Source organism: Bubalus kerabau, chromosome 13 (genome assembly GCF_029407905.1).
Source record: "Bubalus kerabau isolate K-KA32 ecotype Philippines breed swamp buffalo chromosome 13, PCC_UOA_SB_1v2, whole genome shotgun sequence".
Lineage (NCBI taxonomy): Eukaryota > Metazoa > Chordata > Mammalia > Artiodactyla > Bovidae > Bubalus > Bubalus kerabau.
Window position 1 is genome coordinate 42,079,063 of NC_073636.1, and position 72,089 is coordinate 42,151,151.

General features: G+C 48.2%; 2 protein-coding genes across 2 annotated transcripts in view; both read right to left on the reverse strand.

Annotated features, from left to right (window-relative positions):
- Positions 1-44,977: 44,977 nt before the first annotated feature.
- THBD (thrombomodulin) lies at positions 44,978-49,926 on the reverse strand. Its single transcript, XM_055544110.1, has one exon. It carries the CDS (start codon positions 49,644-49,646, stop codon positions 47,910-47,912), a length of 1,737 nt encoding a protein of 578 aa, XP_055400085.1. The 5' UTR covers positions 49,647-49,926; the 3' UTR covers positions 44,978-47,909.
- A 21,434-nt stretch (positions 49,927-71,360) lies between these two features.
- CD93 (CD93 molecule) overlaps positions 71,361-72,089 on the reverse strand; it is a 6,201-nt gene continuing 5,472 nt past the window's right edge. The window contains exon 2 of the mRNA XM_055544111.1: positions 71,361-72,089. This exon is cut by the window's right edge and continues 2,793 nt beyond it. The gene's annotated coding sequence lies outside the window, so the exon portion shown is untranslated.

Here is a 72,089-nt window from a genome sequence, read left to right on the forward strand (position 1 = left end):
GTGATCAAAGTCAAGTTTTCATGTTAAACTTAATAAAAATGTCACGTCACAAGAGTAGGAAGGTTTTAGCTCTGAACTGGGATGATCTGAGAAATTATTTCAGTAGTTCCACTTCACGTTTGGATTCCCCCAGCTGACCAGTAAAACCCAAACCCTCTCACAACTTTCGTTTCCACTCACCTGCATTTACAACCTTCATTTTCTGGCCATTGATGGAGTATGTGTAGCCAAACAAGTGCCATGCCCAGCTTAGACACAATCACCACATTCCTGGTATGTGTGTCCTTTGACAAAAGACAGCAAGTGTCTTTAGCTAACGGTTGCCATGACAATACCAAAACTGAAAGAATAGTGTTTCTTGCACACCAAGGATGCTTACAATGTAGGCTTCACATGAGTCATCATCTCTAAAACTTCTGTTAAGATTTAGAGTTGACTATCAGCCAATTGCCCCTTGACATCCATCCATTTTCCCAGTTTTATTTGGCTTGCTGTCCCCTATTCTATCCAGAAGAACCAAGCTCCAGTTTTCTGAAAAGCCTTGAACATTTGGCTGCTGTATACCAGACTCAGAGGTCACTCCAGGTGGACCCTTCCCAGTTGGTAACAGAAACAAAACCTGTCACACCCCCAGGAGGCTGTCACTTCCCTTCCCGGATCGTTTATAGTTTCACTGCCTTTGGCCAAGCTTCTGTTTGCATTTCTGTAATTATTCAGCGCTTGAAATTTCAAAATCCTTGGACATTTGCCTCTCTGTCTGGTCACATACCACTGACAAGAGAAGTGAAAAAACATAGGTGAACCTGTTAAAGATCAGTAAGTCAATATACACACATACAACCATACATACATGTAATAAGTTTTGTGGTCTGAGAATGGTGCATTGCAGGCACTCAATAAATGCTTATTAAATTAATGATTACAAGCACAGAATTAAAATAGACTTGAGCACCTGTACAACTCATCAGCCCATTTTGACTTGGCTGCCTTTAGCATGAATTCTTTGTAGATCCTGGATATGTGTTTGGAGGGGGTTAACTGGATAGACAATGAGAGAAATAAGAGAATTCAGAACCAGATCCACCTGATTTATGATGAAAGGATGCCCAAAAGGCAGCGATCTTTTCAACAAAGTGCTGTGTCCACTGGTCCTCCAGGTGGAAACATTGAACTTTGACCCCTACTTCATTCACACCATTACTAGAAACCAGTACCAGATAGATCATAGACTGAAATGTGAAAGGCAAAATGATAAACTTTTAGAGGAAAACAGGACAACATTTTTATGACCTTCAGTGAAAGTCCACTCCTATGTGTTCCTTTGACATTTGGTGAAATTGGGAGGATTTCAAATGGCTTAACCACAAATCACTTCCCCACTCAGCTCCCACGAATAAGTTCCCTAACAGAATACCCCTCCTCATCGAGGGAACCAGTGCAGCTCCTGCTTCTTCCTGAGTACTGGGTTTCAGATCCCTGCAACACAGAACCATTTAAATAAAACAGTCGCCTCCTGTTGGAACCAAAGAACTCCTCCCCACCCTCTTGATGCTGACCACACGGCCGGCTTCCCACAGGCTCTGCAGGTTCACTCTGATCCCAAGTGCAACCCCTGTGTGGCCCTGCATGGAATGTGAGGTCTTCCCCAGGTTGTGAGTATGTGATTAACAAACTGATGGCAATCTCATTTTCATTATTGGGCACCCTTTGTTTCGCCTTCCCCATAACCCTAGGGTGGGGATTCCTTTCTCATCAGCAGAGCAAACAGTAGGCCATTAAAACATCTGACCATCCATCCACCCATCCATCCAACTATCCATCCTCTGTCCAGTTCAGTTCAGTTCAGTTCAGTCGCTCAGTCGTGTCCAACTCTTTGCGACCCCATGGAATGCAGCATGCCAGGCCTCCTTGTTCTTCACCAACTCCTGGAGTTTACTCAAACTCGTCCATTGAGACTGTGATGCCATCCAACCATCTCATCCTCTGTAGTCCCCTTCTTCTCCTGCCTTCAATCTTTCCAATCATCAGGGTCTTTTCAAATGAGTCAGCTCTTCGCATCAGGTGGCCAAAGTATTGGAGTTTCAGCTTCAGCATCAGTTTTTCCAATGAATATTCAGGACTGATTTCCTTTAGGATGGACTGATTGGATCTTTTTGCAGTCCAAGGGACTCTCAAGAATCTTCTCCAACACCACAGTTCAAAAGCATCAATTCTTCAGCCCTCAGCTTTCTTTATGGTCCAAGTCTCACATCCACACATGACTACTGGAAAAACCATAGCTTTGACTAGATGGACCTTTGGTGGCAAAGTAATGTCTCTGCTTTTTAATATGTTATCTGGGTTGGTCACAGCTTTTCTTCCAAGGAGCAAGTGTCTTTTAATTTCATGGCTACAGTCACCATCTGCAGTTATTTGGAGCCCCCAAAATAAAGTCTCTTACTGTTCCCACTGTTTCCCCATCTATTTCCCATGAAATGATGGGACTGGATGCCATGATCTTACTTTTCTGAATGCTGAGTTTTAAGCCAACTTTTTCACTTTCCTCTTTCATTTTCATCAAGAGGCTTTGTAGTTCTTCTTCGCTTTTTGCCTTAAGGGTGGTGTCATCTGCATATCTGAGGTTATTGATATTTCTCCAGGCAATCTTGATTCCAACTTGTGCTTCATCCAGCCCAGTGTTTCTCATGATGTACTCTGCATATAAGTTAAATAAGCAGGGTGACAATATACAGCCTTGACGTACTCCTTTCCCAATTTGGAACCAGGCTGTTGTTCCATGTCCAGTTCTAACTGTTGCTTCCTGACCTGCATACAGATTTCTCAAGAGGCAGGTCAGGTCCACCTACATATTTTACAATACCTGTAGTTTTGCTTGTATTTTGAAATGATGTTTTTATAGATGCACTAAGAAAATATCACCCCTACACATGTCCAAGTGTTCCAGTAAGAATGCCTTCAGTGTTCTTGTAAGCTTAATTTCCAGAAACGTAAGGTTGCTGACACACCCAATGATACAAAGGTGACATGACTGTAGAGCAAAGGTACACCTAACATTCCAGCAAATAAACAATGAAGACTTGAGAAAGATCAGCCGGATTCCTACCATCAACAAGAAGATGTTTCTAAAGTGCTAAGTGTCCTGAAGAAAGGACATCACAGAGCACCCACACACAAGGAGCTGTGAATGATGCTCAGGTTGAAGAAATGCTCTCATCCAGTCTCTCAGCATGTTCCACACTGAGGTCCCAAGACAAGGGAGCTCTAAATCTGGGATACCCATGGAGGCTTTGAGATTCAGAAACACACCTGGTGCAGCTGAGTCAATGGGTGAGAAGGCTGACCTGAGGGACGAGCAATCAGCCTTGGGCTGCTGCTCTAGCCGGACCTTCCTCCTCTATTACCGGGTGCTGGAAAGGTACAGTCTCTGGGCTCCTCAGCTGCCTACGTCTCCAATTTGGGACCTGGAGAAATCTGTGCTCCAGCCTGTTATTCCCTTCAGCCCAAATTTCATCTTCTCTACTCCAAACTGTGGAGAGTTTAGAGGGTAAACTCTCAAGAGAAAATACTGCACACACTCAAAACAGTAAACATGAAAACTCTGGTGAAAGAGACAAACTTTCAAATTGTTCAAGTTGTCTGGTTCTATGGTAAACTCTGACAGTTGTCATTTGGTCCCAGGATTTCGGAGGTGGGAAGAGTTTCAATGCTCACGCAGTCCTGGCTTGTCAGCCCTGAGTGGACATCAGAGGAAAATGCCTGGAACCAGGCATCCTGGTGTTTTTGATGGCCTCAGGTGATTCTAGCGTTGAGGCAGGATTGAGAACACAGAGGTACGTGCTCCAAATTTCCTTGACTACAGGTGAAGCCAGGAGACTCAGAGACCCCAACAAAGCAGGACTACATGGCCCGCCGTCATCAGGAAGACACTGCTGTTGTATTACCCAGGTAAGCATCTTTTCCACTCCCCAGAATTTCATGTCTCTGCTATAGGGGAATATAAAGAGACCCAGTGGAATCCATCATCTTGCTTTCCATTTTCTTAGGAGACTGGCGGACTATCACATGACCAGAAAGGTCATAAATTTCCAGGGTGAATTTATACCAGAAATAAAGTGCTTGACTACAGAATCACAGAAAAAGCATAAGTCATAGGAAAGAAATTTGATTCTACACTGCTTCACGGAGGATGACACAGGGAAAGAAAACATTTATCGGTTTCTTTTTTACTAAATTATTTTTTCCAGTTTTATTGAGAAATAATTGGCATACTTTACTGTATAAATTTTAATCATACAGCATGATGGTTTGATTTACATGTATTGTGAAATATTTAACATAACAGATTCAGCTAATATCCGTCTTCTCAAATAGATGCAATGAAAAGAAAATAAAAAAGGAAAAAATAATTTCTGTGATGAGAACTCTTAGGACTGACTCTCTTAACTTTCCCATATATCATAGAGCAGTGCTAACTATAGTCATCTATCATGCATCACATCTCTGGTATTTACTTGTTCCTCTTATAATACCAAGTTTGTACCTTGTGACTACTTTCATTCAATTTCTCTTCCCCCTACCCTCTGGTCACAAGTCTAATCTCTTTTTCTATGAGTTTGGTTTGTTTATTTTTATATTCCACATATAAATGAGTATTTGTCTCTCCCTGTCTGACTTATTTTACTTAGCATAATGCCTGAGGGTTGATGCATGTTGTCACAAGCGGTAGAACTTCTCCATTTTTACAGGTAAGTACTATTCCATTGTGTGTGTGTGTGGAGTGAGAGAGCACTGGGGGCTTGTGTGATCACACATAGGGAGAGGAAACCTGAAGTCTCCCAGTGATGAACAACCCACAGTAAACAGATATCCCACTGATGACAAGAGAAGAACCTGATGAAGTCACAGAGTGATGCTGGGGACCAGAGGTCCCACCCACAACTCTGGACTGTTCTTGATACAAACTGTCTAGGTACTGAATGACCAGCTCCAAGGTGACATCTGCAGATTGTCCCCATCATCCCAGAAATGAGACAACAGAAAGCAGAGAAAAGCAAAGGTTGATAGTAACTGCCTCCCTCACTCGAGAAAACACAAAGTTTACCATAAATGCCAAAAGGGACCTTACTGAAGTGAAGCCGTGTGTAAGTTTCTGATGGAGCCTGGCTGGGGGAAGGAGGTGGTTTTTGAGGCTGGGTTTGAGGCTGCTTAGGTTTTTGAGGCTGTGACCCCAGGGAGAATGAACCAGAAGACCTTTCCACACCTGGCTGGATGCTTCTTCTCACACACACTTAGCCTCTCTGAACTTTGGCTACACATGTCCCGAGGAGTCATGGTGTCTTCCACTGGAACTTCACAAGGCAGCTGTGAGACTGACTGGGATGCTGCTTGGGATGGACTTGGAAGATTCTGAATAGAAGGTAGGTCTGGAGGAGAGAGCCAGCACCCTCCACTTCCTGGGTCTCTCTTCCATGAAGGCTGCCTGATTTCTCCATGTCTACAGGTAGCTCAACAGTAGAGAATCTGCCTGCAATACAGTAGACCTGGGCTCGATTCTAGGGTCAGGAAGATCCTCTGGAGATGGGAATGGCAACCCATTTCAGTATTCTTGCCTGGAAGATTCCATGGACAGAGGAGCCTGGTGGGTTACAGTTCATGGGGTCATAGAGAGTCGGACAGAACTGAGTGGCTTTCACTTTCACTTATCTCTGGCCAATCATGCTGATGCAGAGTCCTTCCTGGTGGCACACACATTACTCAGCCAAGATGAATGCCAACGAGAAGGATTCTGGAAGGTGAGCAGACACGTGGCGTCTCCTTTTGACCTTTCCCACATTCTTGTGATTGGTAGTGGCTTGTTAGTTTTATGTTCCTTATCGGGACCTCCTGTCACAAAATAACTCACGTGAATGGTTACTATGGTGCCTGGCCCTGGGTGGGCAGTTTCAGCCACTGTGCTTCCCCTACCAGCCCCCCAACATCCAACCTTCCTTCTCTGATCTGTGGAAAATCCACATCCTTCTCAAGACATTCAGGAGTTTCTGTGGATAGGTGTCCTCCCCATCACTTTGACTTTGGTGTGAGTATTTCCCAATCCTTACTCTTCATGTTTGGACCCTATTTCATCGCTGCTCAGAAACAACTCAAACCTGAACTCTAATTTCATCAACACACATGTACATGCACACACACACACACACACACACACTGAAGTCAGGGGGACACTTTAGTCAGTGTTTCAGGGTGAGGGGGTGAAAGGATTTGCATGAAGAAAGGCCAATGATGTAAAATTAATTACACTGTCCCACCTTCCAAGCACTTCACCCCGAGGCACTTGCTGGGCCACTCATGGGCCGCCCCCATCCCACCCTCTCCTTTTACCTCTCAGGGTCTCTGAGACCTTGGCATTTTGAATACAGAGCAGGTAGGGCCCTGGCCAGCCTACCTTCCCCACCCTGCCCCATCCCCACCCCTTCTCCTGCCCTGCAGCCCACCCAGAACTCTCTTCTCACCAAGAGTAATCCCCTTCACCCCACGAGAGGAAGGATAGCTTGAGCCCTGAGCCCCCACTGCACCCACTGCCCCACACCCACCTCTTAATCCTACCCCCACTCCCCAGCCCCAGATGAAGAGGGAGATGAGATGAGGGCAGGGCCAGAACTGAGACTGATCCAGAGGGGCTGCTGTTTCACTCTTCGCTTTCAGATCCTGAGTGTGGTCAGGGAGGGGAACTGGAATGATTTCTTCGCCCTGGAAAGTAAAATGCACTGTTGCTCTGCTCCCTGTGGGGACCACAGGGCTTTCTGCCTAAAATTGGAAACCAAGAAGAGGGCTGCATGAATCCTTTACAAACATGGAATGACTGACTGTATTTGAATGTGTTACATATTTAGCGAATTCTAACGGTCCCTGTCTTGATTTCAATCTCCGACAAAGCAGCCCTTAAGACAAGGATTTAGGATCAAGTAGTTTACACGGAAAGTGATTCCAAGAAAAGCATGCTGAGGGCTTGGGGATGTGAGAGAGGAAGTTGGTAAAAACAGGACCCCAGAGGGTCAGCCTTGGAAGCCCCAGGAGGGTGTAGACAGAGAGTGGCCCACTAGCTCCCATCTTCATGGTCCCCTGGGCATTTCAGATCGCCCCCCGCACCCCCCCCTACTCAAGCAGATCAGAATCGGCAAGTGAGTTCTGCTGGTCACTGAGGGAATATGGGCTGGACTCTGACTCCATGTGCTGCTAAGGACCAAGGTGACTTTTTCCCAGTATAACAAGCATGCATATTATTTGCTTCCTGCCCAGTGAACATTCCTCCTATTTAAGAAATAAGACTGTGGCTCAGGGAAGGTAAGCACCTGGCCCCATGCCTCACAGCCAACCATCACGAGGCCGGGCTGACTCTAACCTCTGATGCTGTAATATAGGTCTTCGGCAGTCTCATCACCCTTTGGCACGAGACATGTCATCTGTGGTCACCCCCAAATCTGGGCTGGCCTGGGACTGCATTGACTCACATGTGAGGCAGGGTAACACCCTGCCAGTCCTGGAACCAGGCTGCATGGGGCTGTAGTTCCCAATTTTCTCTTTGAAGTCAGACCTCAGGGGCCACCCGAGACCATCCAGCTCACTCTAGCCTCCTGGAGAAGCCTTGCGGGCAGCGCTTAGAGCCAGTCACGTGGTGAAGGCTTCCTGGCCACAAGTCCAGCAGCCCAAGGAGCACAGCAAAGTGAGGGACCTCAACCGACACCCAAGACCCAGAGGAAGTGCTCAGCGGAGACCAGTCAGCCAAGAGCTCTGCAAACAGGAACAGACTGTCTTCGGCCACAGACTCTGGCATAGTTTACTGCATGCAACAATCTACTGAAAGGAAACCCAGCCATTTTTTTTTGTTTCAAAGCTACCCTCTACCTGTATATAACTTGGATGAGTAAAATTTGCTTCAGAACTAAAAAAGGTAGTTAAGGAAAGATCGGACAGGGGAATCTTTCATTTCCCTTCAGTTCATTTAAGTTCAGTTGCTCAGTTGTGTCTGACTCTTTGCAACTCCATGGACTGCAGCATGCCAGGCCTCCCTCTCCATCACCAGCTCCCGGAGTTTACTGAAACTCATGTCCTTTGAGTCGGTGATGCCATCCAGCCATCTCATCCTCTGTTGTCCCCTTCTCCTCCCGCTTTCAATCTTTCCCAGCATCAGGGTCTTTTCAAATGAGTCAGCTGTCTTTGAATCAAGTGGCCAAAGTATTGGAGTTTCAACTTCAGCATCAGTCCTTCCAATGAATATTCAGGACTGATTTCCTTTAGGATAGACTGATTGGATTTCCTTGAAGTCCAAGGGACTCTCAGGAGTCTTCTCCAACACCACAGTTCAAAAGCATCAGTTCTTCAGTGTTCAGCTTTCTTTATAGTCCAACTTTCACATCCATAGCCTTGGAAAAACCATAGCCTTGACTAGATGGACCTTTGTTTGCAAAGTAATGTCTCAGCATTTCTCTTAGCCATCATGCAATTGTGAAGCATCCCCAGGCAAGTCTGCTTTAGCCGCAGGCAATGATGCAGCCAGCCAGGACATGACAGAGTCTGCAATCCCCATTTGTCCTTGTTCTGAGCCCGGGCTGCCTTGCCAACATGCATTTGGGTATGGGTTTGTCCATCTCTGTCTCCATTCGGAGATCCTTAACCAGGGCCAGGAATAGAAACTGCAGCTGAGAGGCTGGCTGACATAAGTGGTGGTCCAAGGACAATGGTGTCATGCCCTCAAGACAGATGATTGTGCTCAATGAGCTGTTCAGTCATTGGCTTTCTGGGTCCTCGGGAGAGGACCCAGAAAGGAGACAAGGCCTTGCCCTCAAGCAGTGACCAGTGTAGCTGGGAACATAAAATTCCCATGAGACAAGATTAGGGAGCCCCAGAAGAGGAGAGTTGACTTCAAGACTGACTACAAAGCTACAGCAATCAAGACAGTGCGGTGTTGCTGATGAAACAGATCCATGGATCCATGGAATGTAAGATGGCACAGCTGTGTTGGAAGACAGCTTAACAGTTTCTTACAAAACTGCACATACTCTTACCATTTGATCCAGCAGTCAGGCTCCTTGGTATTTATCCAAAGAAGTTGAAAACTTAGATCCAGATTAAAACCTGCATGTGAATGTTTATAGCAGCTTTATTCATAATTGCCAAAACTTGGAAGCATCCAAAATATATCTTTCATAATTTAGTGGATAAACAAACTATGGTACATTGAAAGAAGGTAATATTATTAGGTGATAAAAATAAATGAGCTGTCAAGCCATGAAAAGAGGTGGAGGAATCTTAAATGGAAAACGGAAAGAAGCCAATCTGAAAAATACTATACACTCTTACAACTCCAACTCTATGACATTCTGGAAAAGGCAAAACTGAGGAGAAAGTAAAAAGATCAGTGGTTGCCAAGGGTTTATGAGGGTAAGGACTGATGGAAAAGAGAGAGAGATGGAAGGGAGAGATGGAAGGAGGGATGAATACATGGAGCACAGGGGATTTTTAGGGCAATGAGCAGATTCTGTGTGATATTGTCATGGTAGATACATGTCATTAGATATTTGTCAAAGCCCACAGCATGTACAACACCAAGAGTGAGCCCCACTGTACACTATGAACTTCGGTTAATAACAATATATAAGCATTGGCTCATCCTTTGAACATATATATCAAATTAATGAAAGATAATATCAAGAGAGGAAACCAGGGAAGGGCAGCAAAGGAGGACTCTCTGTACTTTCTGCTCCTTTTTCTTTTTAAATATTTATTTATTTATTTGGCTGGGCTGAGTCTTAGTTGTGGCATATGGGATCTAGTTTCCTGACCAGGGATGGAACCCAGGCCCCCCACATTCAGAGCATGGAGTCTTAGCCTCAAGACCGCCAGAGAAGTTCCTCATTTTTCTATAAACTTAAAACTACTTCGAAAACGGTGTTATCATTTTAAACAAATAAGTAGATGTAGCTATGTATGCAGAAAAGTGAAGTCACTCAGTCGTGTCCAACTCTTTGCAACCCCATGGACCGTAGCCCTCCAGGCTTCTCCATCCATGGGATTTTCCAAGCAAGGATACTGGAGTGGGTTGCCATTTCCTTCTCTGGGGGATCTTCCTGACCCAGAAATCAAAACCATGTCTCTTGCCCTGCAGGCAGACTCTTTACTGTTGGAGCCACCAGGGAAGGCCATTATGTATGCAGAAGGGAAGGATATACACTAAATTCTCTCTCTGGGAGACTTATGGTGGACTTATGGTGGGACTTATGGTGTCTATTTTTTTTCTTTCCCTGTTTGTATGTTCCATTTTCCTGCAATAAACATACAAAAAAAAAAAATTAGAGAGCAGATGTGAAAGTGTCCTTCCCTGATTTATGGCAAGGGGAGGAGGAGTTGAGGCTGGATGCACTGAGATGGTTTCCATGAAATAACTGGGGATTTGGGTTAGTGAAAGAAAATAAAGTTCATGCCTGGAGAAGAAAAACTGAAGTGACATAAAAAGAGCTAGAATGTAAATTGCTGCAGCCAGTGTGGAGAACAGGACAGAGGTTCCTTAAAAAGCTAAAAGTACAGCTACCATATGATCTAGCATTCCCGCTCCTGGGCACATATCTGGAAAAGATGAAATTCAAAAAATTGTATACACCCCAATATTCATAGCAGCACTAGTTATAGTAGCTAAGAAATGGAAGCAACCTAAAAATCTATCAACAGATGAATGGATAAGGAAGACATGATACACACACACACACACACACACACACACACACACATATATAATGATGTGATATATATATATAAATACAATAGCATTCTACTCAGCCATAAAAAAGGATGAAATACTGCTATTTGCAGCAGCATGAAAGAACCTAGAGGTTATCATACTAAGTGAAGTAAATCAGACAAAGAAAGATACATATCATATGATATCACTCATATGTGGAATCTTAAAAAATAATACAGCTGAACTTACTTATGAAACAGAAATGGACTCAAAGATACAGAAAACAAACATATGGTTACCAAAGGGGAGGAATAAATTAGAAGCTTGGAGTTAACAGATACAAACTATTACATATCTAATAGACAAATAATAAGTTCTTACTGTATAGCACAGGAAATTCTGCTCAACACTCTGTAATGATGTAGATGGGAATAAAATCTAAAAGAGAGTGGATATATGTATATGTATAATTGATTCACTTTGCTGTACATCAGAAATTAATACAGCATTGTAAATCAACTAAAATTTTTTAAAAAGGAGCAAAGGGTATACAAACAAGCCATGCATAACTAGCTTTGAATGTATAGAGGATGGAATACTGGCCACCTTGCCTGTCTTTTGCAAAACCTGTATGCAAGACAAGAAGCAACAGTTAGAACCAGACATGTAGCAAGGCTAGTTCAAAATTGGGAAAGGAGTACATCAAGGCTGTATATTGTCATCCTGATTATTTAACTTATATGCAGAGTACATCATGTGAAATACAGGGTTGGATGAATCACAAGCTGAAATTAAAATTACCAGGAGAAATATCAACAACCTCAGATATGCAGATGATACACTGTAATGGCAGAAAGCAAAGAGGAACTAAAGAGCCTTCTGATGAGGGTAAAAGAGGAGAGTGAAAAAACTGACTTAAAACTCAACATTCAAAAAACTAAGATCATGGCATCTGGTCCCATCACTTCATGGCAACTAGAAGGGGAAAAAGTGGAAATAGTAACAGACTTTATATTCTTAGGCTCCAAAATCACTGCAGATGGTGACTGCCACCATGAAATTAAAAGATGCTTGCTCCTTGGGTAGCATCTTATCTCCAAATTCAATGGACACGAATTTGAGTAAAGTCTGGGAGATAGTGAGGGACAGGGAAGCCTGGCATGCTGCAGTCCATGGGGTTGCAAAGAGTTAGACACAACTTAAAGACGAGACAACAACAACAACAACAAAGTTATTTAAAAATTCAGTCTTTTTTAGTCTTGCACAAACTTCAGTCTATTTGTCTTGCACTTCCAAATTCACTCCATTTCTTCCATGAACCCATTTGGATGTCATAGGGGAAGCACTGTGGGCCCTTTTCTTCCAAAAGCTGAGCTAAAGCTGCACAGCAGGCTGACCCCTTGTCCAGCCTGCTTTGGATCTAACAATACTGCTCTTGAAGCGCAGTAGTGTGTAACTGAGAGACCAGGTCAGATCACAGCACACCAATGGCCCCCATGTAAGACAGCTGTGTGCAAACAAAAATCTGAATTTTACAAAGGTATACAATTTTGTTCAAACTGCAAAATTATTTAATGCAGCAAGACTCATGTGGTCCTCAATGAATATATCAAGGGGAATCAACTTCTTCCTAGAAACAATTTTGGATAAAGAGGGAGAAATTAAGACAAAGCCTGGACCATTGAAGGGCTAGCAGTTGTTGCGTGGCCTGGCACACATCTGACTGTCCCTAGGAGCAGAGCAGTGGACAAGAAGGCAAGGTTTCTGCCATCACACAGCCAAAACAGGCCAGTAAGCACATAATTACATGCTAATTATCCTGCCTCTGGATGAAAATGAAAGAGGAGAGTGGAAAAAGTTGGCTTAAAACTCAGGATTCAGAAAACTAACATCATGGCATCCGGTCCCATCACTTCACGGCAAATAGATGGAGAAACAGTGGAAACAGTGACAGACTTTATTTTGGGGGGCTCCGAAATTACTCCAGATGGTGACTGCAGCCATGAAAATAAAAGACGCTTGCTCCTTGGAAGAAAAGTTACGATCAACCTAGACAGCATATTAAAAAGTAGAGACATTACTTTGCCAACAAAGGTCTGTCTAGTCAAAGCTCTGGTTTTCCCGGTAGTCATGTGTGGATGTGAGACTTGAACCATAAAGAAAGCTGAGCGCCGAAGAATTGGTGCTTTTGAACTGTGGTGTTAGAGAAGAGTCTTGAGAGTCCCTTGGACTGCAAGGAGATCCAATCAGTTAATCCTAAAGGAAATCAGTCCTGAATATTCATTGAAAGGACTGATGCTGAAACTGAAACTCCAATACTTTGGCCACCTGATGTGAAGAACTGACTCATTTGAAGAGATCCTGATGCTGGGAAAGATTGAAGGTGGGAGGAGAAGGGGATGACAGAGGATTAGATGGTTGGATGGCATCACGGTCTCAATGGACATGAGTCTGAGTAAATTCCGGGAGTTGGTGAAGGACAAGGGAGGCCTGGCATGCTGCAGTCCATGGGGTCGTAAAGAGTCAGGCATGACTGAGCAACTGAACTGAACTGAATTATCCTGCACTGACTCATCCTAATAAAATAGGATGAAAGTGAGTCCAGCCTAGCCTGGGAGGTGGGAAAAAGCTTCTCAGACAAAGAAACACACAGATGCTGGTGAAATGAGGCAGGAACTGGCAGGGGAAAGATGGGCATTTGGAGTAACACTCAGATGTGAGGTCAAGGAAGTGTCAGGTGTAAGATGCAGCATGTCCAAAGGCCCTGTGGCAGGAAGGGCTGGCTGGGTCAGAAACAACAGAAGCTTGTTTGTGAGCCTAAGACAGAGCTAGCAAGGGATCAGAGGTGAAAGGTGAGGCCTGCAGATACGTGGGGCCCTGCAGGTCTGGTTAAAGAAACAGGATGACATTCTCAGGCCCATGGGGAGCCCCAGGGTTCTGAGCCCAGGACTGGCATTTTCTGATCTGTTTTAAAAGAGGATGGAGCTAATGTATAAATGTTATCAGCGGATATTTTGTTCTCAGTCTTCAGTTGTAACTGGTCTGAAGTTATAGTAAGAGCTATTTTTAAAACGATACTTACTTTGCATCCCTCATGAACTCATTTCCAGAGCTCTTGCCCAGGCCTGGGGGATGAGAGGGAGAAGGGATGGAGGATGGTCACTCTGCTGGTCCTGCCCCACCAGCCACGTGGGGGCAGCACTTCCCTGTGGCCATCACAGCGGAGTGTCTGAGGCAGCACAGCTGCAGGGCCTGAGGTACTCTGGGAGGCCTTCTGGGCTGCTCTCAAAATACAGATGCGCCCAGGCCATCCTGGGGCACTGCATTACCCAGGCCTCCAGACTAGGCTCCTGTCCCAATTCCTGCATCGAACAGAGTTCATCCCCTCCGCAATATTCCCTTTGGCTCTCTTTCCCCAGAACTCAGGTGTATGGCCATCAAAATGAAACTGCCCACAAGGCCGTCTGCTCCAGGGCCTGGGCTGATCCTGGTCCCCAAGCAAAGAAGATTTTGCAAATAGAGACCTGAAAGTCATGCCCCGCCCCCCACAGTGGTTCCTCTGGGTTCCTGTGTACCCAGGTAAGGCCAGGGGGCTCAGGGCATGACTCCAGGGAAGGCCCAGGTATGTCTCCTGTTTCCAGTTCTGCAGACACAGGGACGTCATGTGCCAGGCTCATATGTGCTAGAGGTGCTCATATTAACTCCTGTATAAGCTCAACTTTTATAAGGTCTACATTATAGAGGAAAACAAAGAACAACTGCAAACAGAGTCACAAAAATACAAAGCATTCACCAGAGTCACAGAGCAACTAGAAGACGCCCTGGGCCCTGCACTGACATCTCCCTCTGAAGTGCGCATTTTCCCTCCGTTGTGCTGTGGATATGCGTGGACTTTTAGCTAAACCACAGACCCCAGCTCCTGGCCACACCAAGACCCACTGTTTATCGAAGCAGCAGCTTGATGTGGTTCAATTGCTAAAAGATGGTTCTTTAAAAAATGACTGAGGAAGAATTCAGTTTCACATTAAAAGACAGTTGCCACAATAAATGTCTGAATAACTTTGATTTTTGTCTGCAAGTGCACACTATTCTGCTATAGTTCAGTTCTGATAAAACTGTAGAGCTCTTTCATTCTATGTCGCTTTAATATCTACCTATTTTTAGGATGCCTGCCATTAAATGATAAGCAGCCTATTTCAGACATTGCATTTTATAGTTCTTCAATATGCAATTTACATAGCTTCCCTCTGTCCACCAAAATTTTCTTTATTATGAGTGTGTTTTCCTTTACTTCATAGAGTATAGTTACAACAGTTACTTTAAAACTTTTATCAGCTGGTTCTAATATCTGGGTCGTCTCCAGATTGGCTTCTGTCATTGTCATTTTCTTAGCTCTTAATGTATTGGGTGATTTGGGATTATATCCTGGTATTGTGGGACTTCCCCAGAAGTCCAGTGGTTGAGACTCCAACTTTCAATGCAGAGAGTGTGGGTTCAATCCCTGGTCAGGGAACTAAGATACCACATGCAGTGTGGTGTGGGTAAAAATGAAAACAAAACAAAACAAAACAAAAGATATATTCTGACATTTTGATCACAGGGCTATAGAGTCAATTGTTTTCTAAGGAGAGTGCTTACAATTGTTTGTCTGCGTGTGTATATATGATTGTTTTAGCAGGAGAATAACTCAGCCAGGCTCTGACTGAAACCCTCTTTCCCCAGCAGGAGAAAATCATGGGGCTTCCCAGGTGGCGCTAGTGGTAAAGAATCTGCCTGCCAACTCAGGAAATGCAGGAAACTGGGGTTCGATCTCTGGGTTGAGAAGATTCCCTGGAGGAGGGGATGGCAACCCGCTCCAGCATCCTCGCCTGGAGAATCCCATGGACAGAGGAGCCTGGCGGGCTACAATCCATGGGGTCACACAGAGTCAGAACGACCGAAGTGACTTAGCCTGCATGCATTTTTGACAGGAGCAAACCATAGCGCAGCACTTTGATCTCTGCAGGCTGCGTGGAGCCTGTGGTTCAGGGCTCAGCAGAGAAGCAGGTAGACTGACACCCCGAATGTGGAACCCCCATCCCCACCCTGGACTCTCACCTTCCAGCAGCTCAGTTACCCTGAACTTTGACCTCCAGCTCTTCAAGCCACTGGAGAAGCAAACCACTCACTAGAGTTTCACCTCCCCAGACGGCACAGACCAGGCGGGCCTGCCCTCAGCTGGAAGCTGGACCTGCAGTGGACCGGGCCGTGCCCTTTTTCCCAGTGCTGACTCCCTTCCAAAACCTTCTGTAGGAGCCTGCTGAGCACATTATTTTTTTTTTTTAATATTTATTTTATTTGGCAGTGTCTGCATGTGGGATCTTTCATTGCAGTGCATGGATGCTCTAGTTGTGGAGAGCAGGCTTAGTTACTCCAAGACCTGTGGGATCTTAGTTCCCTGACCAGGCATCGAACCCACATTCCCTGCACCACAAAGTGGAATCTTAACCACTGGACCACCAGGGAAGTCCCGTTGCTAAGTACTTTAAATCCATCTGTCATTTTAGGCTTGCAGCCACGCCAGGAGGAGGGCGATGGCTTAATCACCACCCGCTTTTACTGAACAGGAAACACGAGCTCAAAGAGGGTAAATCATGGCTTCAAGGTCAGGGTCACACAGTCAGTAAATGCCACCGGCAGGAACCCACCCCAGGTCAGCTGGGCCTGGAGCCCCGGTCCTTCCTCTCTAGGCTGTGTCCACACCTCGGGTCGGCGTGTGGCCTCTCCTCAGCCGTGGTGGCAGCCCTCAGAGGATGGAGAGGATCACAGAGTTAGACAGGTGCTTGGGTGGGGCCTGGGGAGGGGGCTCCAGCAGGTCCCAGCGAAGCAGAGGTCGGGGACCTGGAGCTGTGGTTCCTCCCATTTCGTTCCAGCTGAAAGGAAAGCAGAGTCATTATGGGCTGAAACAAGCTGAGCTGATGCAGAAAGGCAGCCTGTGAGGGCCTCAGGATTGTAGAGAACATTGATTCGAGGACTTGGAGGAAGAAAGTAAAACCTCCTTTGCTGGGGGGCTGTGGATGGACGGATGCTAGTGCCATGAGCTCTGGAGGTCCCAGGCGAAGCCACGCTCTCCCTGCAGCACCCGAGCGGAAATTCAGCTGAGCTGCAAGACCACTTGGAGGTTATCACCGACTAACCAGCCACTTTCCTGTTGCCTAACTTGCCCAAGTTGCTTCATGTTGCATCCTTAAGGTGGCACCCAGGAGGGATGGGACTGTGTGTGAGTGAGGGAGGGGACTCTGTATCTTGCACAGAGCTCGGCATACAACAGATCCCAAAACATGGGTACCCTCCCTCACCCTGAGGCCAGCAGCACTCCTGGGAGACAGGGCCCCAAAGGAATACAGGGCTTGTTCAATCTTCACTTCCACATTCTGCCCTAAATTGCTTATAAATAATTGCCCATTAGGCATGGAAGGGTTGATTTACATCCACAAATACGTGTGCCCATGAGGGGAGACATTACAAAGGTAAATCAGACAGTGATTTGACTTCCCTGGTGGTCCAGTGGTTAAGCCTCCACACTTCCATTTCAGGAGCACACGTTCCATCTCTGGTCGGGGAACAAAGACTGAGAAATGCCACACCCCAGAGTTGCTGAACCTGAAGCCGCAGCTAAGGTTCCGTCATCCAGTGCTTTCCGAGGAGGGTGGCCTCCTCCCTTGCCCCCTGCCCGTGGAAGTACAGTCTCAACTCTGGGGGCAAGGGGAGTGGGGGAGTACTGTGCCTGGAGGATTGTCCCTGCCCCTTGGGGCTGTGGCCTGCGATGCCCTTACACTCCCAGGCCGGTGCATTGGCCTCGTTCTCCTCTCGACTCACCCTCTCTTGCTCTTCTTGGGAAAAATAAAAATCAGAAAAATCTAGGCTTCAGACAAGAAAAGACCCCACAAGTAGGCATCATTCTCTTTGAGGCCAGAAGCCCCACTCCTTTCCTGTTTCTTCTTTCCCCCTCAACAGATACAAACAGGATTTTCAATTGTCGAATAGCTGTATTTTAAAAAGTAAAAAGAAACAGGAGGACTTGATTTGTAAAAATATATTTTACCCAGTATATCCAAAACATCGTTTCCATGTGTCATCAACATGAAAATTATTAATGACACGTGTACATTTTTTTGTACTCAGTCTTTGAAATCCAGGTTGTATTTTAACTAACAGCACATCTCAACTCCGACGGGCTGCGGGTTCGAGGCTCAGGGCCACAGGTGTTACCTCCGTGTTGGATGGCATAGCCCTGGGCATTTATAATTCAAACAGGGCTTCCTTTCTACCCCATCTTGGTTAATTGCATCCCGGTCCAGACAGTCTCCTTACCAGCTGCCCATCCTGTGGCAGGACCAGGAGAAGAAACTGTTCCCTCCCTGTCTGTCTATCCCTCCTCATTGGGCCTTGGTCAGGAAATTATTTGACTTCTGGAAAACTCATGCTATCCTGTGGTTTACTAAGAGTCCCCTAACCAGTCCAATCTGTGCTGTGGTTAGAAGCATGGACCCTGGATGGTCTGAGTTTGGAGCTCACCCCACTGGCTACCAGCCTTGGATGAGTCAATTCTCTTTTGAGCAGCCTCACTTTTCTCATCTGTGAAATGTGGTGGGATCTCACAGAGAGAAGAGGAATTTAATAACATATGTGACGCCCTTAGAATGAAATGTTGCCTGGAATACAGTAGTCCCCAGATATGCCTTAGCTTCTACCCCTGTTACTGTTACTCCTGCTGCTGCTGCTATTATTACAACTACGCTGCTGTTACTACTCCAGCTATTATCGGGGGCGGGGGCTGTGTGTGGTTGTGACAAACATGTCCTCAAGTCACTCAGGGCTACAGTTGTCAGATTTAGCCAATCAAATTACAGGATGCCTGGCTACGGTAAAATTTTAGATAATTTTTTTTTTTAGGGTTTTTCCCACGAAATTCCCTCGAACTGCAGTGTCCGTATTTGTCTGGCAACCTAATTTGGGAGGTGGGTGGTGGCTTGGCCTTGGTGCTCTGGGCTCACGCACACCTGGGAGGGGCACTCACCTGGAAGGGGCAGCGCTGGAGCCAGGTTTCTAGAAGCAGAGCCTGGGACGTGGATTCCTGCCCATTTAGGACTAGAAGGGCAGAGGGGAAGAAAGCTAAACCAGGACATGGGATCAGCAGGAGAGCAGCCGTCTAAGCCCTCAGCAAGTGCAGCACCCAGAGTGCCCCCCTGGAGCTGGAGGAGGCCGGCCTTCTGTACGTTGGCATCAGTCAGTGGTCGTGAGCTATGCAAATGGGTGAACCACCCCTGCTCTGCCGTGTCTTGGCCCCTGAATCACTGCCCCCACCAACCAAGCCATGTCCAGACACAGAACAGCAGTGGGAGCAGCAGGGTCCCAGCCATGAGTGCAGCCCACCATCTCTCGGGGCAGATGCTGAAACAGGCTGCCCCGGGTCTCATCCTGCCCTCAGCCTCTGCTTCTTCACAGGGACAGAACAGCAGCCTGACCAGAGGAAGCGGTCCAGCCAACCCCAGCTGGCCCACTGACCCGGCTGCAAACCTTCCTTCCAAGCAGGGACTCAGTGGACATAATAGACTTGGGGTAAAAGGCTTGGATTTTGTTCAATAGCTCTTTAAAAACCACCTGCATCATTTTTTAATCCAGCAATTCTTCAGCCTGGGTTGTTTATTTCTACAAAATTGTCTGGGTATCTTAGTTGTTGGATTCAAAAGAAAAATCACAAGACGGGAGTTTATTTAAATATTTAAAAGGCCACACTACTCAAGACCTCAGCTCAGCAACAACTGGAGACTTCTCTGTACCAGATGAAAAGGCACATGGTGCTCCACGGTCACCTTGGAAAGGGGAGTATTTCAGCTGAATTTATCTTTCAAAAAAAAATATTGTTATATTTAAAGTCTTAAGTAAGAAAACACTGGGCTTCCCAGGAGGCTCAGTGGCGAAGAATCCGCCTGCCTTTGCAGGAGACACAGGAGACGGGGGGTCAGGATCTTCCCTGGGTCAAGAAGATCTCCTGGAGGAGGAAATGGCAACCCACTCTACTATTCTTGCCTGGAGAAGTCCATGGACAGAGGAGCCTGGTGGGCTACAGTCCACAGGGTCGAAAAGAGTCAGACATGACTTAGCACGTGCGTGTGCACATGCACACACACGCACACACACACACACACACACACACACAAAGAAGGCACTAGACTTTGACACTTCTCTCTATACCCTGCACCCCAGGAATAAGATGATACGGTGCCCAGAGGTTGGCTCCATGGACCAACAATCAGTAAAGAACAGCTCCAATGCTCCGCCATCCTGGGGAAAACAGCCTGCATGTGTCTGGTACCCTGAAGTGGTCCAGAGGAAGCTCCTGGACACTGCTGGGGGCCACTGCTCTGCCCTCATTCACAGCCTGGCAACCACGCAGCCCTCCCCACATATCCTCAGTGCCTCCTCCCCAATTTCAGCATCCTCACATCAGCATCATCACTGCCACCCATGGTAATAGCACCCACTCACGGGGTGCACTTGCTGTGCCCAGGGGCACTTGCTGTCCCGGGCACAACATCGGGACCAGTGTCTGTGCACATGCTCTGATATCCACCTCATCCAGCCTTGATGCTCTCGGATGGTAGTCAAAGGAGCCACAGCCGCTTCTGCTCACTTTACAAAAGAGGAAACTGAGGCAGAGAGGGCGCATGGTCACCTTGCAGAGACTGGGGAGACAGGGGAGGAAGGACCAATGACCAGGCGCTGCTACTCCTCTGCAAGGCCCTGCTGTGATCCCCTACCCGGAACCCACAGTGCAGCAGGCGTGGCTAGATTTTTCCAGTAAACATGAGATTTGCTAAGCCAGATGACTTCCTTCTCAGCCATGGTAACTGGAACTCACCACCTCCCATTCACTCCTCCCCCCATAGCATTGATGACCAGAACAGACCAGGAAGTGCTTGGGATCAGAGGACAATCATTCATTTTCTGCAGAAAGGAGGGAGGGAGGCGGAACCAGCAGGACATGGGTTGGATGGCAGCCAGAATGCCCTGCAGGTTTGGTACCTCATTCTGTATGTACAAGTCGCTGACCCTCCCTGGCCCAGTGTCACCTTCTTAATCTATAAGGTGGTTCTAGCAGCCAAGGGTCTGGGTGATAAGAAGAGAAAATATACACACACACATGTGTACCCACATAAGTAAATGCACAGCTTTGTATTACATACACATGTACACACAGGTGTATTAAGCCTGGCATAGTATTCAGCACACATTCAGGCTAAAAGGAGATCAAACCAGTCAATCCTAAAGGAAATCAACCCAGAATATGCATTGGAAGGACTGATACTGAAGCTCCAATACACTAGCCTCCTGATGCAAAGAGCTGACTCATTAGAAAAGACCCTGATGTTGGGAAACATTGAGGACAGGAGGAGAAGAGGGTGACAGAGGATAAGATGGTCAGATGGCATCACCGACTTGATGGACATGAGTTTCAGAAAACTCTGGGAGATACTGAAGGACAGGGAAGCCTGGCGTGCTGCAGTCCATGGAGTCGAATACACAGATGTGAGAGTTGGGCCATAAAGAAGGCTGAGCACCAAAGAATTGGTGCTTTTCAACTGTGGTGCTGGAGAAGACTCTTGAGAGTCCCTTGGACTGCAAGGAGATCAAAGCAGTCGATCCCAAAGGAAATCAACCCTGAGTATTCATTAGAAGGACTGCTGCTGAAGTTGAAGCTCCAATAATTTGGCCACCTGATGTGAAGAGCCAACTCATTGGAAAAAGACTCTGAACCTGGCAAAGATTGAGAGCAAGAGGAGAAGGAGACAACAGAGGATGAGATGGTGGGATGGCGTCAATCCAATGAACATGAGTTTGAGCAAGTTCCGGGAGACAGTGAAGGACAGGGAGGCCTGATGTGCTGCAGGCCATGGGATCACAAAGACTGAATAGCAACAAGCTGAAATAAGTGTACCACCCTCCTCCTTCCTCCAGCAAAGAACATTCACCACAGGCCACCTTCAAATAACATTCGTCTCCAATCTATGAAAATGAACATCGTTTTCCATGTTTTGGGGGGCAACATTTGCCTTTCCCATGAGCACTCTGCTCTTCAGTCAGCCTTTCTGGGGCCCCAGCCTTCCTGCCTACTCCTGGAGGATGACATCTGCCCGCTCAGATGCACGCAGGCAGCACCCTCTCATGAGCCAAGTTCAAACCCACAGGGATGCTATGACTCAGATGCTCCAGGTGGAACCTGAGGGTCTGTATCTCTGCTAAGCTCCCAGCCAAGGACAGGGCTGCTGCTCAGAGGACCAAGTATCTCTGCTGCAGAAAGCTGTGAGCACATGTCATCCACGAACCCCAGCTCTGCTAAAGAACATGAGCTCCTCACAGTGAGTTAGACACTCAATTATTCCTTTATGCCTTCAGCAGGTGTTTCTTGAATAAGAGTGAAGGGGGTGAAGCTTATCTACAACCATCCCTTTAATGATAAAATGATCTTGTTTTATGATCAACCTAGGTAGGGTGTGTTTTACATCAATCACTATACAAATCCTTCTTTTGAATATGGCCACAGAGGTCTGGAAAGTTACCATAAGTGAGTGTTTCTAAGAAACTGTATTATTTCTAACTGACCAAGTAGCAATAAACCTAAGCCAAAACATAAATAGGTATCCATAAAAGCTGGGAAGGTCTCACTGTTGCCTTTTAAGATGGGCCAGGGCGTTCAAGTTCAAGGCTTTGCTGGAGGGATTTCCTTCCGGCTCACCACCCATTGTCTGGAAGGAAAATCTGAGAACATCCACCACGCCTGGCAGATCTGAAGATCTGATTTCAACCCACAGACTTCAAGCGAATCCAGAAGCTCCTGTATCATACTGTTTACATGTTCAATATCCAAGCTCATTGTAGACAGGAGGCCTGTAATTTGTATGTGTTATCTTAGTAACCGTGTTTGAAGAGGAGGAAGATCTTAAAATAACAGCCATTATCTTGTGTGTTTGGGGTCTGCCAAGTATTGTCTAAATCTTCATGGTAACAATGCGAAAATGATTGGGAAAGATAATGATCTCCATAATACCACTGAGACGCTTAGCAGGGCAGGAAAAAGCGAAAGGATGGTAATCTGGTGCCTCCCCAAAAAGCGGGTGACCTCACCCACAGCCGGACAGAGGCGCATACAGAGCAGAAGAAAGCTCATCCTTTGGGAGTGAAACCCTACAGGAAACAAGCTAATTAGGCATGTGGAGCAGTCACCACCAGCAGACTAGAGAAATTCGGGCTTCCAAGAAAAAGGGAGCAAAAGGCTTTCACCAAGAGTCCCACGATTTAAATTCTCCTCCCCACCCAATTGTGGATATGGTTTGAGTGTCATTGGGTTGGGATTTGTGTGTGTCCCTGGCTCTGAGCCATCTCAGATCCTTTGGAGAAGTAGATATGGATTCCTTTTACCAGCAGAAAGGAAAGAAAACAACTGGAATATGTATGAAAATAAAGAATCATCTTTATCATGTCATTCATTCTTTTCTGATTTTAAGTAGAAAAGTAGAGTTTCATACTACAGAATGTTGGAGGCCGAACAGATTTTAAGAAAGACAAAGAAATATGCCCCCCACCCCATAATCCCATGATGCAAAACTACCATGACAGTCACTTGAATACTCTCTCTAAATCTATATTCACTTTTAAAAAAATTGTTTCTGCAGAAAAGTCGTAAGAAGAGTTCAAAGAACTCCTTCCCATTCTCCTGGAGTTATCGATTGTTTACATTTTGCCCCATTACCCTTCTCTCATCCTCTCTTGCTTCCTTTCTGTCTAAACCATTTGAAAATAAGTCATAGAATTCTGCATATAGGATCCTCCCTACATATGCCTTTGGATTTTCTTGAGGACAACGACATTCTCTTTTGCATCCGCTGTACAATAATCAAACTCAGAAATCTTACCACCAAGCAGTGCTGCTATCAAATCCACAGGCCACACTTAGCTGCTGTCACTTGTCCTTTGATGCGCTGGATGGCTCTGTCCCTCTGCTTCGCATCCAGGACCGTGGGGGCCTCCAGCTCTCAGCTCTCTTGAGCCTTGTGGACACTGAACAATGTATTCTTGACCCTGATGTGTTAGAAAGTTAGGCCAATGTAGGACATCCTTCAGTGCGTTTGGCTGATGTTTCCCACTGAACTGACTCGGTTTGTGTGTTCTAGGCAGCAATGCCATGGACCTGCCTGGTGCCCATGTCAAGACGTTGGGTCGGGTGTTATGAAGATGGTTGGTCCCAAAGTTGCTGGTTTGACCTTTGTTCCCTGGTTTAAGGTGGTGTTCACCAGGTCTCCCCACCATGAAGTTACTGTTTCCCCCCTTAATACATGAGTCTTTAAAAGCACAAATTTTATTTTAGGTAATATCAATCAACAATGTTATTAGGACTTTAGACAGCATCTTTCTTCCATTAAAGACAAGCACTTTGCTTGGATCCCCCCAACTGTGAAAGACAGAGGTCCAGAAAGTGTGGGTGTGGGGTCTGAGATGTTTGCTCTATGTCTCTGCAGTGTGGGGACCAGAAAGGAGGTCTAGGTGTCACATCTTCCACCCCATCAGGCAGCAGAGAGAAAGGGGACACACTTGAGGACAGAGGGAACCCTCACCAGACAGTCAAAAACTGTCCACTAATGTCCAGAAGGCTGGTTCTCAGTTCGGAGACCATCAGCATCCTCTGGAGGGTTCAGGAACACAGACTGCTAAACTCTGGAGTTTAGGATTCAGAGCAGGGTGGGGCCCAGAATTTGTGACTCTAGCAAAGCTCAGGAGATGCTGATGCTGCTGTTCTCTGAATCCCACCTAGTGAACCACTGATCTAGAATTCTCAGCGTCCTTCCCAAGTCGGGCTCTTCTGCTCTAGGAGCTGTCCTGTCCTTGGACTCACCTGAGAGGTCTTTGGTCACTCGCATCACTTTTGGTTGTTATTGGCTAGAAAACTCATCTCATTCAAATAATCAAGCTCAAACTTGAAAAAAAAAAAAAAAGAATTTATGATGTTAAGAAAATTGAAAATCTATTCCAGCTTCTGAGCTCTAAAGTCATCCTTTCCACACTTGTAGGTAAAGTCTACACACTTGATTAAGTGTTTATCAAATGTCTACACATTCAGTAAGGTGTTTATCAAATGTGTAGGCTTTGGGGCTCCAACTCCAGAGACTCTGGCCCATGGAGATGGAGCCCCAAGAATCTACACTGGAATGAGAACATCTTAGAGGAACGTAACTGGCTACCACATGGATTAGCTGCTGCCATTTCTGTTTCCTTTCAGTTCAGTTGCTCAGTCATGTCCGACTCTTTGCGACCCCATGAGTTGCAGCACGCCAGGCCTCCCTGATCATCACCAACTCCCAGAGTTCAATCAGACTCACGTCCATCGAGTCAGTGATGCCATCCAGCCATCTCGTCCTCTGTCATCCCCTTCTCCTCCTGCCCCCAATCCCTCCCAGCAGCAGAGTCTTTTCCAATGAGTCAACTCTTCGCATGAGGTGGCCAAAGTACTGGAATTTCAGCTTTAGCATCATTCCTTCCAAAGAAACCCCAGGGCTGATCTCCCTCAGAATGGACTGGTTGGATCTCCTTGCAGTCCAAGGGACTCTCAAGAGTCTTCTACAACATCACAGTTCAAAAGCATCAATTCTTCGGCACTCAGCTTTCTTCATAGTCCAACTCTCACATCCATACATGACCACAGGAAAAACCATAGCCTTGACTAGACGGACCTTTGTTGGCAAAGTAATGTCTCTGCTTTTGAATATGCTATCTAGGTTGGTCATAACTTTCCTTCCAAGGAGTAAGTATCTTTTAATTTCATGGCTGCAGTCACCATCTGCAGTGATTTTGGAGCCCCCAAAAATAAAGTGACACTGTTTCCACTGTTTCCCCATCTATTTCCCATGAAGTGATGGGACCAGATGTCATGATTGTTTTCTGAATGTTGAGCTTTAAGCCAACTTTTTCACTTTCCTCTTTCACTTTCATCAAGAGGCTTTTTAGTTCCTCTTCACTTTCTTTCATAAGGGTGGTGTCATCTGCATATCTGAGGTTATTGATATTTCTCCTGGCAATCTTGATTCCAGCTTGTGCTTCTTCCAGCCCAGCGTTTCTCATGATGTACTCTGCATATAAGTTAAATAAGCAGGGTGACAGTATACAGCCTTGACGAACTCCTTTTCCTATTTGGAACCAGTCTGTTGTTCCATGTCCAGTTCTAACTGTTTCTTCCTGACCTGCATACAAATTTCTCAAGAGGCAGGTCAGGTGGTCTGGTATTCCCATCTCTTGAAGAATTTTCCAGTTTGTTGTGGTCCACACAGTCAAAGGCTTTGACATAGTCAATAAAGCAGAAGTAGATGTTTTTCTGGAATTCTCTTGCTTTTTCCACGATCCAGCGGATGTTGGCAATTTGATCTCTGGTTCCTCTGCCTTTTCTAAAACCAGCTTGAACATCTGGAAATTCATGGTTCATGTATTGCTGAAGCCTGGCTTGGATAATTTTGAGCATTAACTTTACTAGCGTGTGAGATGAGTGCAATTGTGCGGTAGTTTGAACATTCTTTGGCATTGCCTTTCTTTGGGATTGGAATGAAAACTGACCTTTTCCAGTCCTGTGGCCACTGCTGAGTTTTCCAAATTTGCTGTTTCCTTTACAAGATCCTTTTACCCATTTTCCAGAGTAAGGCTCTCAAATTGTGGTGTTCATTCCAATCATGTGGGAAGTGTGTTAAAAATGCAGATGCCAGAGCACAAAACCCCATCTCTCCCCTGAGTTCTCAAGTCAGCAGTGGGCCACAGGGCTGGCCTTGGACCACACAGCCCAGGCAAATCTGAGAAGCATTTTCTGGCATGCTTGGGGCTCTGCCAGGTGAGGGTCGAGCCATCAGTTCAGTTCAGTTCAGTTGCTCAGTTGGGTCCGACTCTTTGCGACCCCATGGACCACAGCACACCAGCCTCCCAGTCCATCACCAACTCCTGGAGTTTACTCAAACTCATGTCCATTGAGTCAGTGATGCCATCCCACTGTCTCATCCTCTGTTGTCCCCTTCTCATCCTGCTTTCAATCTTTCCCAGCATCAGGGTCTTTTCAAATGAGTCAGTTCTTCAGATCAGGTGGCCAAATTATTGGAGTTTCAGCTTCAGCATCAGTCCTTCCAAAGAACATTCAGGACTGATTTCCTTTAGGATAGATTGGTTGGATCTCCTTGCAGTCAAGCCATCACTAGGCAAATATTGCTCTTCAGCATGAATCGTGTTGGTAAAACACTGGACTTGCTGGTGTGATGTCTCCAGTGTTAAGAAAACATCTCCCAGGGCTGGTCCATATACTGCCTTTGAAGGTAACCCGCCCAGCTTCTAGGGCTGGCAGATAAGCTAAAAGAACACACATGTGAATCTTCAGTATACCTCCTTTCACTCTGGCCCCGTGCATGCTTTTCTAACCACATTAAACTGTACCGATAGTGTCAATATTCAAAGGCCCTCCAGGGCAGGCACCAACCAGTCTAATCCGAGCTCCTCAAGTAATGAGAAAAGTGCTGTCCTAGGCGGTAAGCCCACCAGGGTGCAGTGGGGACCAGAAAAGACCAGTGAGGGGACCTCTGCTCTAGCCTCAAGGTCCTTAGAAAGGGCCCCTCACACCTTCTTCTCTGATGTTGGGGTCAAATTCTCCCCTGTTGTGCAGTCTGTCCAGAATCCCCAAGGAGGCCCCCAAGGAGGCCTCCTCAGTGCCCCCTGAAGCCCACCTCAGCCTCCAGCCAGGCTATCCTGCACTGGAAGCATCTGTTTACCCCGCTGTCTCTCTCCCACAGTGGACAGTATCTCTCAAAATGCTGAGTCCTATGGCTGGAACTTCGCCTCGATGAAGGGACAGACAAACCCCCAAGGACCCAGGCCTGGAAACAACAGCCAGGGCAGGGCCCCAGGCAGCAAAGCAGGAAGGAGAGACGCCAGGGGTGGCGGAGGAGGGAGTGGGGTCCAGGCAGGAGGCCGGAGGTCAGCTCTGTGTGTTGGGAGGAAAGCAGGCTGGATGTTCACTGTCTGACACAGGATGCTTGCAAATAACTAGCCTGGGCAGAGGTGACCTGGTGGGCAGAGGCGAGGGCTCTCCAGTTACTGGCTGCAGGGCAGGAAGCCAGAGGGTCAAAGCATTTCCAGGCGCAGAGGAGGCTAGTCCCACCCCTCACCCCCAAGTGCCCTTTCATACTGGTTTTTGACATTTTTCTAAACCGGAGACTGGTGTTGATCAAGTGTACACACTTGGCCAGACTTTAGTTGGGCTTCTCTGTTTGGATGGCTGTTTCATTTCCTTGAGGGAGAACAGTTACATCGCGGATAAATCCACAGAGAGGCATTCATCACGAGCGCACACGCACAAGCTCTGAGCCTCTTGTCTTCTGAGAGGCTGGTGGTGGCAAGTGGGGAGAGTTCTGTCCTGTCGGTAAAGATGGGAAGTAAGGCCACGGAGGACTAGCCTGCCTGACCCCTCCCTCCATGTTTAGCCTCAAGGTTCAGCTCCCTCTTCGTGGGCCCTGCTGTGCCCAACTCTGCTTTCATGAACTCCACTGTTTTCTCCCTTGCATTTCTTTCCATTGGGCGGCCTTTCCTCTGGCTGCTGGATTGGCTTTGCAATTGCTTTTCTGATGTTCTGAGTAGGATTTCCATAAACAGCACATTTTAATGGTAATACAAATGATTCTGGCACCTTCCAAGAAGCAGCAAGCTGTGAGCAATGAAAGGAGCTGTCAAGCTTCCCTCTGAATCCACTCAGCAGGAAGGCAAGACCCACTTCTCAGGCAGACCATATAGTTAAATAGCTTTATTGTGGGGACTGTTTCCTGCTGTAGTCGAGTCAGATCAGATGACTCTTCAATATGAGTGAATGAAAGCCATCTGAAGGACTGCTGTTGCTAAGGATGGTGACACCAGTTGTGCAATAATATTTCTGAATGAGTCTTCAGGGAAGCTGCTTTCACCCCAAGAGACTCTGCCCCACCACATCCATCCACAGAGGCAGGCGGAGGGTCTGTGTCAGCTGACCCGCCTTGGCCATGGCCAGTACACCCAGAACTGTACCCAAGCTGGACCCATCCGTCACACCTCTCTGGTCCTCTGAATGTGCACCACTAAGAAAGTGATGGGCCACCAAAAGGGAAAGGGGAAGCCTGGAGCCAAAACCAGTAGCAAGCGGCTTGCAGATATAAACAGGGTATTTGTGCAGAGAGCCACATAGCCAGGAGATGGAGGGGTTTTCTCTGCCTTGTGATAAGAGCAGGGGCCTAGGGGACACACCTCAGCCTCTCCTATTTCTGCTCATCCATAAAGCTATGGGTTTTCCAGTAGTCATGTACAGATGTGAGAGCTAGGCAATAAAGAAGGCTGAGCACCAAAGAACTGATGCTTTTGAACTGTGGTGTTTGAGAAGACTCTTGAGAGTCCCTTGGACACCAAGGAGATCCAACCAGTCAATCCTAAAGGAAATCAACCCTGAATATTCATTGGAAGGACTGATGCTGAATTTCAGCTCCAATATTTTGGTGACCTGATGTGAAGAGCCAACTCACTGGAAAAGACCCTGATGCTGGGGAAGATTGAAGGCAAAAGGAGAAGGTGACAGCAGAGGATGAGATGATTGGATGGCATCACCAACTCAATGGACATGAGTTTGAGCAAGCTCCAGGGGATGGTGAAGGACAGGGAAGCCTGGCGTGCTGCAGTCCACGGGGTCGCAAAGAGTCGGAACCACCAAGCGACAGAACTTCAACATCCTGTGAGGCGAGGTGCTGACCACTTTGCTCTGAATAGTCTTTGCAGGGCTGTTTGTTCAGTGATGGCCTTAGAGACAGAAACAACATGCCCTGGGGGCTATGGGGAGATGGATTCCTGATCAGAGGAATAAAGATAACAACTCTCTCTGCAGGAAAGTTGGGCAAGTTTTCTATCGCCCCTTATAAGACAAAGAATGCTTAGATTCAGGGCTCCTTGATTCTGATGTAAACCCCTGGTGTGCACAGGATCCACCTGGGCCCTCCCCCATCACCCTCTGGAACTTGGGGGGCAGGCGGTGGGGAAGGAGATGAGCAAGCAGGGACTGTGCCAACAGAAAGTTCAGCCCCGCTGGACCCTGAGCAATCAAGTCCCTGTGACCCCATGGACTGCAGCATGCCATGCTTCCCTGTCCTTCACCATCCCCTGTCTGGGAGTCCCTGTCCCCTCCCAGCTGCCATGAGACCATGGCGGGCTGGCTGGGGAGCAGGGAGGCAGTGTAAGCCCTCAGACCTTCACAGTTCTTGCCTGAAAGTTAAGCAACAGACCAAGCTGCTCACCGTGCAGGACGTGGGGCAGGCTTGTATGGCATGTATGCTGACAGGGCAAGTCCACTCCTGAGCTCCAGGGAGCGGGGCAAATCCATTCTGGTTTGCGTCCAGAATCAGACTGTGCTCCTTTGGTCTCCAGATGGATCTGCAGGAACTTGCCCAGAGTCTATTTCTAAATGTCTGCATTGTAACCTGACCACTAGGAAGACAGTTTCCTACATACCAAGTGCTACACTGTACAGCTGGAAGAGGGTTTGAATTTCTAAAACTGACATGGGGCAAAAATATCTTTCCAGTGCTCCTGCTACTTTCCCCTCTTGGGGTCTGGAGGGACCACAGGAAGGCTATTTCTTCCTGCTGAAAATAGTGTCTGGGAACAGAATGTTCAGACTAACGGCCTGGTTCCTGTAACAACGACAATTTTAAGGATGAGTGTTGAGAACACACAAGGTTCAGGATCCTATGCTGAGTGTTTCACGTACGTTTTAAACAGAGGCTGCCATGAAACAAGCATGACATGAATGTTTCCTGGTGTTATCATCACAGTAGTTCATTCAATGAGATAAGAACTCCTGTGTTCATGTCTTAGAGATGAGAAAAGCCAGGTTTAGAAAGGCCAGTGACTTGCTCAAGGATAACGGGGTAGAGTGTTTGTGGGTGTAAATACTGAAAACACATCTGAATGCACTAAAACCAAGCAAGTGGACCACCTCACATAAAAAGGAGTTCAGTGGGAGCTGTGTCAGAGTTGGTGGCCTCTTGAACACTCAGGGTTACCAAACCCCCTAGTTCTTTCCTTCTTCCTGTCCTACCATCTTCAACATATCAAATAAGCTTTTGCCTCACAGGCACAAAGTGGCTGCAGCTCCTCCTAACCATATATTCCCACAGGACAACAGCCAAATCTTCCCTAGAATTTGCCCCTATAGGGAACCATCACCTAACCCTGGTGGCCCAATGGTTAGAACTTGGTGCTTTCCCTGCCACGACCCTGGTTTAATCTCTGGTTGGGAACTAAGATCCCACAAGCCTTGTGGTGCAGCCAAAAATAAAAATAAAAACAAAATAAAAAGAAGTCAGCCCTGCAGTTTCAGTGATGCCACCTCATGTCTCATTGGCCAAGCTCAGGGCACATGACCACCTCTAAAGCCAGACCAGATTCTGAGAGGGGAACCAATCTGAAACCTTGAGTACACTAAAAAAGAAGCCCTAAACGAAACCAGAGATCTGGCCACAGGGAAGAGGAGCATGGACTTGGGAGGTGTGCGATAATGGCTGGGATCCTGTCAAAGCCAGACTGGACCCAGGGCATGGACACCATACTCTCAACCTCATACTACACTCTCCACTGCAATGGAACATTCTAGATTTCCACCCTGTGGCATGGTGGCCACAGCCATGTGTGACTTAAGTGCTTGAAATATACGTCATGTGACTGGAGGGCTGAATTTATTATTTAAGTCAAATGGCATTCAAAGAGCCACCAGGTCTGGTGGCCACAGCTTGGATGGTGCAGGGACGGCATGTCCGCGGTGTTGCTGGAGGCACTGAGATGGCCTGTAGGGCTCTGGTGGGCTAGAAATGTAACATGAGGCGCCGCAGAACTCGACCCGCTTCAACAGCCACATAAATAAAGGGAAACAGAAGAACTAAAATTCATTTTCTACTACTCTTATTTTGAAGAATTGAGGCTTTTGAACTGGGGTGTTGGAGAAGACTCTTGAGAGTCACTTGGACAGCAAGGAGATCAAACCAGTCCATCCTAAAGGAAAGCAGTCCTGAATATTCATTGGAAGGACTGATGCTAAAGCTGAAACCCCAATACTTTGGCCACCTGATGCAAAGAACTGATTCATTTGAAAAGACCCCGATGCTGGGAAAGATTGAAGGCAGGAGGAGAAGGGGACGACAGAGGATGAGATGGCTGGATGGCATCACTGACTTGGGCATGAGCTTGAGCAAGCACCGACTGTGGACAGGAGTTGGTGATGGACAGGGAAGCCTGATGTGCTGCTGTCCATGCGGTCACAGAGTTGGACACGACTGAGTGACTGAATTGAACTCTTATTTACACTTTATCTCTTCATCCAAAACATTATCACTCCAACACATAATTGATACAAAAAATGCCACTGATATACTTCACCTCCTTTTGTTCATCTTAAAGCTTTGAAATTAGGGGTGTGTTTGGCACCCACAACTCATCTCTGCATTTCAATTGCTCAGCAGCCCATGTCGTGTGCACTGCTCTAGAGATTTCAGAGCCTCTGCTTCCAATTGTCTTTCCTGACACTGGTTTCCAGCTCTGGAAGGTGGGCCGGATGCCCAAGGTATCCCTGGAGGGCTGGTCCCCACCCTTCCTCTTCTGATTAAGCAAGCCAAGGATGAGAGGCCATACTTGAAGGAGCACTGCTCAGGGCAGCCACCCAAGCCCACTTCCTCTTAAGAAGAGGGTCTAGAATTAAGTCCACATTTTCTGTCCTCTAGCCCACTCTCTTCTACACACAGAGCTGTGAGACCAGGATGCTGAGACAGTCTGAAAACAACCCCCAAAGAGAACACCCCTCAACGTCCTCAATTTGGAGACTGACAGCAGCGTCTGCCACCTGGACACCACAGACTCATCCCCACCCTCGACCTGTGCCTTTCTCACGCTGACCTTTTGTTCTTCTTCTTATGATTGTAGGTTCAGTTTCTTCTGAGGAATTCATTTAACAAATAATAAATTCTTAAAGGGAGCCCTGTATGCAGTGCGATGGCTGGGTCTTTGGGGCAGAGGGGGTTGTCACCACACTGCTGGATGTCACCGGATCTCAGCGGGGCATGTGAAGAAGGGCGAGGATGTAAATCACTCCTGACTGACAGAGCTGGGCACCTGGCCTGGTGAATTATGCCTCTAACACACTCACTGCAGAAGTGGTCAAAGCCACGCTGAGAGCACTTCAGACAATTTTCTAATCAGCAGTTGACAGACGCTCCCAGGACCTTGCCCAGCCAAGCGCCAAGCCTCCCCTCAGGGACTCCTCTGAGCAGAAGCTTCTCCCGAGAACTGCCGGCCAGGGGCCTGAGGAAATAGACGAGATGACTCCGTGTCCAGGAAGGGAGCCGCTCCTGTCCCTTCCGACTCAAGGAGGGACTCTGAGGCCTCAGCTCCACCCTCTTGCCCATCACTCAGTCTGGAACGCCCTCCAGTCCTTGGGCAGCTAGGACCGGCTGGACCCACGGCGGCCCTTCCACGGCCTGAAGGAGAAAGTCCCTTAGACCCACCCTAGGTCCAGCTCTGCACAGCTTATAACCATACGCAGGGGAGCCCTGAGCCTGAGATCAGACATTCAGTCAACAGACCCCAAATCGGCCGCATATTTACTTCCTACACAGAAGAGACCGGTGAGCTGGAAACACAACACAAGTGGCCTCATTCCCGCCCCTTTTACTCTGCGTGATTGTCACACTGGGTTCTCTCCTGCTTGGGAAACGGAGAGTCTGTTCCCCTTCCGATGTTCATTTACGGCCAGGGAGCGCACAGCTCTGAGGCCCAGCCTCTTTCAGCCAGGACGACACCAGGCCAACCCCCTTGAGCAGAAAGGCCTCTGATTGGTTGCTCCCCTGAGCAGAAGGGCCTCTGATTGGTTGCTCCCAGGCTCTCCCTGCAGCCCCTCCTGGGGGCACAGTGATTCCCACCCAGGGTGGCCCCTGGCTGCCTGCCTTTCCATAATTTCATTCAATTAGAAGTTGCCTCAGGGGACTTCCATGGTGGTCCAGAGGCTGGGACTCAGAGCTCCAAACGCAGGGAGCCCAGGTTCTAGCTCTGGTCAAGGAACTAAGACCCACATGCCACAACTAAGACCCAGCACAGCCAAATAAACTGATTAACTTAAATTAAAAAAAAAAAAAAAAGTGTTGCATCAGTGCATTTTAGGATTTTCCAGAAAGCCTCCCAAACATTCAGATGCCTGGGGCACCTCCAGACCAAGTAACTCAAGAGTGTCTGGGACAGGCCTGGGCTCCCTGCTGGTGCCAACATACAGCCAGTGTCAACTACTCACACTGCAGAGAGGACCTGGCTCTCTGGGAAACAGTTCCTGAAAGCCAAGGCTACGTCAGACCCCCACCCTCCATCCCAGGCTCCAGTGGGGATGGGACCGCCTGGTCCACGGTCAGCCTTAGCAGGCTCTGAGCCTAGCCTCTCAGATACTAGCAGCCTCCACGTCCCAGGAGTGACATCTACCCTCCCAGCTCACCCGCACTGATAAGTAGTCAACTGCCTAAGTCAGCACACCTGGGGCGAACACACACGCACCCAGGAACTGTGAGCTACCAAGTTCCCTGTTTTGGGGTGTTAATGATCACATCTAGCTGTTGTAACTGCTTCCCATACATCAGCTTATTTAGCCCACAGGACAGCCCATGTGCCACTTTGTAGAGAGGTTGGGTAACCTGCCCAGAACCACACAGCTAGGGGGCAGTAGAGTGGAGACTCAGACCAAGACCTTATGCTATGCTACCTCCAAAAACGACTCTGTCCCCAGCCCCCACCCGACACTGTCAACTCAACCAAACGCCTGGTAGGTCAGCCAAGTGACGTTTTCTTGACTTTGAGGAAGAACCTCTACGTTGACTCGGGACTTCCCCATCTCTTGCTCTTCACGTCCATGAAGCTTAGTCACATGATAGCACTGGGTCAAGGACAGTGGCACTTGGTATCAACTCAACTTTGTTTTCCTCACTTGAGTCATTTTTTCAAAGCTAAGATATCACTGTATCCCACTCCCAACCTGGGCCTGGGGTTTGAGGCATGATGGGACGTGAGAGCGAGGTAGGAAATGGAACTTGCCCAGAAGACTGTCCATCTCAGGACCAGCCCATTGTGGGGGGCCTGTGTCCCCTCAAGTCCACCGCAGGAGGAAAACCTGTGCCTGTGTGCTCACCCTCTAGAGAAGTCACTGCTGTGGGGTGGCCCCCGTCTCAACTGCTTCTCTGATTCTTCTCTATAAACACAGAATTTGGAGAGACAGTGACACCACTATGAGTCCCCATTCTCCACCTCCTCTGATCCACAGGATTCCGGGTTCATCTGGGAGCCAGTTCATCAGTACTGAGCTGGGGGGTGGGGGGGGGCGGCCAGGAGGCCACTGCTTCCAGAGGCTGGGTTCCCAAGGGTCAGCGCCACCCGCTGCAGAACTTTCCAGGGCACACCCCTAATTCAGAAATTCTTCCGCACTCTGTACACACTAGCAGAGAGGGCTGGAGCTGGGGGCTACTGGACGGGCATCCAGCCCGAGATAGTCCAGCCTCGGGGTGTGAAGTCACAGTCTCTGGAGTTTAGGAGAAGACTACCCGTGCTGGGTGCTCCCCTGAAAACCACCTGCTTCATGCAGTCTGTGTCCAGTTCCAAGAGCATCAGAGCCCCTCCAGCTTCCCCTTTCCCCAGGATTCTGACTCTTAGAAGGAAGTTTGCAAGGGGGCAGGACCCTCTGAGAAGTGGTCTAGGATGTGAATCATTCCTGAAACTCTGGCTGTTTTTCATGGGGAAGGAACAGAGGGTGCTGGTAAGAGTGGCCACACGTATGTGACTTGTTACAGCAACTCTGCCTGAGAGAGAACCATCTGGAGAGTGGAGGCAGCCAGCACCCCTGCTTGGCCCAGACTTTCTGCCTGTGGTGGGGATACAGCATGTTCAGAAAGAGGAGGTGGAAGGGAGATGCCTCCAAACTCTCCCCCTTGGCTGCTGTTCCGAGGCCCTTGCATAGAGAGGTATTGGGGTATGGCAGCCTGGGACCCCAACTTTGTCAAACCCCCCAGGGCCCCAATGCCTGCTTGCAATCACAGGTGTGTCACCCTGGTCATCGTGGGCCAGCAGCCAGCTTCCTGTGAGTAGAAAAGATTTGGAGAGACCTGGCATGGGTTTGTCATGAGGCATGAAACCAGGTCAGTAAAAAGGAAGAAGCCAGGAGCATAAATGCCATCTCGTTCTGACAATCGGGTTTTTTGCACCCATCCACCCACTGGTGTGAGAGCAAGAGACCTCCTCATGGCAGTGATGCACACGGTGATGGCCGTGGGGGGAATCTGGAGAGGCAGATGGAAACCAGCCCGGATTTTGGATGGAGGAGGCAGCTCTATCACCCGCTAATAAAAAAGAGTCGACATTCAGTAAAACATCAGCCAGATGTAGATAATAAACAGATGGAGGCTGAACACAGTAAAAGGCCATAACTTTTTGCCTGATATTAACCCAAGGATAAATTATCTTTCCCCAAAGGACAGAGTCAGCTTAAGAGGAGCTTCAGTCCTGTTTTCTGCCAAAAGTGGAGGCGGGGGCTGCAGAGATGCGTGCGGGGCTCCTGCAGGGGGCTGGACGGCAAACGGGCTCAGCTCAGCTAAGGATACTGGGTCTGGCTGGCCGGTCCTGGCGGCAAGAGGAAGATACTAAGGCTGGAGGGGAGCTGGCCCCTGAGGAGAGGCCCCATCCACTCCCCCGAGTGTCAGCCTCGTGGAGCTCACAGCTTCCTGGCAGGAAAGCTTCAAGAGAAAGCATCCTGGGCCTGCCTTAGCCCAGGACCTGCTGGACTTGGGTCCCCTCAGACACTCTGCAGGCACCAAGGTGGACACAGGGGGTTCTGGAAGGCTAAAGAAAGCCCGAAGGATGGGGCAAGGCCAGAGGGGAACCCTCCACCACCACCCCCTACTTCTCCGGTGGGCAAGGACACCTCCCTCAAAGCCAGGGCAGGAGGGAAAGCAGAACAAGACCCTTCCCTGAAGCTCTCGGGCCAAACCCAGGCTTCACGGATGTGAGCAGGTACCTGGTGTTCTGGAAATGGGAAGGAGAGCTGAATTCTGGTCCTGGATCCAGTGTCCTGTGACCCAGCCAGTGGCTGAACCTAGGCCCTCAAGTTCTGCCTGTAAAATCAAGAGAGCCATTCCCAGCCTAACCTTAGGGACTTTTCCACATGGCTGCAGATGCTGTTTTCTCCTTTACTGGATGAAAAAAAGAAACAGCCTTAAAAGTGACCATTGGACACTTACTCCCTCACGTGCCAGCCAGCCCAGTGACCCGGAAACAGTGGTCAGCGGGGATCAGTGAGTCGCGTGGGCTGGAGTCTAGGTGGACGCACAGATGCTTCAAATCTGCCCCCGGGTGGTCTCCATCTGTCTCAGAGAGAAAACATGTAGCCAAGTCTGCACTATAGACAGGAGACGTGGCTGTGGGGGGGAAGCTCCTAATGAAAGTGTGAACCCCACCCACACACATATACACACACGCACTCACACACACACACATGCATACATGCACGCAGACACACCCAGACCACCCCCGACCTGGCAGTATGCCCTGGAATCACCTTGGACACCAGGAGTCAGTCAGTTGTTGGGGCTGCGTGTAACCGTAACCTCCTGGCAGCCTTTGAAAGTCAACCTTGTCTTTGTTCCCTGGTGCCTGGCGATGCCTGGCAGTGCAGACACTTGGTACAAGTGGTTGAGCTGAGCTGCGTGATCCACACAGGTTGATGTGGTTCCAGCTAGGCGTGTGGTTCCCCGGTGCGGGCAGTGATCTGAATGGGCCTGGGCTCCAGGTCTCTGCCCCAGCCCTGAGTGGGGCTTGGAGGCCTCTCTTCAGCCTCCCGCAGTGACTCTCACGGGGCACACTCTCTGACATGCAACACTGGGCAGTGATCCAGAGCCCTGGCAACACTTATGCTCTGCTGAGTTAATTTTTTTTTTGGCTATGTTGGGTCTCCACTGAGCTCTCTAGTTGTGGTGCTCAGGCTTAAATGCCCTACAGCATCTTAATTCCCATCTAGGATCTTAGTTCCCAGACCAGAGATTAAACCTGCGTCCCCTGCATTGCAAGGAATATTCTTAACTACTGCACCACCAGGGAAGTCCCTCTGCCTGAGTATTTTGTGTTATTAACAGACTGAAGTCTAAATACAACTTTCTTTCATCCTGCAGGAGGGGGAGACCCAGTCCTGTACAAACATCTATTCTGATTCTTTGGACATCCTGAAGTCTATATTTTAATTTCACCTGAATTATGAATAATTCTGACTACTGTAACTTATTATCACAGGGGGGAAAGGGCCTTTCCTCCTGAATAAATGCAACCTTTTCAACTTAGATGGTGATGATAGAAAGCAAGGTGATGGAAAGAAAGATCACTGGGAGGCAGGGGACCTCCTTGCCAGCTGACCCAGTAGATAGCGGTGTAACCTCGCCGAGCCTCAGTTTCCCACCTGAAATGTGCACAAAGCCTCAGGTCCCACCTGAGACTGAGTTTTGAGTTCTTCCCAGCTGTAACACAACTTCATCAAGGAAGCAGGAGTGGGGTGCTGAGGCGGTGGGAGGGGATTACGGCATTCCTCTGTGTGCACCGCTCTCTTCACCGCTTGTTAAAAATGAGCACTGACACCGCCTTTGACCTTGGAGTCATGAATCATGCGGTGGAGAGGGGGTGTCTCGCTGGGCTGTCTTCTTTGTGAGCTGCAGGGCCTTCTCAACTCTTGGGCTTAACAACTCGGCAGCTGCGAGTCATGCCAAGCATTCGTTGGGAATGCACTAGAGCACTAGAGCCAGCTGTAGTAACGAGGGTCTTCACTGCATAAAACCCTCCCTTGAGCTCTGAGGATACCTGCATGTTTTACTGGCCTGGGGCATTGGCTATATAGACACCCTCTGACCTCAGTCCTGCTCCACTTATCAAGACCAGGAGGTCCCAGCTTGTGGCTGCATCAGGAATGAAAACATTTTTATCCCAGGTAGAAACAGCCTTCAGGCACTTTCCACCAGTGAACTAGCTTTACTTTTTAAAACTGCCTTTGCTTTACAATGACCAGCCAGGCGTTTAATTTTTTGCAGACGATCAGGAAGATGGTGTTCACATGTGACAGGTGATCACTCGTCGGAATCTTGCCCAGTTGGTCAGCGCTATGGTTTCAGCAAACATGAATGCAGTTTGCACATTTATCTTTAAATTCTTGCCTTCACTTTCACCATAAAATCGCCCTCCCTAGCACATGGTAGGTGCCAACACTGATATCAAAGGGAAAAACAACCACACGAGGTCTGTGTTGGCTCTGCTACCTCAGAAATCGAGAAATCAGACTTGGCAGCTTGAAGAGTGGCCGGGAAAATTCCTGCAAACCTGCCCATCGAAGCTGTTCTCCGCCAGGCCGTTGAAACTGTGAATCATTCCCACCCCGCCCTCCCTCTCCCTAAGGAGATAACCGAATAACCTCCAACTCCGTCAGCACAAATGTCAGAACCCAGAGACCTGTCCTGTTGCACCTGGTCAGTGGGCACCATGCCCCATGGCTCTGCTCTGGGAAGGCAAGTGCAGAGTTCAGGGAAGGCAGGCTGACCGCACACCGCGTACCAAGTCTATCAGGGCAGGGTGGTGGGGGAGGCTCTGTAGATGGGGCCCTGCCCTCTTGGAGCCTGGAGGCTGCTTAGTGGTCACCCCTTACATTAATCTTGAATTAATCTTGAATCTGGAGAAGACTCTTGAGAGTCCCTTGGACTGCAAGGAGATCCAACCAGTCCATCCTAAAGGAAATCAGTCTTGAATACTCATTGGAAGGACTGAGGCTAAAGTTGAAACTCCAATACTCTGGCCACCTGATGTGAAGAACTGACTCATTGGAAAAGACCCTGATGCTGGGAAAGATTGAAGGCAGGAGGAGAAGGGGACAACAGAGGACAAGAGGGTTGGATGGCATCACCAACTTGATGGACATGAGTTTGAGTAAGCTCTGGGAGTTGGTGATGGACAGGGAGGCATGGTGTGCTGCTGTCCATGGGGTCACAAAGAGTCGGACACAACTGAGCGACTGAACTGAACTAAACTGGCATTAATCAGATAAGCCCAGGAACGAGAGTACACTTCTGGGCCAAAATAAGAAGCATCAGGGATCAGGCCTCAGCAAGGTGAGGCACCCAGGACTCTACTTTGTGCAGGGCAGCCTCCCTAGGAAGGCTGTGGGGGGGCCACGTCCTCTATGGGCTACATGGGAGTCACCAGGACCATAGGGCTTGGCAGAAGGGCCAAAGCAGAGGGGATGATGGGTCCCGGCGGCCGGGAAAGGAGGCACTGAGAGTGTCCAGTGGGACAGGAACAGAGTCCAGTGATTGCTGGTCACTGGGACACGTTGGCAGATGAGGACCAGAGGCTCCCCACTGGGGACTTAGGCCGTGGGACAGCGGTGACAATGAGACGCATGGGTCCACCTGGCCAAGAACCCATGGACAATTCCAAGTCCCTACAAAACCGAGGTACATGTGCCTCCATTTTTCAGGGGGAGATTGGCCGAAGGAGTCTGTCCTCATCATTTTAATGCTTTAAAATCATTTTATCACCAAGGAGGTAGGGTCCCAGGTCCTGTGACTAGACTGGCCTAGTGTCTATCAGGGTGGACCTCTTTTGAAAATGAGGGAACCAAATTAAAAACAAAAATCCAAAATCATCAACCATGTTGCCTAGAAAGGGAGCCCTGACCACCAAAATAAGACCCAAGGATTCCTAGCTGGCGAGTTGTGGACGGTGCGCCAGGTGAGAGGACAGATTTAGGGAAATGGAACAGGAATGGGTCACTAGTCACTGACCCAGCATGGCCACAAGGAAGCTGTGGGACCCCTGGAGACAGGGCAGAGCAAGAGTGTCCGGCCTGGGTGTGCAGGGCCAGCCTGGGAGGCTCGGTGATCAGATGGAGACCCAGTGGCACAGGAGGAAGATGGGGGGACTGCTCCAGAGAGCTGAGGGGTATTTGGGGGCATTGTGCTTGGTTGTTTTTGTAATTTTTAAAAATTTACTTTTAATTGAAGTGTAATTGCTTTACAGCATTGTGTTGGTTTCTACCTAACATTAACATAAATCAGCCACAGGTTTACCTGTGTTGAACATCCCTCCCACCTCCCTCCCCATCCCACCCCTCTAGGTTGTTACTGAACCCTGCTTTGAGTTCCCTGAGTCAAACAGCAAGTTCCCATTGGTGTTTCTATATTTTTTTGCATCTAGCTTTCTTTAGCCATTCCGAGGAGGCTGTGATTTCTTTCAAAACCATTTTTATGGGAGTATAATTTATATATGGTAAAATTGCATCACTGACTCAATGGACATGGATTTGAGCAAACTCTGGGAGATAGTGGAGGACAGAGGAGCCTGGTGGGCTAGAGTCCATGGGGTTGCAAAGAGTTGGACACGACTGAAGGATTAAACAACAACAACAACAACAAAATTCACTCCTGTTATGTGTATGGTTCTACGCGTTTTGACACTGAGAAGGCTTGTCTCCAGGTAATGACAGAAGATTCCAGGAGGACAAGGAGACCCCGCCTGAAGTTGAGTGTGCAGTAGAGGGGCTTCCCAGGGAGGGAGTCTTGTCCAGGGTAAGGTTATTTCAGGTGTAGGCAGGGCAGATGTCTGCCCTAGGGTGGAGGGCGTTAACATCATGGACCCCAGTTTGGAATCCTGGCTTTCTTCACTGGATTCCTGAAACCCTTCCACTTCTGCCACCCCATTCATTTCCACTGTTTCCAGTGGGTGTGACTGAACTAACCATCCCCAGGGCTCCTTCTATCTTTCGCAATCACACTTTCAAAACATGCTGAAGAGGATTTTGATTCTGTTAGAATCTGATGTTAAAACAATATTTCATTTCTCTGGTGAGAGGAAATCTGTTGTTTGCCTACATCTGAACCTGCTGACCCAAAAAAAGGAAGAAGGGAGCTCTCAAAACAAAAGGAGACAGTGCTGAACCCGGGCACACGTTCTGAATAAGACAGACAGGCAGAGGCGGGGGTAGCCTGTGTTGTTTTATGAAGAAATGCCAAGAAAGTCAGGGATGTTTTCAGATGAGCTTGCTGTCCCCCACTGAGTCAGGACAACCATGGAGACGTGTTTTTCCATCTTTTCTGTGACCTCGGTTTTCCTTGAAGGGATGACATAATGATTAACCCTGATTCAACACACAATCAATGTGAACTTAGGGGTCTTCTGTCCCCTGCTCCGTCCACATGGGAAGGTCATGCCCAGGAGCCTCTGGAAGGGCTGTGGCTGTGTGGGTGTGGGGGGGCACATGGGGCATCTCGAACAGCACATCCTTACTTCCTGTTCTCTGAAATGTCTCATTTTGTGTCTTTACACTCTCCAGTGGGCTGTAAGGATTCGGGCCCAAGCACAGGGAGATTGAGCAGGGTCTGGGAAGACACATGAGCTGGGTTTTGTTAAAACCTGTTGGTGAAAGGGAAGAGAGGATGTCTATCTGGTCAGTCCTTGGAAAATCTTGTCTTTGGATTCGAACGTGACAACACAAGACCCTCGTTTTGGGGAGATTGTGTGGAGAGGCGGGAGGAGGCCTTATGGAGTGTCGGAGTGGAAACCAGCTTCGTGTGGCCTGTCGTGTAGATGAGCCCAACATCAGAAGAGGAAAGTTTCTAGTGTCATGAAAATATTCTGTATAGTGATGACGGCAGTGTCTCCACAAATGTGTGTTCTTCAGGACTCGTAGAAATATTTGCCAAATAAAAGGGGGGAGAGGGGCGAGTTTTGGTGTATGTCAGCTGTACGGTGGTTTGAAGAAGAAACCATGGGCGTTAACCCCCACCCACCAGGGCCTGCAGATACTAACACTCCTGGTCCCTTAGCAGCAGGCAAAAGCCCCTCAGGCCTTAGGCTCTTCTTTCCCTACAGAGAGGAGGACGGCAACCAGGGGACCTGGGGTGGCCGGAAAGCCCCTCATGGCACGAGGGCACTGCCTTCCCTGAGAGGAGGAAGCGGGCAGCAGGAGCTGGTCTGAGTGGCCATTTCTGATGGGCCGCTGGAGATTCAGTCCCAGAGGCCTGTGACTCCCTGGCTGGGGGCTGGGTGCCCAGGTCCACAGCCCCGTGCCATGTCCCCTGTAGCAGACAGACGGCTGGAGGGGCTGGGTCCCTCCGTGACCATCATGGACACAGGGCCGGTCCCTTGCTTTGAACTGAAGATTCTTTCCTCTTCAGCAGGTTCCCCTTTGGTGTGACTAGATGTGGCAGTTGGAGTGGGAGTTGCTTCAGGCTGTGGTTGCCCCTCCTCTGTGGCTTCCCTGGGAGCACGGAGGAGGGGGCAAGGAGGGCCCCTGCTCCCCCATTCTCTGAGGGGCCTGTGGGGCTCTGAGATGGAGTTTACACCTGAGGAAGTGCTTCATCTCTGCTGTGTCACCCTCCCCACCTGCTGCTCTGCCCCATGCCTGAGATCCCAGCAGGATACGTGTCTAGGAAGCAGCAGCCCTTCCAAGTGACCACATGGCACCTGGAAAGAACCCTTGCCACATGCTGGAAAGCTTGCACTTGTCCTCAAGGCACTCCAGATCTCAACACTTTTTTTCTTTCCCCACCTATGCACCCACCAGTTCAATGCTGCATATGCTATGTTATGGGGCACCAACCCAGGCCAGCTCCCGTCGTCCAGTCTTCTTGCAAAATCCAGGGGGCCCTGACAACACCCTATTACAGCTTGAGGGTTATTTTTGGCTGGGCCTTGTGGTTTGTGGGATTTCAGTTCTCCAGCCACGGGACTAAACCCAGGCCATGGCAGTGAAAACAGCGAGTCCCAACCACTAGGCCACCAGGGAAGTCCCAGCCTTGGAGGCTGCGTGGTGCCTGTGGCCGTGTGACCGCCGTCTCAGGCTGCAACTCGTATCCAGGGGTGCATGACATCCGTACTCCTTGTTGGCCCTGAAGGATGCTTAGAATGCAGACTGTGCATGTGTCACCCGTGGGGACATGTAACTAAGTCTAGAAGTAGCTGTGGTCTTCTCAAATGATTTCAGTGGGTAAACAGATCATCCGACGGCTCTTAACGAGACTGACTCCTTGAGTGGCACATTAGCACAGAGAATAGAATTTAACATCTCTAAGCTGAACCTACGGCCTCCTTCCACTTTTCTCTCTGCATCCCACCTCTGCAGCCTGTCATGGACCCCCTCCTCCTCGCCCACCTCACTCCACACCCTCTGCCAAGACTCTTCCAGCACAAGGTCTTTGTGCCTGTTGTGCCCACCAGCCGGACTGCTCTGCCCTGCGCTCTGCCTGGGACCAACCCTGCTCCTCTATCAGCCCAGCGTGTGTCCACTGGCCCAGTGGCCTCTCCAGCCCTGTCTCTCTGGGCTCCTCTTCCCCGCTCCCACCATGGTTTCAGAGGCAAATACAGTTTTGCGCTGGACAGGAGGGGCTCATTGGTTGTATGATGTCTCCCCCACAAGAACTCGAGATTCTCAAGGCAGGGGGTTGGTCACTGTGTCCCCCACCAACCCCTCAAGACACAAAGCACATGCTCAACAAATATTTGCTGAACTGATCCAAAGGGTTTGGTCTGAGAACAAAAAAAAAAAAAGCCACATGAGCCGTCAGATTGAATTCTGACTCCTCCAGCCTGGCCTCCTTCCCCAGGCCCCGTGAGCCCTGGAACACTACCCACAAACACACACCACACACCCTGCTGAGACCAGGAGGCCTGGATGTCAACCACGTGAACAGAAGGCAGGGCTTATGGCCCGTTTTACAAGGGCCACCCACTCTGGTCTGAAGTGCTGAGGACTTGTTTTTAGGGTTAACTGACTTGTTCATACGGGGTCTTTTCAGAGAGAGGCTGAGGTTTGACAACCTCAAGTTCAGATGAAGCCTGTAGGTGGGGAGGTGCTTCTCTCATGGGATAGAAAGTGAAGGGCCTCAGCAAGGTCGACACCCACCCCACCAGTGTTCTCGGGTCCAAGATGCCCTGGTGACAGTTCTCTCCTCTGAGTCTTGAGCACTTGCTTTGGTTTTCTTGTGTTCTTGAAAAAATATCCCTCTTTGGAGGAAGACATCCTAAAGCAATGAGCCTTTAAAAAAAAAAAAAAAAGAAAGAAAGAAAGACACTTATATGATATTTATTTGGCCACACTGGGTGGCATTTAAAATCTTAGTTCCCCGACCAGTGATGGGACCCATGCTCTCTGCAGAGGAAGCAAGGAGTCTTCCTTGGACTGCCAAGGAATGCCAAGCAGTGAGCCTTTGAAAGTTAGTTTGACAGCTCCTTGGAAGCAGACCCTTTGGAAAAAATAGAAGGCCGGGCAGTGAGGACAATAGATAAGGTGTCACTCTCCCCTCCCCACCCCTAGCACGATTCTTTGGCAACTGCTTTGCCCCCATTCATGGAGTTCTTTCTTCATATGTACCTATTATTGAATCTGGTTTTTCGTTAGGCTTCCAACTACTGAGTGTAACTCCTGCTCTGGTCATCTCGGGAAGGTACGCGCCTGGGACCACCCAAACCTCACCACCATCCCCCTCGCTCCCACACACCCCAAAAGCCATCTCCTTCATCCAGAATGGTGTGTTGAAATCTTGCATTTCTATGACACCAATTACTCAGATTAAAACTGAGAAATTCAGCAGGATCCAAATATGTAAAAATATTTGGATATTTGACTAAGTCCAATTTTCTTCCAACTTCTGCTTTCTGAAAACTTTCAAACACTGCATATAAAATTCAGCCAGTTTCACCATCCCAGGAAGAGGGACCCAAGATATGCATGTATGAAAAAGACAGTATTTGTAATCTCCAAGAGAAACGAGGATGATTTCATACTGCATGAGACCTTGGTTTCTGAGCCACAGGGCGACTTTTGTGTTTGAATATCTCTGAGCCCAGATAATGCCGAATCATTTGTTGAGGGATACAGGGCCAAGATTCTGGAGATGCCCCAAGAAGGACTGCTTCTTTAACTCAGCCCAACAAATACTCCTATAATGTATTTTAAAACACATAGGCATAAGTCCTGTGTATGAAGTTGTCATGGTTACAGAAGAAAAATAAATATTTGTGCACACAGATACAACACGAAATCCTTCTACAGTGAAAACAATCTCCTCTGGAAAGACCTTCAAAAGTCAGCGATGAGCCAGAAGTGGATGGAGCTAGCAATGGAGTAGGGGCAGCCTTTAAACGCACCTCTTAGCATCTGCATTTTTCATAAGCCTTGCTTAATAGCATAAAATTAAGGGGCTGTGGGAATGAGGTGAACCAACACAAAAACCAAGAGCACTGTTATTTATTTTCTACAAGTGACATCATAAGCAGGAGTTTTGCCTGTGTTCTAGTTTATCTCAAATAAATAAATAACTATGTACAAATGTGCTGAGTTTACAAAACAATAGAGGAAAACCTTTGCATTACAAAAGATACATTTACATGATACATTTTTTTCCATACACTAAGCATTTCATTCCTAGCTTACTTGAACCAAAGACCCTGTGTAGCAATGTCTAAAGGTGTGTACCTAGGCTCTTCTACCAGAAAGCAAAGCTATAAAAGGAAAATTCCTCAGTTAATTCCTCAGTTTCTTGAATATAGGGCCTGACTTGGCCTGCTACTTATTACTCATATTTAATCTGTTCCAGAACATTGGCAGCTGTCTGGAACAGCTCTCTTCAAATATACGGAGCAGACAGCCCCCTGCTGAACTTGTTAAAATGTAGATTCTTGTGCAGTAGGTGGGATGGCGCCTGAGGGCATTTCTAACCAGCTTGCCGGGGCAGCTCCCACCTCCTGGACTGCATTCCAAATGGCTGGGCTCAGAAAACTCTTCCTCCAATGTGGGAGAAATCCTGGAGGGCCTGATCAAGAAGAGGCCCTAACCGGCCATGCTGCAGCTTCCATCCCCAAGCTCCCAAATTCAAAAAACCAGTAGAGCTGGTTTTATTTGGGCCCACAAATGACAAGGACCATGAGAGTCCAAATAGCCACTGGCGTGAATTCTGCAGCTGAAACTTTCTTACACTATCTCCTGGGATGGGCTTCCATCTCCTCTCAATTCAGAGCAACCTTTTTCAATATTTTCACAAATAACTAATAATAATCATAGGAAAAGACACTGCATAAGAAACTTAATGATGACTACTTTCCAAATCAAAACAGCAACAACAACAGTAAAACCCAGGTTCATTGTTTGAAAATAAAAATGAAAATCTTGGGTTGAATTCTTAGGTCAGTCCAGCAACATGAGTCTAATAAATGCCCTTTATATTTTAACCTTTCTTAAAATGCTATTGCTCTGGAAGCCTGAAATCTCAGGATAAAATAGCAACTCTGGTGAAAGAACAGGTTCTCAACCGTTCTTATTTCTAGTGTTTTTCTTTCTGTTTCACAAAGCAGTTCTGCCCAAGCAGACAGCTAAGAGCAGAAAAATAGGGTCCATATAGAGACAGGGTGGCTCAGGTAGGTCAGCTGAGTTCCTGGAAGGGGAAATTTGGGAGAAATGAAAAGGATGAAATGGGGCTTAGCTTCATAAACACAAGAGGGCTGGAAAAACTTCACCAAGATAGTGTAAGGATCCCAAGACAAATGGGAGCACACACATAAATAGAGCAGGAGGGAGAGGGGAGGGGAGGAAGGCGTGGTGTTGGAGACACACAGGGTAGGGAAAAAAGCAGAACAAAAAATAAATATTGGGGTCATTATCCTTGACTCAGTGTCACTCATTAGTCCGCTGGAATGATGTCTGCCCCCAGGCTGCCAGCCAAGAACACCCCCCCCACCCCGTGCCCCTTGGTGAGGGCACAGGACACTTTGCAACCTGTCACAATGAAGCTGTCATCCCTGCTTGCTTGTCTGATGACATCATGGAAGTGGCTGGGGCCAAACTTCCAACGCCCCCTTTCCTCTCCTCCATAGCCAAGTGCAGAAGCAGTGAAAGAAGAGGGGCGAGGGGTCTTCTATTCTGACGCCAGCTAAGGTGCTTGGGGCGGGGGACGGGGAGAGAAAGGCTGAGGGGCCGGGAGGCGGGAAGGAAGTCTGGATACCAGGCTTCTCAGAGTTTCTGAGGTGTCCGCTCAGTCTTCACCTGCTGCAGCATCAGCTCCTTGGCGGGGACCCCGCACTTGTACTCCAGCTCCCCCCGCGAGGAGCCCTGCTTCTTGCGCAGGTGGCAAAGGAGGGCCAGAAGCGCCACCACCAGAGACAGGCTTGCAATGGAGATGCCCACGAGCACGCCCGAGTGCAGGGGACCAGCAGGTGCCGGCGAGGGGCGTGCGGTGGCGCCCGGAGTCGGGCTGACCGGGAGCTCCCCAGAGCCGCCATAGTCCTCCGGGGTGCCCCGGTCCTTATTCTCCTGGATGGGGTCACAGTCGGTGCCAATCTGGCCAGAGAGGGCCGAGTCAGGCCCGCAGATGCACTCGTAAGTGCCGGGGAGGTTGTGGCACTGGCCAGGGCAGACGTTGGTGTCACACTCGTTGATGTCCGTGCACTTGGAGCCCTCGTCTATGATATAGCCTTCGGGGCACCGGCAGACGGTCGGGTCGTGGGGGTCGCAGTCAGCCGGGCACGAGGTCTGGTTGCAGAACATCCGGCACTTGTGCGGGGCACCGGGGACGGGCGCGAAGCCCTCGGCGCAGATGCACTTGTGTTCGGACCGGCCCACCGGCTGGCACTGGTACTCGCAGTTATTGTCAAAGCATGGGTCCACGGGGTCCACGCACTCGCCGTCCACCAACTCATAGCCAGTGTCGCAGTGGCACTGGAAGCCGCCCTCCGTGTTGACGCAGCGTTGCGGGCACGGATTGGGCAACTGCGCGCAGTCGTCCACGTCCTCACATCGGTGCTGGTCGGCGGCCAGCTGGTAGCCTGCTTCGCAGATGCACGTGTAGTTGCCGAGCCCATGGAGGTGGCAGAAGTGCTCGCAGAGTTGGTGGCACGGGTGCTCGGCCGGCAGCCCGCAGGAGCGCCCGTCCGCCTGCAGGGCGGCGTCCGCCGGGCACAAGCAGTTCGAAGCCCCAGCACTCTCCTTGCACTCGTGCTGGCAGCCGCCGCGCTCGACGCCGCAGGTCCAGGCGCCCGGGGCTTCCCTGCTCCAGCGCCCCTCGGTCTCCCCTGGCGGCGCCGCGCACTCCAGCTCCACCCCGAGGGGCGCCACCGCGGCCGTACTGCCCAGCGGCAGCGCCTGAAAGTCCGCGCCGCGGGCTCCGAAAGGGGTGCCATAGGTGATCGAGAGGCCCGCGGCCGCCGTGGCGCCAGGCTCCACAGCCAGCGGCCTGCAGGAGGCGGCGAAGTGGAACTCGCAGAGGAAGCCGTCGGCCTCCGCGTCGCACGGCCGCTCCTCCCAGGCGGGCTCTCCCGGTGCCAGCGCCCCGGCCGCCGCCGAGACGGCGACGCACAGCGGACCGCAGAGGAGCGCCCCGTCGTCGTGAGGCCGCGCCCACCTGCTGAAGCTGGTGCGGTTGTCGCCCGTCACCCACTGGAAGCCGCGCAAGGGCCCGGAGTGCTCTGGGTCGTCGCAGCCTGGCGGGCGCTGCAGACCGATCCAGAGGCGAGGGCCGTCGCCGCTCAGGAGCAGGGAGATGACATCTTCGGCCACCGAGGAGCGCACAGTCATCAGGTGGCCCTGCAGGCGCTCGCAGACTCGGCTGGCGGCGAGGAAAGTCGCAGGGCCCCGGAAGACGGCGAAGCAGTCAAGATCGACGCACTGGCCGCCGAGGGGCTGCGGTTCAGGGGGTGCCGGGAGCCCCAGGCCTGCGGGGGCCAGCACGCCGAGGAGCAGGACGCGCAGCATAGTGTCCGCACGCCGCGCACAGAGTCCCGGCTGTGGCAGAGAGACGCGGGGAGCCCCCGGCGACAGCTGCTCGCGTCTGTCTCCGACCCTGCGCGTCCGGCTGTGGCGAGGCAGTCTCTGACAGGCCACCAGGCTCGGGCTCGAGTTTATAAGTGAGCGGTCCCCCTCCCTGGACGTTCGGGAAAAGGAAGGAAGTGCCTGGTGGGAAGGGCTGATGCTGCGTTCTCGGATTACTGGGTCCTCCGGGCGCCCTGCGCCCGCCCTCGCGCCCGGGATCACCTCGCCCGAGGATGAGTAAATTCAGCCCTGCCTGCGAGGTCCTCGGGCGGGGCCGGCCGCGCAGGCTCCCGGGGGGCCCCGCACCTCTGTCAAGGGAGACCCGCCCCGCCAACCGGCCCCAGGCGCGCCGCCCTATGAGGGGCTTAACAGGCTACCCTCCTGAATCTCCTTGTCCTCTTTTCCTTCATCAGTGTGTTGTTACCAACTTATTCAAGGAAAGCCTGGATTGCGGAGCTCTTGGAAGACGAGACTGGGCGAGAAGGGCTTAGAATGGGGGACGGAGGAGGGCGGTTCCGTAATGCCTAGGACCTACAGGGCTTCGGGAGAAGGTGCCCGCCACCCAGAGGGTTTGGAGAGGGGCTGCCTAGAGCTTGGCCTTGCACACACACACACACACACACACACACACACACACACACACACACACACACAAACGCGCTCTCAAGGGGAGCTAGCCGACCGGATCCGCCAGGGCGCCTAGTTCAGGAGACCGAGGTGCTTGGAGACAGAAGGCGTGGCTGGGGCCACCCTCTGCCAAGGAGGAGCACTGGCCTAACACTCGGACCCTGGGGGACCCACGAGTCCCTGAGCGCAAGCTACCACGGCCAGACCTCATCTCGTTGCGTAAGGAAGTCGCGGAGACACTGTCAGGGCCCCAAATCTCGTCACCTTTAGGAAGTGGCGGCAGACGAATTCCTGCGGACCCCTGTAGGGGAGCGAGTTAGCTTGAGTGGTCTGAGTTTGTCCATCATCTCATAGAGGCAGTGCAATTCACACCCCCAAAGGGACGCACGGGGTGCCCTCGCGGGGAGGGTCTGTCTGTTGGGGTCTTTTCCCCAACAGATCAGATGGATACAGGGGCGCACAGAGATGCCACTTGATCCGCAAAGGACACGGACGAGGGGCGATTAAGCGCGTGTGAGGGGTGGGGAGCGCTGGGAGGAGGAGACTGGAATCTGTCACTTTCGCGACCTTATCCGCTTACTCACTTGGCAGGAATGCGGAGGGGTCAGTCCAAAGCCCAACCGAGAGTGGCAAATTTATTTTTTGTTGTGTGTGTGTGTGTGTGTGTGTGTGTGTGTGTGTGTTTAACACCCTGTGCCATCCTCCGCTGCGGTCACTCACAGCGATACGCCAGGTGGCGGCGCTGTTGAACTCTAAACGAAGCCAAAGAAACGGCGATCCCCGAAGTTGGGCTGAAAAGATTCCTTATGCAGAGTCCTTTCTCCGGGCAGGACTCGTGGATCCCCTTCTGACCCTGGGGTCGGGCCCCCCCACGTCCAGCAGAGCCCAGAACTTGCTAAAGAGCAGGACAGCGTGGCGTCGTCACGTGCTGAAGACAGACACCCGCTGGCGAATGGACCGTACTGTCTGCAGTGACCAAGGGGGCGGGGCGGGGCCACCCCCGAAAGTGCAAGGGGGTGGGGGGAGGCACGCTTGACTATCCCGCTACCCCCGCACCCCACGCAAAGTGACACGGACATTTGAGGCTTCCTGGATTGGGCCAGCGGAGAAGGCAATGGCACCACACTCCAGTACTCTTGCCTGGAAAATCCCATGGATGGAGGAGCCTGGTGGGCCGCAGTCCATGGGGTCGCTAAGAGTCGGACAAGACTCAGCGACTTCGCTTTCACTTTTCACTTTCCTGCATTGGAGAAGGTAATGGCAACCCACTCCAGTGTTCTTGCTTGGAGAATCCCAGGGACGGGGGAGCCTGGTGGGCTGCCGTCTGTGGGGTCGCACAGAATCGGACACGACTGAAGCGACTTAGCAGCAGCAGCAGCAGGATTGGGCCAGACTGCACCTAGAGGAGGAGGAAGGAAAGACACCCCCCTTCCTCGCCCCCCGCCCAAGATCGGAGAGTCTCGCAGCCTGGGCTGGATCCGGGCAGGCACTGGCCGGACATCCCACTGGCTTCGGGACCAAGTTAGGGGCCACGACTCCGTGCACGGCCACCCTGGAGAAGTTGTCTCGGTGCAGCCAATCGGGGCCGGGCGGGGCTCCAGACACAGGCTGGAACTCGCCACTTTAGAGACCTCAAAGGTGGACGCCTGAGACAGGAAGGGAGGCAGGGCCAGCCACACCCTTTGTGCCTCTTTTACAAAGGATTTCAGGACTGTGTTGGAGGAAGCCTCAAACAAAGGGTGGGGCCCTCTGAGCCCGCGCCAACCTTTAAAGGAGTTGAGGGACATTCTAGCCTCAGGTCTGGCCCCCACCAAGGTGGGTCAATTCTTGGATGTTCTCCCATAAATATTCAAAGAGCTGTATCAAGTGTGGGAGGCAACTTTTTTTCTTAAGAGACATTAAACAAACAAACAAACAAATTTTCTAATTCCAACATGAACACCTGTTCTTAGATGTATTAACCCCTAGGTCCCCTGATGCTTGGAACCCATTCCAGTATTCTTGCCTGGGAAATCTCATGGAGGAGCCTGGTGGGCTATGGCTGACAGAGTTGGACATGACTGAGTGACTAAACCACCAACCCCACCCACTGGTGCAGATCCTGCTTGGCACTGTTTCTCTCCAAAGCACGTGGGCAGCTGTCCCTGCTCTGACTTAGAATTTAAGCCTCTGAGGTGGGGAGATGGGTGGAAATACACAATTTCAGGTGCTCAGGGCTTCCAGGCGGTAAGATGCAGGGCTGACTCCCAAATGTTGGTGATAAAATCTCCCCACCCATGGAAACGACTGTCATTAGCACTTGAGGATGTGGGGGAAGGAGGGATGTATAGCTTATGCAATACAATAACCATAATCCCCTATGGTTCAGATCAGATCAGATCAGATCAGTCGCTCAGTCGTGTCCAACTCTTTGCGACCCCATGAATCACAGCACACCAGGCCTCCCTGTCCATCACCAACTCCCGGAGTTCACTCAGACTCACGTCCATCGAGTCAGAGATGCCATCCAGCCATCTCACCCTCTACTGTCCCCTTCTCCTCCTGCCCCCAATCCCTCCCAGCATCAGAGTCTTTTCCAATGACTCAACTCTTCACATGAGGTGGCAAAAGTACTGGAGTTTCAGCTTTAGTATCATTCCTTCCAAAGAAATCCCAGGGCTGATCTCTTTCAGAATGGACTGGTTGGATCTCCTTGCAGTCCAAGGGACTCTCAAGAGTCTTCTCCAACATCACAGTTCAAAAGCATCAATTCTTCAGCGCTCAGCCTTCTTCACAGTCCAACTCTCACATCCATACATGACCACAGGAAAAACCATAGCCTTGACTAGACGAACCTTTGTTGGCAAAGTAATGTCTCTGCTTTTGAATATGCTATCTAGGTTGGTCATAACTTTCCTTCTAAGGAGTAAGTATCTTTTAATTTCATGGCTGCAGTCACCATCTGTAGTGATTTTGGAGCCCAGAAAAATAAAGTCTGACACTGTTTCCACTGTTTCCCATCTATTTCCCATGAAGTGGTGGGACTGGATGCCATGATCTTCGTTTTCTGAATGTTGAGCTTTAAGCCAACTTTTTAACTTTCCACTTTCACTTTCTTTTTTTTTTTTTCCACTTTCACTTTCATCAAGAGGTTTTTTAGTTCCTCTTCACTTTCTGCCATAAGAGTGGTGTCATCTGCATATCTGAGGTTATTGATATTTCTCCCGGCAATCTTGATTCCAGTTTGTGTTTCTTCCAGTCCAGTGTTTCTCATGATGTACTCTGCATATAAGTTAAATAAGCAGGGTGACAATATACAGCCTTGACGAACTCCTTTTCCTATGTGGAACCAGTCTGTTGTTCCATGTCCAGTTCTAACTGTTGCTTCCTGACCTGCATACAAATTTCTCAAGAGGCAGATCAGGTGATCTGGTATTCCCATCTCTTTCAGAATTTTCCACAGTTTACTGTGATCCACACAGTCAAAGGCTTTGGCATAGTCAATAAAGCAGAAATAGATGTTTTCCTGGAACTCTCTTGCTTTTTCCATGATCCAGCGGATGTTGGCAATTTGATCTCTGGTTCCTCTGCCTTTTCTAAAACCAGCTTGAACATCAGGAAGTTCACGGTTCACATATTGCTGAAGCCTGGCTTGGAGAATATTGAGCATTACTTTACTAGCGTGTGAGATGAGTGCAATTGTGCGGTAGTTTGAGTATTCTTTGGCATTGCCTTTATTTGGGATTGGAATGAAAACTGACCTTTTCCAGTCCTGTGGCCACTGCTGAGTTTTCCAAATTTGTTGGCATTATTGAGTGCAGCACTTTCACAGCATCATCTTTCAGGATTTGGAATAGCTCAACTGGAATTCCTATGGTTATTTAAACTAAAACTTATTAAAGTTAGAAATTCAGTTTCTCAGTCTCCCTAGTTACAGCAAGTGCCCCACTATAGGGGCTGCTACTACTGCTACTGCTGCTGCTAAGTCGCTTCAGTCGTGTCCGACTCTGTGCGACCCCATAGACGGCAGCCCACCAGGCTCCCCCGTCCCTGGGATTCTCCAGGCAAGAACACTGGAGTGGGTTGCCATTTCCTTCTCCAATGCATGAAAGTGAAAAGTGAAAGTGAAGTCGCTCAGTCGTGTCCAACTCAGCGACCCCTTGGACTGCAGCCTACCAGGCTCCTCCGTCCATGGGATTTTCCAGGCAAGAGTACTGGAGTGGGGGCTAGTTACAATAAATTAGACATTACTGAGAAAACACTTGATCATCACAGGAACTGCTTTTGGGCCCTGCTGGTCCACACAAGGACTTCCCTGGTGGCTCAGATGGTAAAGCATGGTCCACACAAATTATCTCAAGGAAGATATTGGTGGGGGCACGTGAGTATCCCTTCTAAGATTCCAAGTACACTGTCTTACAATCATTGTTGTTTTCAAGATAATGGCCGTAAAAACTGTCATCAGAGTCTAGAAGGGAAATGTTAAGAAGAGTGTAGAAACTGTTTTTGTTTTTGTTTAGTTGCTAAGTCCTTTCTGACTGTTTGCAACCTCACAGACTGTAGCACACCAAGCTCCTCTATCCTCCACTATCTCTCAGAGTTTGCTCAGATTCATGTCCACTGAGTTGGTGACACTATCTAACCGTCTCATCCTCTACCGCACCCTTCTCCTTTTGCCTTCAGTCTTTCCTAGCATCAGGGTCTTCTCCAATGAGTCAGCTATTCACATCAGGTTACCAAAGTTTTGAAGCTTCAGCTTCACCAACAGTCTTTCCAATGAATATTCAGGGTTGATTTCCTTTAAGATTGACTGATTTGATCTCCTTGGTACTTAACTAATGAATACATTGGGCTTCCCTGGTGACTCAGTAGTAAAAAATCCACTTGCCAATGCTGGAGATGCAGGTTCAATCCCTGGGTCAGGAAAATTCCCTAGAGAAGGAAATGGCAACCCACTCCAATATTCTTGCCTGGAAAATCCTATAGATGGAGGAGCCAGGCAGGCTATAGTCCATGGAGTCGCAAAAAGAGTCAGACACAACTTAGCAACTGAACAACAGTAAGATAGTACATCAATATTGTGTTTAACCTGGATGTTAATTATAATAATTTAAGTATTAAGAAGAAAGACATTTAAAAGGTAAGAACATCATGTGTATAAGCCATAACAATATTAAAATGAAGACACAAAAATAAAGTCTCTGTGATGATGCATCAACATACATATGATTCTAGAAGTGGAAATTAAATGCCTGGTGAGCAAATGTTATTCAATAAACAACAGCCTGGCACCTAGCAAGGTGCAGATTTTACTAAATTTTTGCTGTCAGCCAGACTTTCTTCAAGAACAAGATGAAAATTGACAGTCCTTTGTTGGCCTATTTTTATAAAAGAAAATATGTTGCATCTACCCAAACCCAATATTTGATAACATATTTGATGGTGAAAGACCGAAAGCTCTACCCCTAAGGTCAGAAACCAGACAAAGGTGCCTGTTCCTGCCATAGGGTGCTGGAGGTTCTAGCTAGATTCTGTCCAGGGCAGTTCTGCATAGAAATGAAATAAAAGGCATCCAGATTTAAAAGGAAGACATAAAATTATCTCTTTATTGATCATATTGCCTTGCTTATATGCAGAAAATCCTAAGAAAACTATCCAAAAGCCATAAAATCTAATAAACAATTTCAGCCTTACAGGAAGTAAAAGCAATACCTAAAAACCATTTGCATTTCTATACAGTAAGAATGCACAAATTTAAAATGAAATTAGAAAACAATTTCATTTACAATAGTATTAAAAAGTTACTTAGGAATACATTTAACAGAAGAAGTGCAAAAATACATACTCTGACAACTACAAACAATGTTTAAAGACATTTTAAAAGACCTAAATAAAGGAAAAGATGTTATGTTTATGGATTGGAAGATTTAATATGGTTAAGCTGACAAAACTCCCCAAATTAATGTACAGAGTCAATACAATCTCTATTAAAATATCTGCTGATTTTTCTACAAAAATTGTCATACTGATCCTAAAATTCAGAAGGAAATTCAAGGGGCTCTGAAAAACCAAAGTAATCTTGGAGAAGAGAAACAAGACAGGAGGACTCACACTTCTTTATTTCAAATTTTACTGCAAAGCTACAGTAATCAAAACAGTGTGGTTCTGGCATCAGAAAAGACCTAATCAGTGTCTTTGGCACAGAATTGAGTCCAAAAATAAACCCTTTGAATATATACAGTTGGCCAATAAGCACATGAAAAGATGCTCAATAAGAAAATTTTTTATATTTAATCAATTCAGTCAATTTTTACAAGGATGGCAAGACAGTTAAATGGAGGAAAGAATAGCCTTTTTTACTGTAGCCATCCTAGTGGGAGTGAACTGGTATCTTACTGTGGTTTGATTTACATTTCCCACCAATGACATTGAACATCTATCTTCATGTGCTTATTGGCCATTTGTATGTCTTCTTTAGATGAATACTATTCAGATTCTTTTTTAATTTTTATTTTTTAATTGAAGGACAATTGCTTTATGGAATTTTGTTGTTTTCTGTCAAACCTCAACCTCAATCAACCATAAGTGTACATATATCCCCTCCCTTTTGAACCTCCTTAGCATCTCTCTCCCCATCCCACCCCTCTAGGCTTATACAGAGCTCCTGTTTGAGTTTCCTGAGCCATATAGCAAATTCCTGTTGGCTGCCTATTTTATATATGGTTGCAACCCCATGGACTGCAGCCTACCAGGCTCCTCTGTTCATGGGATTTTCCAGGCAAGAGCACTGGAGTGGGGTGCCATTGCCTTCTCCAATGTAAGTTTCCATGTTACTCTCTCCATACATCTCACCCTCTCCTCCCCTCTCCCCATGTCCATAAGTCTATTCTCTATGTCTATTTCTCCATTGCTGCCCTGTAAATAGATTCATCTGTACCACTTTTCTAGATTCCAAATATATTTGTTAGAATACAGTATTTATCTTTTCCTTTCCAACTTACCTCGCTCTGTATAATAGGTTCTAGGTTCATCCACTTCATTAGAACTGACTCAAATATGTTTCTTTCATGGCTGAGTACATCGTGTATATGTACCACAACTTTCTTATCCATTCATCCAGATAAGGGGGATAGGGATAACTTCCTTATCCCCCTTATCCAGTCCTTGGGGGTCTGAGAACAGACCTGCAGGATGCTTTGGTAGCCCCCTGCCCCTCCCACCCCCGGGTGATGGAGTGAGACCATCTGGAAGTTGGGCAGAAGGGGGCCCTGAGGAGAAAAGGAGTCACAGAGAGCAGCTGTTAGGAGGGAGCTCTGCTCGGGGTCAGGGGCTGCCAACACTGAATCCTTTCTTCAGAAATCCCACTCTGAGTCACAGGTCCAGGGGGTGCCCAGCGTTTGGTCAAACTCTGTGGGAAGGGGGATGGGAGCAGCTCCCCTCTGGGAACTCCTGACCTCAATCACCTGCACCCAGAGCTACCCCACCCACAGAAGGAGAGGGAAGCATTCACACACACCCAAACCCTGGGAATGCTCTTCAGGCTGGGAATAATTCTGAAGCCAGATTTAAGAGAAGTGCTGGCAAAGGCTTCTGTTTAGAGTTTATTCTCCTTTGGAAGGGACTTTGGGGACATTCAGCAAGACCCAGCCTTCCGGGGTCCCTTACAACACCCTTCCCAGGAAAGAGGACCTACCTACCTCATGTTCCAACAGGTGACGAGGACAGAAGCTTCCTCCTTGGAGCTGGATGACACTTTTAAGCTTCTGGTGGCCAGCTGGCCACTGAAGAACTTGGAGTCAACAGATGCATGGGAAAATCCTGGCAGCATCATCCATGGTGCACAATTAAAACTCCAGCTGGTCCTACCGCAGCCGGGATAAATACACACAGCTGGTAACAAGAAAATCCAGAACTTGAAATACACCACAGAGACACTTTATGGCTGTTTTCTTGCAGTACTTACTCTTCTGCTGTCTTCCCGTGGTCTTGAGCATGGACAAGATTTTTGTATTTTATCTAAAAGTCTTGTTTCATGGTGAATTAAGCAGTCTCTGAATCTGGGGGAAATCATGATTGGAAAAAATATCTATTTGGCTTCCTGTTTCCCAGAAAGTCTTTGCCGCTGTTTCCATTTCTGGCCCAGCATCTTTCCAAAGAGTTGAGAATGTCATTTAAATGAGTCAGTCCCCAGAGCTCAGTGGAAGTGACAAAAATGTGGACTGAACGTTTGCGCATCGCCAGCTCTGGTCGAGTGAGTGGCAGCTGGGGTCGGAAACAGGCAGAGGGAAAGGAAGGAATCTACTAGCCAAGTGGCTGCCTTGCTCCCCAACATGAGGTCCCAGACCAGCATCCTTGTCTGGGGACTGCTTCCAATGTGCCATCTCTGATGGGCTTAGCCTGTGCTTCCTGAATCAGGATCTGCCTTTGACAAGACCCCCTCCTGGGAGCGTGGGGGGCACACACTCCCCCCGCCAAGTGGTTGTTCTGGGGAAGGACCTAGCCAGGCAGCAGAATGGCCTCACTGAGACCTTGCAATAAACCAGCCCCTTCCCTGCTTGCCCCCCACAGAGGTTCACTGACCCTCTCTAGTTTGTGGAAAGGAGCTCTGAGACCAGCAGAATCACCATTACATCTTATCTCTGTAAACACCATTCATCACCTCAGACTTGTCAGAAAGGCAAATTCCTGAGCCCTCACAGACCTCTTGAGTCAGAAACTCCAGGGCTTGGGCCCAGACACCTGCGTCTATTTGGTTCCTTCACTGTAATCGGATTACTGTTTCGTGCAGCTGACTACCTGCCCAGTTGGCACAAACGTGAATAAATTACAGTGTAGCTTCCTGGGTTGCCATCTCTCTGGTCTAATTTACTTAAACTTAAAAGCTGATTTCTATTTTTAGTCAAATATCATCATTAAATAGTACCTTCTATATGTTCACGAGGTCACATCCCTCAAACCAAAGGTCAACAAAAGGGACAGATAGTCAATATTTTATCACAATGGTGGGCACATAAGATGAACTTGAACAAGTCCAACTGCTCTTAGCTCTGTTTTTATGATAGATAAGCGCCCTGAAACTCAACCTCTGTTCTCAAATTAAGGATAAGAGCTACATCCTAGGGCTAGACGACAAAATCTGGATCCTAGGATGAATCTCTGAGTCTGCTTCATGGACACTCAGGATGGGCAGGGGAATCAGACAGATCCGTGAGGCAAGCACTGAGTACTTATTCCGTACAGCTGCTGCTGCTGCTAAGTATGCTGCTGACAGCACTGACACGTGTGTTTATTCCGATATCCAAGTCTCACTGGCCAGAGATTTTATGAAGGTCCATGGCCCTCAAAACTTCAAGTTCATGAGGACATATGATCACCTCCAAGAACCTACACACCAAGGTCATACACCACTAATGGACTCCTCTTTAATATTAATCTAAAATTAACAGTGTCAACAATAAATAGAGAAACTGAGGCATGGGAAAAAATCAAATTACTTTGTCAAATCTCATTCATTTAGATGAGATAGAGGAGCATGTGTTTGTCTTGCTGGGTAAGGAAGGAAAGTGGGTCAGAAAATGTGAAAAGTCTGAATGAGAGAATGTTTAGGGCAACAAGGCAGACACTCTTGGTTGGCTGACTCCTCCCCCATCCACAACCCTTCACAACCTTGCTCTCTAATGACCCTCCCAGTGGTCAGCCTACAGACAGTCATGTTATTCAATTTTAGCCAACACAATATTTTTTAAAACTGCTTGGAGGGCTATCTGAAGGATCTTTCAAAAAAGACAAATATAGGATCTGTTTCTGGTAAAAAAAAATAATAATAATTCTGGAAAAAAATATGAAAACAGCTATTTGAAGGCACTGGGTAATGACCAGCCTCAGATAGAAACTGGAGGGATTTATCCCTTCAAAGAAGGAAACCACTTTGGGTGAGATTCATATTTATTCATACTTTATCCCAAGCACACTCTCAATTTATGAGGTGTGGGGCAACTAAGACCCCTTAAGAGAATGAAAAGACAAGCCATGGACTTGGAGAAAATCTTTGTAAAAAAAAAAAAATTGATAAAGGACTGATACCTAAAATATACAGCTGCTGCTCCTGCTGCTGTTGCTTCAGTTGTATCCAACTCTATGCGACCCCATAGATGGCAGCCCACCAGGCTCCCCCGTCCCTGGGATTCTCTAGGCAAGAACACTGGAGTGGGTTGCCATTTCCTTCTCCAATGCATAAAGGTGAAAAGTGAAAGTGAAGTCACTCAGTCGTGTCTGACTCTTAGTGACCCCATGGACTGCAGCCCACCAGGCCCCTCCATCCATGGGATTTTCCAGGCAAGAGTACTGGAGTGGGGTGCCATTAAAATTCAACTGTAAGAAGACAACCCAGTTTTATTTATTTTTTTCTTTTTATTTTAATTGCAGGCTAATTACAATATTGTAGTGGATTTGCCATACATTGACATGAATCAGTCATGGGTGTACATGTGTTCCCCATCCTGAACCCCTCTCCCACCTCCTTCCACATCCCATCCCTCAGGGTCATCCCAGTCCACCAGCCGTGAGCTCCCTGTCTCATGTGTTGAACCTGGACTGGCGATTTATTTCACATATGATAATATACATGTTTCAGTACTATTCTCTCAAATCATCCCACCCTTGCCTTCTCCCACAGAGTCCAAAAGACTGTTCTATACATCTGTGTCTCTTTTGCTGTCTCACGTATAGGGTCATCATTACCATCTTTCTAAATTCCATATATATGCGTTAGTATACTGTATTGGTGTTTTTCTTTCTGACTTACTTCACTTTGCATAATAGGCTCCAGTTTCATCTACCACATTAGAATGGATTCAAATGTGTTCTTTTTAATGGCTGACTAATACTCCATTGTGTATATCTACCACAGCTTTCTTATCCTTTCTTCTGCTGATGGACATCTAGGTTGCTTCCATATCCTGGCTATTATAAACAGTGCTGTGATGAACATTGGGGTACACTTGTCTCTTTCAATTCTGGTTTCCTCTGTGTGCATGCCCAGCAGTACAATTCAATCTTAAAACGGGCAAAAGATCTTAACAGACACCTCACCAAAGAAGATACACAGATGGCAAATAAGCATTTGAAAACATGCTCCACTTCATGTCATCAGGGAAATCCAAGTTAAACCAACAATAAAATACTGCTCAACATTCAGAAAATGAAGATCATGGCATCTAGTCCCATTACTTCATGGGAAATATATGGGGAAACAGTGTCAGACTTTATATTTTGGGGCTCCAAAATCACTGCAGATGGTGACTGCAGCCATGAAATTAAAAGACGCTTAGTCTTTGGAAGGAAAGTTATGACCAACCTAGATAGCATATTCAAAAGCAGAGACATTACTTTGCCAACAAATGTCTGTCTAGTCAAGGCTATGGTTTTTCCAGTGGTCATGTATGGATGTGAGAGTTGGACTGTGAAGAAAGCTGAGTGCCAAAGAATTGATGCTTTTGAACTGTGGTGTTGGAGAAGACTCTTGAGAGTCCCTTGGACTGCAAGGAGGTCCAACCAGTCCATCCTAAAGGAGATCAGTCCTGGGTGTTCATTGGAAGGAATGATGCTAAAGCTGAAACTCCAATACTTTGACCGCCTCATGTGAAGAGTTGACTCATTGGAAAAGACCCTGATGCTGGGAGGGATTTGGGGCAGGAGGAGACGGGGACGACAGAGGATGAGATGGCTGGATGGCATCACTGACTCGATGGACATGAGTTTGAGTGAACTGTGGGAGTTGGTGATGTACAGGGAGGCCTGGCGTGCTGCGATTCATGGGGTCGCAAAGAGTCAGACACGACTGAGCGACTGAACTGAACTGAGCTGAACACATCTATTGGAATGGTCAAAATCCAGAACACTGACAATACTAAATGTTGGGGAGGTTGTGGGGCAGCAGAAATGCTCACTCATTGCTGACGGAAATACAAAATGGTTTTCTCACTTTGGAGGACAGTTTGGAAATTTCTTACAACACCAAACACACTCATACATTATTCACAATCTTAGGTAGTCACACTAATGAATAAAAACTTATGTCCACACAAACACATGGATGTTTATAGTAATTTTATTGGTAACTGCCAAAACTTGGAAGCAACCAAAATATCCTCCAGTAGGTAAATAGATAAATAAACTGTGGTCCATCCAGACAATGGAATATTATCAAAACTAAAAAGAAATGAGCTCTTGAGCCATGAAAAGACATGGAGGAAATTTAATGTTTCCTATGCCAATCAGAAAATGCAACAGGCTATATGACGCCAAATGTATGACATTCTAGAAAAGGCAACACTACAGAGACTGTGAAATGTCAGTGGTTGCCAGGATTTGGGGAGGAGGGATAAGGTGAACAGGTGGAGCACAGGGAAATTATTCTGTATGATACATGCAATGGTGGATACAGTTTTCAAAACCCATAGGATGGAGGACTTTCCTGGTGATCCAGTGGTTAAGATTCTATATCTCTACTGCAAAGGGCCAGGGTTAAATCTCTGGTCAGAGAAACTAGATCCCACATGTTGCAACTAAGACCCAGTGCATTATACACACAGACACCCATGTGCAGGGCTTCCCTGATGACTCAGATGGTCAGGAGTCCACCTGCAATGCAAGAGACCCGGGTTCAATCCCTGGGTCAGGAAGATCCCCTGGAGAAGGAAATGGCAACCCACTCCAGCATTCTTGCCTGGGAAATTCCATGGACTGAGGAGCCTGACACGCTACAGTCCATGGGGTCGCAAAAGAGTCGGACAGGACTGAGCAACTGAACAATATTTAAAGTACAGTACAAAAGTGAACCCAAATGTAAACTATGGACTTTAGTTAATAATAATGTGTCAATATGGCTCACACATTGTACCCCATGTGCCACACCAAAGCCCAGTCTTAGTAATAGGAAATTGAGAAATCTTTATGCAGGTCAGGAAGCAACAGTTAGAACTGAACATGGAACAACAGACTGGCTCCAAATAGGAAAAGGAGTACATCAAGGCTATATATTGTCACCCTGCTTATTTAACTTATATGCAGAGTACATCATAAGAAACGCTGGGCTGGAAGAAGCACAAGCTGGAATCAAGATTGCTGGGAGAAATATCAATAACCTCAGATATGCAGATGACACCACCCTTATGGCAGAAAGTGAAGAAGAACTAAAGAGCCTCTTGATGAAAGTGAAAGAGGAAAGTGAAAAAGTTGGCTTAAAGCTCAACATTCAGAAAACTAAGATCATGGCATTTGGTCCCATCACTTCATGGCAAATAGATGGGGAAACATTGGAAAGAGTGGCTGACTTTGTTTTTCTGGGCTCCAAAATCACTGCAGATGATGATTGGAGCAATGAAATTAAAAGACATTTACTCTTTAGAAGGAAAGTTATGACTAACCTAGACAGCATATTAAAAAGCAGAGACATTACTTTGCCAACAAAGGTCCGTCTAGTCAAGGCTATGGTTTTTCCAGTGGTTATGTGTGGATGTGAGAGTTGGACTATAAAGAAAGCTGAGCACAGCAGAATTGATGCTTTTGAACTGTGATGTTGGAGAAGACTCTTGAGAGTCCCTTGGACTGCAGGAAGATCCAACCAGTCCATCCTGGAGGAGATCAGTCCTGAGTGTTCATTGGAAGGACTGATATTGAAGCTGAAACTCCAATACTTTGGCCACCTCATGCAAAGAGCTGACTCATTGGAAAAGACCCTGATGCTGGGAAAGATTGAGGGCAGGAGGAGAAGGGGACGACAGAGGATGAGATGGCTGGATGGCATCACCAACTCAATGGACATGGGTTTGGGTAGACTCTGGGAGTTGATGATGGACAGGGAGGCCTGGCGTGCTGTGGTTCATGGAGTTGCAAAGAGTCAAACATGACTGAGCAACTGAACTGAACTGAACTGAACTGAAAATGTTGAGAGGTTATAAGGGAACTCTCTCTAAAAACTCAATTCTTTTGCAAACCTAAAATTGCTCAAAAAATCCAATAATGAAAAATTATACTTGATTAACCCAAAATAAAACAAGAAAAAGGCATCAGATGTAAAAAAAAAAAAAGTGGGCAAGGCAGAAAGCAAGCAACCCAAGAGGCTTGAACCTGATAAACTCTGATTTTGTCTGTTTGAATTCCTAGAACAGGTGAAAGGACTGAATACAGATAAGAAGTGAAGCAATGTTGATCAACAGGGTGGGAACAGACTGGGAGGGAACATAGGAGACCCGCTGGGCAGTGGAAGGTCTTCTTGATTGAAGCGCTAGTTATGGGGTCAGTACTCTTATCACAACTCAGCAAATTGTCGAGTTGGGATTGGTGCCTTTCTCTGCCTATAAATGAGAAAAAAAAAAATTTTTTTTTGCATGTGGTAAGCATGAGGGTGAAAGTCACAGGCTAGTGAAGAAGGACCAAAAAGACAGAAGGCAGCCTGAGATTTCCCATCTCTGGACCCTTCATCATATGAGAAAATAAACATTATGTTAATCAGGCATTATTACGGGCAGATGAATTCACCACTGAATACTACCAGTTCACTTAACATAAAAGCAGAAGGAGAATAAAATACCCAGAATAGATATTGAAAAATACTGATTCATTTGCATTCATGTGAGAATCATTTCTAGTTCCTGTCTATTCTACACAAATGGATGTAAACACTGGGATAAGCCCCTGAAGATTAATTTGGTAGGCTACATAGCTCAGCTAAAAATCTTGTATGAACCTCATTTCCCCAGCAAAACTTTATTCATTCATTCATTCTGGTTTGTTTTCTTGTTTGTTAAGTTAATGCGTGAGTTGATTCCAGACAGTGTGACTCCAACTTTTGAAATAACAAGGCCCAAATGAATCATCTTTTCCTATGCTCAAAAAAAAAAAAAAAAAAAAAAATGCCTCATGTTGAAGATCACTTGGCATGTAACTGAAGTTAACAGAGAGCAGCTTTTCATTTCAGCCACAAATCAGTAAGCACCAAATCCAGTCTCCAAGCATCAAAGCCATTCTGGGCATCTGGTCCCCTCTGAAAAAGCCTCTTAAAGAAAGGCCATGACGTTACTGCTGACACCAGCACCTGCAGTGCCCAGAGCTTTTCCAAGGTTGTTTTTACTTATGAATTTAAATAACACCAAAGACTGTTTCTATAGTAAAAGATGCTTCCCTAAAAGGGCAGGACCTGAAGACAAAGGATAGGGTTTGACTATGGCCATTGCTTAGAGGGAAATGCAGTTAGATAGCTCAAAGGCAAGGGGATAAAAGAAGAAACAGGACACTGTGAAAAGAGAACACTCAGCAAGATGTGGGCAGTGGGAGTGGAGGTGGTGCAAGCGGGGGCTGGCAAAGACCACTTCTTAGTGAGGTATGTGCCCCTTCTGATGGAGGCCAGGAAAATGAATGGGATTCATGATTCCTGAGCTGCCCTGGAGGGAGGTAGAGAGAAGACTGGGAACAGAAGATGTGTCCAGGTCCACGCTCACGAATAAACCTCCTGTGAATACCTGTGGCCAAGACTGTGAGCATCATGGTTTCATTGCCCTTGAGTAGATGTCTAAAAGCAGAATTGCCAGGTCATGTGTGTGTACGTTTAGCTTTTTAAGAAACTAGCCCACTGTCTGACAAAGCGGCACCTCTGGCATTCCCGGCACTGTGCACAAGGGTGCCCTGGAGCAGTGGTCTCTGCCAGCAGGGTGCAGTCACATCTCCGCCTCCAGGACGCACAGAGGCGCCACTGTGACCAAGACAGAGGCAGGAAGGCCCCTGTGGGGTCAGTGAGGCTGCAGGCACACCCCACCCTCAGATCACCGTGGGCCTCGGGTACACAAGCTCTCAGGGGATGGCAGAGAGCTTTTGAGCAGTACTTGAGTGTGTGTGTGTGTGTGTGTGTGGTGTACATGCACACATGTGTGCCTGGGGGAATACACAAGTGCAAGAATACAGAGGTGCTTGGTTGGACATAAGTTATTATTAGAAATACCCATCATTGCTCAGTGCTCCACCTTCCTGTCTCACACAGGATGAAAGCCAGCTTGTCTCCTCAGGGGGTCTACTGGTTGACACCCCAAAGTTAGCCGGAGGTGGTGAGACCTAGCAATCCAGGTGAGGCTGCAGGGTTTCGCAGCCCTACTTCACCACTTGTCAGCTGGGACTGTGAGCAAATTTCCCAGTTTGTCTGTGTTTCCACTTCCTTACCTATCAAGTGGGGAGAGTAATTCTGCCTGTTTCCCAACAAATCAGTTGCACTTTTTATCTGAAAGTCGTAAAAGTTTGGTAAATTTTCCTGTCATGTTGCTTTAATAAGGTGTCCCAAGAACTGAACTATTCAGGTGGCCTTCTGTTGGCCACATTTGAGATCAAGTTGTGTGTAAAACTGTGTGTGAGGCTCACCTTTCCCTTGAGTGCCTCCCAGCCTCACAGGAAGACAGACGCGGAGCCACTGAGCTATCATATCAAGAACAAAGGTGTGGGGGCCATTCAAGAAATCTGGAAAGAGAGCGCTCTCCTCAAGGTCCCAGCTGCCTCCTGAGGAAATCAGCCGTGACTTGTGGAGGAAGGAAGGGCTGTTTCTGCTCAGTGTGGGGGACGATGAGGACAGGCGGGGATTCACCCAGACTGTTCACCAGAGACTGTGCCTGTGCTCGGGTCAACTTCCATCCTCCCGTGTCTGCATCTCTGTACCTGAAGGCTTCCCCCATCCCAGAGCGGAGCCCCTTTGGAAGTACCGGGAATTACCCATCCCCCTGCAGCAGCCCCATCCACGATGGATGGAAGTCAGTTTATCAATACCCCGGCTCCCTCGGCCCTCTGGTGGAATGACATCTCCACAGTTGCATCGCCTCCGCATGACCCTACCGTTAATGTCCATCTTTCCCATTAAACTACTTCACTGGAATCCTTGTCTCCAGGTCTGCTTCTGGAGCAAAAGGAGCCTGGAGACCAGATGGACAAGACAGCATTGGTCCAAGAGCAATAGGGACATCTTGAGTGTGGGCAGTGCACTGTGTGGAGGGAGCGGCCTAGGGTGAGGAGCCTGTAAAAGACGAAGGCCACGGACAGCATCAGAGATTCAAATAGGACCCCCATTGTCTCCCCCTACCTGCCATTCTGCTCCAAGACCCCAGGGCAGCCAAGCATGAGACACAGAGTTATTGAGCGCCACTGTGTGCCAGGCCCAGGGAGCATCAGGGACCAGGGACCAGACAACAACAACAAAAATTGCCCTAGAGGTGCTTACATATATGTAAGTACAGGCAATAAGTCAATAAATCTTAACCACAGGAAGAAATGATACACCATGTTAGAAGGTGAGTAGTGCTTTGGGTAGGACAGGGGTCTCTGGGGGGCGCTGGAGAGAAAGTGAGTTTTCACAGCCACCTCAGGAGACAAGAAAGGAGAGGAGCAGGGGAAAGTCAGGAGACTCGGGAAGGAGCCCCATCCAAAATCGCTTCTAGAATAAGAGAATCAAAAGAGTGGCCAGGAGGGTCTACTCCCAATAATGAGACAAGAGAACCACCCCCAAACAGATAAAGCAGAGCTCCTCCGGGGGGGCCCCCAGACCAGCAGCAGCAGTCTCCCCCAGAAACCTGTTAGAAATGCAGAGTCTCGCAGGCTTCAACCCAGACTTGCCCACTCTGGGAAGAGGCCCTGTGGGGGCTCCAGGACCTGAGATGGAGAGAGCAGCCCCAGAGCAGGGCAGGATGGGAACACAGTGAGATGAACATAAAGAAGGCTGAAAACAAAGATATTCTAATAGAAATCATTTGTATTTATAAAACGCCACAAATTAGTGCAGTGTATCAGTTTGGAGATTTAGACAGAATGTAATTGGAGGTGAAGATGTCCAGAAGGTTGTGTTTCATATTGGTAAAGAAAGGGATAATGCCAAATGCACGTCAGTCACCCAATCGTGCAGCTTTGACGGCGGCTCAGCTGGTAAAGAATCTGCCTGCAATGCAGGAGAGTTGGGTTCAATCCCTGGGTCGGGAAGATCCCCTGGAGGAGGGCATGGCAACCCACTTCAGTATTCTTGCCTGGGAAATCCCATCGTCAGAGGAGCCTGGTGGGCTATAGTCCGTGGGGCCATAAGAGTCAGACACAACTGAGTGACTAAGCCATCAAGGAGAAGACAGAACTGATAGAAATACAAGGAGTGACAAAGCTGATCCCCATGGGAGAAAGAGAATGGACTAGCTGGTGTGATGGGTGTACAGGATTGCAGCCCCCACCTCCAGTGCACACACCAATACCTTGACCGTGACCATGGGGGTGGGTACTGGGACACACAGGGCACCATGCCCTGGTTCAGGGATGACGGGTTTGACAAGGAAGTGAACATTTAGATTTGGGACTTAATCTTTTTCGGAAAGGAAGACTCTGGAGAAAGAAGGTAAAAGGTACAATTATTTCTTTCTACCTCATAAGTCTCATTATTTTCACTGGATATTTGAACACAGAAGGAGCTCAAGAGAGCAGATGTCATGGACCCAGCTTAAGCCTTTATGATACCAGGACAAGCGTGAAACGCAGAGGGGACGAGGTAACAGTGCTTTGCAGGGAAGGGTGACAAGAGCCTGATGAGGAGGGTGTTGGTCCTCCACGGGGGTCAGCAGGAAAGAGCCTGGCTGTTCTGCCATGTGACCCAGGAGATAGAGATGGCGTGGAGAGAAAACAGCCCTGCATGGTCTCCAACTGAAAGCCGAGATGTGCTGTTGGGGCCCAGCGACCTTCACTTTGACCTTCATCCAGGCATCCCCCACCCCTTTCCCTCCCTCTCTCTCCTTCCCTTCTTACCTCTCTGTTTATGCTCCACCCCTCCCATCCTTCCCTCCAGGCAGCTGAAATCTATGGATTTTAACCACAAGGGAGGACCAGCATCAATGGTGACAAAACTCAAATATAAAGCCCAGCAAATAGGACCCTGGGCAGCAGCTCTTGGGGAGCTCTGGCTGCCGGCTCCTGGAGGCTCAGGCAGAGTGTGGTCCCTGCTGTGAAGAGTAGAGCCTCAGGTCAAGTTCATGGGAGAGACTGTTGACCTCAGGGCTTATCCTCCAACTTGACCTTTCACTCCTCTCTTTCTTCACTTTTCACCACTCCTGGCCTTTATTTCCTCTGAAAACAATGATCCAGGGTGTAAAAGAGATGAGACACTGTTGAGCGGAGGCTTTTTGGTTTGGGGTTTATTGTCTCTTCCTCCTCATACGGAATAGATTGAGGAGTCAGCTCAATCAGGATGGACTCTTTCAGTCCATGTTAAAGCCGTGGAAGGTACATGACGTGTATGTGGCTCTTTCATGTTAATCTATGGGTTTTCTGTCACAGATGTACTTGTTTTGCACAATAGGTTTAATTCTCTATACATTTTTTGTGTGTGAATCAATCATATTTGAAAGATTTGCTAGCATTTACATCACTCTAAGTCTCTAAGAGGAATTGCTACTAAAGTGTGGCATGTTTGTTCATGGGCTTTTCCTATAAATCAGGAAACCCTGGCCTCAAGGTTTTTCAATATGAAACAGAGGATGTTAGGATTGTATGTATTTGTGTGTCTCTCTGTGTGAAAGGTGCTTTTCTGTGTGTGTGTGTGCGTGTGTTGCGTGTCTCTGTGTGTGTGTGTATGTTGGGGAGGAGGCAGCCACACACAGTTCTTCATATTAGGATAGTATTTCCAAATGGGTTTTGTTAGTGACTAGACAGCTCAAGAATAAGTTTTATTGAGCCCTGGTAATGACTGTTTATCACAAGTGTCCAGGCCATTAACATCACCGGAGAGCCCTTGATTCCCCATAAGCCCTGTTTTTACAAAGTCCACAGTCTGGAAAGCAAGTCGGCTGGGAATCAACCACCATCTGCTGTTCCGGCCTCCAGTCACGGTGAGGTTTATGTGGCAGAACAATGAGCGAGCTGTCGGCCTGTCCAATTAGTTAAATATACTGGAAAAGGTTTGGTGCCCAAGTGGTCATAAATGCTCCTGTGATCATTACAGAATGGTGTTTGCAAATCGCACCCATTAGACACATTTAATCCTACACCAGGCGTCACCCACACAACTAAAACTATGCAGGGGATAGGACAGTGGAGATGGAGGCGTGCAGCAGGGCTCAGGGTCAGAGGGCAGAGTCTAGAAGCGAGGATCTGGGCCTGGGGGCCTCCCTACAATGTCCTCCCCCCACCTCGGTGCCCTGAGGCCAGTGCCACCTCCAGTGAGTAAAGACGCAGGTCGTCGATGTATCTTTGACAACGGGCACAGGTACTTTTGAATGTAGTTCCTGCTGTGTATTTTGAGCTGTTGTGAAACATTAAAATATTAAAACAGATTGACAGCAATGTATTCTGGAGTTTATTAGGATATGTGGGTAACAAAGCACAAAGGATGACAACCCACTTCGAGGTTGCCCCAAGGTGCCACTCAGCTTTTCAGAGGCCTGAGGGCAGCTCAGTGTCCAGCCCTCCCTCCCCCACCCTGGGATGAAATGACCCTGTCTAGAAAGCCTGTGATTCCAGCATCAGTGGAACAAACTTCTAATACTCACATTCAACGAGACTTAGGTGTTCTCTTCTAGCACTCAGGGAGGGACTGTTGATGTTTACAATCGCATTGAATTGTATCCTCATGCAAGACCTCACCTATGATCTAATTCTAGCTTAAGCCAAATATGCAAAAAGAGCTTTAGGCCAGGGGAACGGTGGGCAAATTCTGCTGAAAGGAAACACTTGCCCCCTTGCAGATAAGAGGAACAATGAGAGAAAGGAATTCCAGAGTTTCTTTCTAAAACGAGTGGGTGTTATCTCCATGAACAGACCAAAACACACTTCATTTTGTTTAAAAAAAAAAAAGCATTTCAGTGAGTTTTACTCCCGGAATCTGGAACAAACTAAGGGACTTGATTACTGAACCCGTGGAGAGTTTGATCATCCTCTTTCTTTTAGTTGACAGGCTCCACAAACTACACAGATTTAAGCCTTGGGTTTTGCAGCCAGAGAGGGACAGATGTTTTCAGGGATTTTCTGTCTCTGATTTCCATGCTAACCCTATTGTTTTCAGCGGTGGAAATATGTAGGGGACATTACACCATTTTGCAGCTGCTGGAAAGCAGTGCTTTCCTGTTTTCCTGATTTAGACAATGGAGAAACTAAGAAGAAAAACAATAGGAAAAGGCTTTCCTCTATTTGTTTTTTAAAAAACTGCATCATTTTGAATTTGGTACCTTTTTCAGAGTCAAATCTCATCTCTGTTCTTAGTTTTTATAGAAATCTATATGGGAAAGACAGAAGGAATAAAAGTAGCTAACGATCAAATCCACATCTAGGCCCTGCACAATGTGCTCAAACAAAGCTCACAACCAGAACATAAAAGACGCAGCTACACACGCGTGTGGGGGAGAGAGTTTCACTCCCAACTCTGCTCCTCTTGAAGGCTACACGGAAGCACACTCACATATGGGTTTAGATTTTTATTTCACTTTTCACCTGAGCATGGGGAAAGATGTGAAGACTAATCTTTTGGAGAGGCTGCTAGTCTATTGGCGATGGGCACTCAAGCCTGAGATGGCTTTGCCAGGCCTGGTGGTCACCACAGGCTGAGTCCCTCCTGGCTTCAGGCCACAGCTGATGGGTTCACCCTTAGTGCCCCTGGGGACAGGGGACAGGCACCAAAGTGACACCAGCAAGGTTACTTCTGCCTCAAGGCCACCCAGCCAAGCAGTCGTGGGTTCATCATACAAAGGACACTCCCCATGTCCTCCACGCCCAAGGGAAATTTGG

Bases quoted from the DNA above. Each gene is read 5' to 3' on its own strand.
- THBD (XM_055544110.1), bottom strand. From the start codon at position 49,646: ATGCTGCGCGTCCTGCTCCTCGGCGTGCTGGCCCCCGCAGGCCTGGGG.